The sequence below is a fragment of the Herpailurus yagouaroundi genome, unplaced genomic scaffold (assembly GCF_014898765.1).
Source record: "Herpailurus yagouaroundi ecotype Mexico unplaced genomic scaffold, PumYag 77, whole genome shotgun sequence".
NCBI classification, from domain to species: domain Eukaryota; kingdom Metazoa; phylum Chordata; class Mammalia; order Carnivora; family Felidae; genus Herpailurus; species Herpailurus yagouaroundi.
This window is the reverse complement of record NW_024412388.1, coordinates 19,136,139-19,193,530: the sequence shown is the minus strand read 5'-3', so window position 1 is coordinate 19,193,530 and position 57,392 is coordinate 19,136,139. Positions and strand designations below refer to the sequence as shown.

At 53.4% G+C, this 57,392-nt stretch overlaps 1 protein-coding gene and 2 long non-coding RNA genes across 3 annotated transcripts in view; 1 reads left to right on the top strand and 2 right to left on the bottom strand.

Moving 5' to 3' along the window:
• Positions 1–25,056: 25,056 nt before the first annotated feature.
• LOC121023452 (uncharacterized) lies at positions 25,057–27,927 on the bottom strand. Its single transcript, XR_005787399.1, has 2 exons — positions 26,716–27,927; positions 25,057–25,707 (listed from the first exon to the last, which is right to left on the bottom strand). It is a non-coding gene; the product is annotated as an uncharacterized LOC121023452 (long non-coding RNA).
• A 7,367-nt stretch (positions 27,928–35,294) lies between these two features.
• LDLRAP1 (low density lipoprotein receptor adaptor protein 1) overlaps positions 35,295–57,392 on the bottom strand; it is a 24,218-nt gene continuing 2,120 nt past the window's right edge. The window contains 8 exon segments of the mRNA XM_040465312.1: positions 35,295–37,344; positions 38,920–38,954; positions 40,421–40,551; positions 41,096–41,182; positions 41,568–41,640; positions 47,127–47,241; positions 49,193–49,305; positions 50,148–50,290. Of these exon segments, the coding sequence (XP_040321246.1) occupies positions 37,200–37,344; positions 38,920–38,954; positions 40,421–40,551; positions 41,096–41,182; positions 41,568–41,640; positions 47,127–47,241; positions 49,193–49,305; positions 50,148–50,290 (842 nt within the window). The 3' untranslated portion in view covers positions 35,295–37,199.
• Positions 48,096–54,536, top strand: LOC121023448 (uncharacterized). Its single transcript, XR_005787398.1, has 3 exons — positions 48,096–48,107; positions 52,401–52,405; positions 54,418–54,536. It is a non-coding gene; the product is annotated as an uncharacterized LOC121023448 (long non-coding RNA).

The following is a 57,392-nucleotide window of genomic DNA, read 5'->3' as shown; positions in this document are numbered from 1 at the left end:
GCGCCCCACACGCGCGCACACCCGACCGGACGCGAGGGGGCGTGGCCTGGCGCGCCCTTTCACTGAGACAGCTCCCGCGGCCCCGCCTCCCTCCGGGCCACGCCCTCGGGCCACGCCCACTGCGCGCGCCCCGCGGTCCACCTCTGCCGCGGCGCCGCAGCCAGGCCAATGGCCTCGCGTCTGGGGGTACGGAGCGCGGGGCCTAAGCGCGGGTGGGGAGAGGCGAAGGGACTCCAGGCCACGCCCCCTCCCTCAAGTGGCCAGCGCCGCGCACACTCCCCCCATCCCACCAGCACCAATGGTCCAGCTGCGCGGAGTTGGCGCGGGCGGGGGTGGAGAGCGGAGCGAGGTCATTGGCTGTCTCGGAGGGATCCCCGCTGGGCTGCAGTCGCCCATTGGTTAGTGGCCAGCGTTCGCTGGACTGGGGGCGACCGAGACCCCCCCGCTTGCCGCCCCCGCCCGCGCCCGCTCCTGTTGTTGGTCTGCGGGTGGGGGCCGGAGACCCGGCCAGGCTGAAGGGCTCTGGCCGTCATTCGGTAGCAGCTTTCGCTCCTCGGTGCCAGTCCAGGATTGACAGGGAGCTGAGGGCCTGCCCAGGGGTCCCCAGAGCTCCCGCAGGAGCCCTGGTGGTGCTGCTGTGGCAGGCTCTGAGGAAGGGGTGGCCGGGGCCAAGCCGGGGAGCTGTGGCCGCGGTGGGGCCAGCCTAAGGCAGCGTTTCTACTGCTCCCCCCCCCCAGACCACTGCTCTGCCTGCCTTTTCCCAGAGCCCCAAGGGCTGGGGCCCCTAGCTGGGGGAGGGAGACATGCGATGGGAGCGCAGAGGAGAACCCTGGTCGTGTGTAGAGAGCACACATATCATGTGACATGCGAACCTAGATGCCTGCGTGTATGTGCACATGTGTGCTCCTACGCATAAATACATATGCACTCAGGGATTGCCTATGAGTATTCGCACACAAGCACACATTTAATTTAGGTATGAATACCAAGTGATTATACCAGAGCAAAGATAGACATCCATACATATTAGTACTAATATTGACGTGTGCACACACATATCCACTGACTCACAGCAGACAGGCCCCAAACCATGCACCTGTACACGCTGCCAGGCATATATTCCCAGACACGTGTGTCTCGACCCCAGGGCCCTCACACCTTCCTCCTTGGACTTGAGTCTCTCTGTGCTTTCCTTCCTGTTAAACTCAACCCAGGGCAAAGCAACATTGTGCTGTGTGGGTCTTTCATGCAAAACACTTTATAGAGACAAATAACAGCAGAGGGAGAGACAAATTAAGAGGTGTAATAGGCAAGAGGGAAAATATCTGCTTTCAGCTGCAATTTAAAATGAAATGCAGCATTGACGAGACAGAAAATACTGCAGGGAGGCCTTTACTGATGGAAGAAGCGGCCCAGGCGGGCTCTCGCCTCATAAATCTTGCTTCTTCCCTGAGGCCTGCTAGGATGGGCCACTGAGGCTCAGACATCCTTCTACCTCGGGCAGGCCACTGACAGCAGACCCTCCCCTGATATTTAAATACCCTCGGCATTTAAATTTCTTTCCATTGAAAGTAAAAGACTGCTCTGGGTAACAGGTGCATATATGTTGGTCACTGGAGATGAATAGCCCCCCCAACCCAGATCCCACAAATGATACCTAGATTAAATGTAAAATTCTAATTCGGATGTTTCAATCCCTCATGAGTTTGACTGGCAGGAGTCAGCTCCCTGGAACCAGCTGTGAGCATCAGAGACAAACATGTGATCCACTTAGCTTCAGGAGCCCAGACACCTGGCCTGGCCTGTTCCCATTTCCAGTGCCCAAGCATCCCCTCACTGGGTCCCATCTCGGGAAGAAGCGGGCTTGTCTTTGGAGAACCAGGAGCCCAGCGTTGAGAGTGTAAGGGGAATCACTGTTCAGTCCCCTGAGGAGGTAGAATCCAGGGGCAGGTGTTGGGGGGGGGTGGGGGGAGGGGGGACGGGTCAGGGGAAGCAAGGCTGAGTCTTAGGAGGGTATGTCTGTTTGAACTGGATACTCAGTGGGATTGCAATACCTGGTTCCACCTCTCACACGTTGGTGGGCCAGGGTAGAAAGTGGGGCTGCAACCAAACCAGCACATTCCACAGATCCAGGGTACAAAACCCAGAGCACAGAGAGGACCACTCCATCTCAGATTGATGTCGTGTTGGGGGTTACACTGAGTTGGTGACCTTTTACACTCTCCCTAGAGAGCTCACTGAAACCCTGCAGGTCCCCATCCCAGCCTCCGTGGACCTCACACACATCATGACTCTTTCGTCATTTCGTCACTCGGTTCTGCTATTGATATGCTGTCGCACGGCAGATACTTCCTCACGACAGGGGCCATGGCTTGTTCACCTCTCTAACTGCCCTAGGTCTTAATTACAATGCCTTGCACGTGTGTGCTGTGTTTGTTGAGTAACCAATGGATAAATGAGTGAGTGGATGCCCATTCCGCAGAGGACGAAACTGAGCCTCGGGGAAGGGAATAATAATGAACTAACATTCTCTGTATTCTCAATGCATATTACTTCACTTACTTTTCAGAACACGCTTGGGTGGTGCATTTTATTGCTAGCCTCATTTTATAGATAAGAAGACTAAGGCTAGAGAGAGTTAAGATAGGTTAACAAGTATCTTTCTCAGTTTAATGTAGAAACTCAAATGGGGCTGGTAACAGAGCTAAATAGCCCTTTAAAGAATCCATTCTGACAACAAACATTTATTGAAATTAGATGCTAGGTATTTCACTAGTCTCGGGTTGGACACGAAGATGAACAAAGCATGGTTCCTGTCATTCCGTAAAGAACTATTTCTTGAACACCTACAATTACCAGGGACGGAGGGGCTGGAGAAAATAGCCGTGAATAAGGTAGGTGTGAAGCCTATCTTCAGGAAGCTTCTTGTCTAAAAGGCAACAGGGACCAATCCAGCCCGTCAGGAAGGGAGCCACGGGGAACTGGTCTATGTGCTTCATATCTCATTCTATCAGGCCCTCGTGACGACTCTCTCTGAAGTAGGCCTTGAGATCCCAGTTTAGCAGATAGACAAACCAAGGCTCAGGCGCGCGACATGACTTGTCCAGAGTCACACAGGGAGTGATTTGCAAATATAAGAGAAAACCAGATTCATGTGCTCCCAGAATCTATGCTCCTTGTGTTAATAATATTAATAATAACTAAGATCAATGGGGCATTCGCCATGTGCCAAGCTCTTATAAAAGCATGTTATAGAAGCTCACTTATTTGATCCTTACACCCATCCCATGAGACATTTTACAGAAGAGAAAACGAAAGCACCGAGATGTGAAGAAATGTGCCCAATGTTCCACATCTGGCAAGTGGCAGAGGGGGGGATTTGGTCCAATCAGTCAGGCTCCACAGCCCTTTATGTCTTTCAAAGTCTACTGCTTCCTATCTTATAACGCCATGAGATCAGGTGCTGTAAGGGGTCAGGGCAGAGGACAGGCTTGTTGGGAGGATTGTATGAGCTCATTCAGTCATTCAACATGTGCATATAAAGTGCCTACTATGTTCCAGGCAATATACAAAGCCTTAGGGATGTAATGGTGAGCCAAAATAGACACGTTGTTTCCACCTGTGGTGCTTATAGTCTCACGGGGAAGAAGGGTTTCAACAAACAAGCAATCCCCAAATCCGGATGTGGGCTGAGAGGGGAGCGAGAAAAGAGAGAAATGCTGCTGTAGGAATGTGGAATAATGTAGACCTAGACTGAGGTTGGATGAGAAGTGGTCAGGGAAGACTTCCCCCAAGGCCGAATGGCGCTACCGAAGCCAAAAGGGATAGTGAGAACACAAGGCTGAGGGGACGACATGTGCAAAGGCCCTGGGGTGGAGGGAACAGAAAAAGTCTGTTCTTTTGAGAACAGAAAAAGTCTGAAGTAGAGAGAGTGATGGGGAAAGACAGGAAGTGTCGCTGAATGATTCAGGGCAGGAGTGGGAATGTGTGTAGGCGTAGGTGGGTGGGTGGATTCAGATTAACATTTTAAAAAGGCTACTCTAGCTGCAGTGTGGGCAACAGAATGGAAGGCAGGAGCGAACAAAATGGGAGCGTTTCAGAGGATATTGCAATAGTCTATGTGCCTTAGCCTGGGGAAGTGGGAGTCACCAGGACAGCAGGGTCCAAATTACATTTCGGATCCAAAATTGATAGGACTCAGTGAATACTTGAAATAGGACGTTGATCCAGAGGGAGACATTGGCACTGATTCCCAGGTCTCTAACTTGCCCTGGAGTTGGGGGGGGGGGGGCGGGCATTTGCTGAGATGGGAGCAGTGAACCAAGCTCTGAGGGATTTCCCTTCTGTTCATCAAGAAGGTGCTGGGCGGGTGGTGCAGAATTTGAATCTCAAGTGGTCATTAGTCCCATTTAGAATCGAAGCCTAGAGATAAAACCACGTTGCAGCCAAGAGATAATCATCAGGCAGGTTCCTTAATGGCCTCCAGATAAATTGAACCCTGGGCAGGAGAGACACTGATGACTGGGGGCCTGCCCAGTGAGAGCACACCCCATCAGTCTCGAGATAAAAGGCCCTACAGCTGGGCTCACTCCAGCCGGCTACGGGACTTAGTCAATACTTCACTGTGCAGTGGTGGCTGATTTCAGAGTCACAGAGCCCTGAACACCTGCCCTCATGGATCTTAAAAGAAAGTCACGGGGGTTTCCTTTCACCTCTTCTTACCTGAGTCCCCCAGCCCTGCATCAGAGGTCAGCCAGGAGCAAGAATTCTCAACTGGGAGCAATTTTGCTCCCAGGGAACATTTGGCAAAGTCTGGAGATAATTTTGGCTGTCACAGTTGGGGGAGGAGGGCTCCTGGCATCTAGTGGTAGAGGTCAAGGATGTTAGTAAACATCTTACAATGCAGAGGGCAGCCCCTTACCACAAAGAATTGTCCAGCCACAAATGTCAACAGTGTCAAGGGTGAGAAACCCTGTAATGCCAAGGCTTTGAAGTCAGAGAGACCTGGCTTTGCCACACATTGACCGCTTGAGCGTGGGCAGCCCATCTGATCTCTCTGAGGCTCGCTTTCTCCATCTGTCAAAGGGGTGGCGGGGGAAGCAATCAATAGTAATACATACCTCAGGAAGATGATGTGAGAATTAAATGAGATAGGTGACTATAAAGAAGCAAATGTTGGGTTCATCTTCCAAAGGAGCAGGAGCTGAGCTGAACTTATTCTTGATTTACCTCCCAAACCTAAGTCCTCAGTGTGCTGGAGAAGGGAAAGCAGAGTGGTGAGAACAAGAACCCTGGAATCAGAGTACCAGTTTTGAGTCTGGACTCAGTCTCCTACCAGCATTGAGACCTTGGGCAGATTGCCCACCTCTTGAAGCCCCAGTTTCCTCATCTGTGAAATGGACGTGATCACAGTACCCACCACATATGGTGGATATGAGGACTATAGGAGCTAATCTTTGTAAATGTCTGAGCACAGAGTCTGGCACACAGTGAGTGCTTGATCAGTGTGAACCAATGCTGTAAAAGACAAAAAGAATCGTGATGCCTCATTTCCTGATGCGAAGCCAGCTAGCAACCCAAACTGAAACTCTGTAACAAAGTTTCCAGGGACTGTAGCAACTTCCAGCACTTTGTCCCTGGACTCTATGAGAATTCTCCTTTGTCAAGTGAAGATTGAATTAGACATGGATTTTCATTTCAGAAGATGAAAGTTCTATTGTGCTCTGCCTGACTCAGGAAGCCCCTCCTCTCTAGGAGTCTCTAGATCCAGCAGATCAGTGGTAGAATGTTGCAGATGTGGAATCTAAGGATCAAAGCATGTAAGTAACTTGTAGTTGGAGGCAGATACCAGCTGAGGCAGGCATAGTAAGTGATCAGGGTTCTCCTCACTCCTGTAATCCAGGGTTATACTTACCTTATTATCATTGTGGGGATTCAATGAAATAATCCACATTAATGCCTTAGCAGTGTGCCGGGCATATAGCAGGAACCAAATGTTAGTTATTATTTATGGTACTGGCACTTTTTAAAGAGCATGTAAAATAAATAACTTTGAATCACATAAAAGTACATTTCCAAAAGCTTACATCAAGCCCCATAGAGCTAGAAATGAAATATTATCCTTAAAATGTAACCCTGGCATAATTGAGTCATCTGGTTCCACTTGCCAATATTAGGGAGTTTTTGTTGGTTGGTTGGTTTGTTTGTTTGTCTTCTAGTGTCCATGGGTTATTGAGGCTCCAGATTCTAGGCAGGATCTCAAAGTATCTGCTCCTATGGTGTTAGGATGGTAGGAAGGGAAGTATCCTTAAACATTATCCATTATGCCATTCAGGTGTTTTCTAGAACCAGGTCAATAAGCCAGAGTGGCAAAAGAATTGTGGTTACAGCCTTGAATCTCCTCGAATCCCAGTCCTGCCTCTTGATGACTATGTAACTTGGGCAGGCCACCTCATCTAGCTCAGCCTCAATATCCTTGGCTGCAACATAGCTATGATGTTACTGCCAAACCCAGTCCCAGTTAAACGTCTGTATTATTAAAAGAAACAGGAAATAGCAAGTTTAGGATTCACGGTTGATAGAAAGGGAAGGCTGGGGTTTCAAGACAGAATCCCACCAGTTATCTTACTTGTCCCGAGTCCTTGCTCTGCCATTTGAGTAGGTGACCCGAGCAGATTACTCACCTCTCTGAACCAATTTCTTCACCCAGAAACGGGACCCATAATACCCTATATGAGATAACCAGTTGCCAAGCACTCTGTTAGTAAGAAAGCAAGAGACACGTTTGTTGTGGCTACGGTCCCTTTTCAGAAGGAGTTTGCATCATTCCACAAATATTTATTGAACCTCAACCATAATTTAAAGGCTTTGCGATTCCCTCTATTTCTTATTCTGTTCTGTTCTACTTTTTCTGTTATTCTATTATCTGTATTAAAACAAAATTAAAAAGCTGACAGAAATCAAGTTAGTTATGTGTTCCATTTGCCAAATGTTTCTGGATCTGTGCCTTTGGGGCACATGGTAGGATTGTCCCACCCCTTTTGGGTGGAATGGAGCCACGTGACTAATTCTGGCCAATGAGCTGTCAGCAGAAACGGGCGGTGTCTCTTCCAGGCCAGAGCATTTAATGGCCAGAGCCGTATCCTCCAGAGCTAAACCTTTCCCCGTAGCAAGGTGACTTACAGGGCTCGAGATGGCAGCTGCTCCATCAACCAGAGTTCCTGCATGATTCTGGTGAGCAGAACCTTCTGTATATCTGCACTGGCGGCTCTGGCATGGAACTTAGATGACAAGTTAATATGTGTTCTGTCGAGCCACTGAGACCACAGGGCTTTAAAAAAGGTTTTCAACTTTAAAAGAGTTTTAAGGCAAAATTAACTGTAACAATATATTTGACTTAATCCAATATATCTAAAATATTATCATTTATGTTATTAATAAGTTAGGTGGTAAGTTACATTCTTTTTTATATAGCAAGTCTTCATGGGCTGGTGTGTGTTACATTACAGCACATTTCCAGTGTGCCCTAAGCCCCTTGTGCCTAGTGGCTCCTAGAGCGGACAGCACAGCTCTAATGGCTGGTGACCCTCACTTTGAAGCATACTATTCTAAGGCATCCTGAATAAACAAACCTTGATTCTAGTCCAGAGGATCTTTTGAAAAGGAAGTTCGGTGTTTCATAAGATAGGCTGTGGCTAGATCTCTGGTACATTTTTCCTCATTTAGTGTGCACTGGGGCTATTCTCCCTGCAACATTATGACTCCCTTCCATTTCCCTCCCTCTAGCTAATTCACTCGCCTGTACTCTCCCTTGAAGAAAAAAAGAAAGAGAGAAGGGGGGGGGTTTGTTTTCAAGTGCCCAGCTTGACGGTAAAGTGAAAACTTGACTATTTACAATGTTCTCAGTACCCACAGTATTCCAGGAGTAGAGATTCACTAAGCCCCAGGTGGGGGTGGGGGAACAGTCAAGGCACTTTCTTCTCCAGGGTATGTGAACCGTAGGCTTCAGGATCGTGAGGGAGGGGAGACAGAGGCGGGAGATGGGTGGACTAAGGCAATAGAACTTGATCTCATATCCTGGGGTAGGGAGACTTCCTTTTGACTTTGGATGTTGGCTTGGAACTTATACGCCAGGATCAAGGGTTGCAGGTCGGTGTTAATTGCCTTTTTATTAATTTGTTATTATATGCATGTGCTATGGTTGCTGGAAAATATGCTTTTTCAATTTACCAATATGTCAAAAGCATTTTTCCATGAAATGAAATATTCTTCTCCCTCATCGTTCTGACAGCCGGATAGTATTTTTTAAATGGGTATGCTGTAATTTATTTACCCAATCTGCCATCGCTGGACATTAAGGTCACTTCCGATTGTTAATTGCATTTGACAATAGCTTAGTGCTCTCATAGTGGCTCGGCTCCTGCAGAAGGCACAGAGGACACGTGCAGACAGAGGAAGGCATGGTCACCCCAAGGTGTCCTTCCGGCAAACTGGGGTTTTACCACAGAACAGGCCGACTTCTGTGGGTGGTGGGGAGGGCACGGCCTTCTCGGGGCACTGCTGGGAGAGCTGTGTAAGATGAAAAGAGCGTTGGAGACAGAGGGTTGTGGGAGGTACCACGTCCTGCCACTTACTAGCTCTGTGGACGTCATCGCTGAGCCTCAGTTCCCTCATTGGGAAAGCCAGGGTAATAACTGGCCTCTTGGTACTGTTGTCAAGATTACATTAGGCTATGAATTCTGGTTAAATAAGACAGATTGAGCACACGCACGCGTGCACACACACACACACACACACACACACCTCTGCTCCCTCCTGACGCTCCACTAACATGAAGGCAAAGGGATTTTTTTTTAAAAGGCGTAAAACCAGGAGGATAATTAGCACAGAAGAGATAACATTAACAAAATTTGGAAGGCGGAAAAGCAGATCGGTGGGTTGTAACCTAGAGGCACCAAGAACCCTCCGCCCTAAACTGCCAATGGGGAAAGCTGGAAGAAGCCCTACTCATGCTGTAGAACCCCCCAGAAGGCTCAGTGGTTCCCTACAGAGGCCAAGGTAAGGAGGAGCTAAGGACAGCAGGACGCCTTCCCCTGCACCAGTTACTGCTTCTGGATAGAAAACCGGGCTCAGGGCCTAAGGACAGATGGGGGGAAAGGCTGTCGCTCCCATGGGCACGTGCAGCCCACTCTGTGCCAGGCCCTGGGTGCCCGTGGCGGAGGAGGATGAAGAAAATTCTCTCCTGGGAGAGAGACTCTGCGGGACCAAGCAGACAGGCCAGCCTTCCCTGGCGAGTCAGAGATAAAGAGCAAAGAGGACTGGGACAGGGGGCCTAGCGGGCTGCCCCAACTACCCACGTTAAGGCGGGGGCTCCGGGGCCCAGGAGGAAGGACTTTGGCCCAAACCTATACTCTTAAGCCTGTCCCTGTCCCCAGCCCCAGCTCTCTCTGTGCTTCCCCTTCACTGGGGCAGACAGCAGCCTCCTCCAGGCCCTTTCCAGATGCTTTCTCTTCAGCCTGCCGCTCAGATCAGTGCAGGAAGTATCCCGGCCGGCCAGTAGCTGGGCCCTGGATCCGCACTTTGGGTCCCTCTCACCCGTCCATCAGGTCACTCCCCACCCTCCTGGCAGCACTGCCCCCACCCCTTCCAGGAAATCACCACTGAATGCTTTTCTCAGAAACTCCTACTCCCAATCGGAGGTCACAGAAAGCACTAGCTGATAAGGCTCCAACCCTCCTAGAGGCAGATGCACTTTCTAACGGCCTGAAAAGAAACACGCTTCCCAGAGATCAAAGGATTGTAGCTCTAATGGTGGAAACCTAGGCAATGGGGGCGATAGGGTAGACAAAGGAGCAGTGGTCAGACTGTACCGTAGATGCTCATGCTCACGTCAAATGATCAAATGGGCTATGGGGAATACAGAGGGAAAGGTGTTCCCCCACCTGTCTGCCTGCTCGCCTAGAGCCAAATGCCTCTGGCCGAGGCAGAGAAGGCTCCCACTCCCACGAGATGCGGCAAGGCATATGGGGGCTACGATACAGCAAATAAAAACACAGGAAGGCCAGTTACATTTGGGGTTTTCTTTTTAATTTTTGTTTAACGTTTATTTATTTTTGAGACACAGAGAGAGACAGAGCACGAGCAGGAGAAAGGCAGAGAGAGAGGGAGACACAGAATCTGCAGCAGGCTCCAGGCTCTGAGCTGGCGGCCCAGAGCCCGATGCGGGGCTCGAACCCACAAACCGGGAGATCATGACCTGAGCCGAAGCTGGTGTTTAACCAACTGAGCCACCCAGGCGCCCTGACATTTGAATTTCAGATAAGCAACAAATAACTTGCCTTTTTTCAAAGTTTATTTATTTGAGTAATCTCTACACCCAACGTGGGGGTCGAACTCATGACCCCTGAGATCAAGAGCCACACACTCCTCCAGCTGAGCCAGCCAGACACCCGTAACAAATAATTTCTACCCTAAGTATGCCCATGCAATATATACTAACAGATTCTTCACTAATTTGTGTGGAATTCAAATGTAATGGGGCTTCCTATATTTTTTCTGGCAACTCTACCTGCCCCCAGCACAGGGTCCAGCACATAGTAGGTCCTCAGTAAAGAAGGGGTTTGTTTGAGCTTTGAGACGGATGGGAAATCACAATGTCATATCTCACTGACTCAGAGTGGACTTTCTAATTACTGGAAGTGAGCTTTAGTTACCAAATGCAACTGTTATTTAAAAAAAAATTTTTTTAATGTTTATTTTTGAGAGAGGCAGAAAGAGGATGTGAGTGGGTTAGTGGCAGAGAGAGAGGGAGACACAGAATCCGAAGCAGGCTCCAGGCTCCAAGCCATCAGCACGGAGCCCGACGTGGGGCTCGAACTCACAAGCTGTGAGGTCATGACGTGAGCCAAAGTCGGATGCTCAACCGACTGAGCCACCCATGCGCCCCAAATGCAACTGTTATTTTAACCAAAAGGAACCAGAAAGTCATGGATCTACCTGACTGTCATCAGGAGTCAAGGAAGGACAAACTGCCTTTGACAGAGGAAGTTTACAGGTGGAGAAGAAAACTAAGGCCATTTCTTCCTTGTACCCCATTGGTTCCAGCCCATTGCATTCATTATTCGTTCAACAAATATTTCTTGCATACCCCTCCTGTGCACCAGGCACTGCTCAATAAACCAATGTAATTCTACGATTATCTTTTTCTTGCTCCCATTTGATTGAAGAGGGAAAGTGAAGGCTAGAGCAGTTAGTTGATTTGCCCAAGGTAACACAGAAGATAGGCGGTGAATCTGGGATGAACACCCAATGTATCTGACACCCAAGCCCTTGTTCCCTCCCCTTTACGCCTCTGGAGGGGTACGAGGCATAAGGAAGAGGGGCCCCAAGAGTAGCAGGAACTGGTCAGGTAAAGCCCACGCAGATGGCCAGCTGTCCCCTAGCCATCACCCAGCATTACAATGTTATCTCCTAAGCATCTCTGAGCCACCCCCTTTGCTCCCCTTTAATTACTACCCCTCTCCCCCAGCCCAACAACAGGTGGGTCAGGCTGGCTCTCCTCTCCGGTCTGTTCTCTCCACGGCAGGCAGGGGGATCCACATGAAAGGTACATGCGAATATGTCACCTTTCTGCCTAACTTCCTATTACTCCCTTTGCCTGCATCAGTCAGCATTTGGCTATCTGGTGCCGCATCACCAATCACTCCAAGTTGTGGGGCCTTAAAACCACCACGGTTTATTATCTCTCATGATTCTTGGGCTTGGCTGGGCTCAGCCGTGTGGTTCTTCTGGGACTGACATCATCTAGAGGTGTGACTGGGCTGGGCCTCTGAGATGCTTGCTCACATCTGGTGACTGATGCTGGCTGTTGCCTGGGAGTTCAACTGGCGCTGTGGACCAGAGGCCACATGTGGTCTCTCCATATGGCCTGGGATTCACCCAGCATGCCAGCTGGAGTGTCTCAAAAGTGAGTCTTCCAGGGGCACCCGGGTGGCTCGGTTGTTCAAGCGTCCAACTTCGCCTCAGGTCACGATCTCACCGTTCGTGAGTTCGAGCCCCGCATCTAGCTCTGTGCTGACAGCTCAGAGCCTGGAGCCTGCTTCCGATTCTGTGTCTCCCTCTCTTTCTGCCCCTCCCTTGCTCACACTCTGTCTCTCTGTCTCTCTCTCTCAAAAATAAAAATAAAAACATTTAGTAAATTAATATATAAATAAATAAGAAATAAAATAAAAGTGAGCATTCCAGAAGGTAAAAAGCAGAAACATTCACATCCACCACAGCCAGTCTCAGCTTCTGACCACAGAAATCGCTCCGGTTCATTTAAGCCAAGAGGAGCTTAACACAGGGGGCAGGGGCTGACAACGCTGTCGGGAGGGCTGGAGAGGCCGGCTCTAGGCTGAGCTTCCAGAAACGATCCCCAGATCGACACCGCAGCCTCTGCTCTGATCAACGAGCTGGGGAATCAGGAGGCTGGCACCAGCACTGCTGACCCCAGGGGCTGAACTCTGCCCTGATCCCCTCCCCAAGAAAGTGGGTGCCCCAAGCTCTTCTACGATCGCAAATGAGCGTCTAGGGCGCTGAGTTCTCTGCAACGGCTGCTGCAGAAAAACAAATCCCTCCTAAGTCTCCTTGCCTGTGATTCAGAGACAGGCCCCTGCCTTACTGCGTTAATGTCCACGGTATGTCTGAGTGATAGAACCTAAGTCACATCGGGGGGCTTGGCTTCAGAAGCCCAGCTCCTCGGTCTCTCTAGGACAGGAAGGCTGTACCACAAACGATGCTGAGCAAGCCAAGCTACAGTATCTCTACCATCCCGACTCTCTCGGTCCCTAGTAATCGCTCTGCCTCCTCTTGCCACAGCGTCTTCGTACATGCTCTTCTCTCCTGCCCACAATTCTCTTTCCTCTCCTCTCCTTCTCCTCTTCCTTCAGATCCCAGTCAGATCTTCTCTGACCTTCCTATTATTTCAGATCTCCGTTTTATGGATGAGGAAACTGAGGTCCAACGAGGCTAAGTAATTTGCCCAAAGGCACACAGCCCATGAACAGGGCAGCTGGAGCCTGAACCCAGGCAGCCTGACTCCAGAGTCTGATCTTAACAGCTGCAGGATGTTAGGCAAAGACCAGTGAACCTGTGTTAAAAGGCCAGGGGCAAGGCATAAAGCCCGCCCCCCACCTCCACCCCCACCTACAGACAAACAAGGGTGACGCTTCAGCAAATGTTGACAAGCCCAGAAAAGTGCGAGTGACAGGCAGCGCAGGTGGGAGGTCTCAGGACAAGGTCGAATGCCGTGGAGCTTGGCCCCAGCTCCCAGAGAACATCAGTAGGCTGAGTTTCAAATACAGCTGAGCTAGAGGAGTCCACAGGCCCCTGACATTGCTACCCAGAGAGCACAGAGCAATTCATAGTGTGTATCGAGGGAGGAAAGCATCTCATGTCTGTCCCAAGAGGGATTATCAATTTCGCTGGCAAAACCCACAATCATAGTGAACAAAGTATGCTCAGTTCTCATAACTTTAACAGGGAGAATTTTGTAGAGCAAAGAGACAGCTGTTAAGGAGAGAGAACCATCATAAATGAAGGGCTTAGGGTATCGTTGGTGCCTCTGCCTGCCTCCCCTTGGCTACCAGGGACCAGTGAAGGGAGCCCAGGAGTCCAGAGGACCACGCTTGATTTTTTTTTTTTTTTTTTTAATGTAATACGTCCTCAGCCCATAAGCAGAAAATGGGCTGGCTTGCCTTCCCTAGGTGTGGGAATTCTTGGGGTAAAAGAATGGCCATTCCCTCTTCCCCAGGCCACCACAACTCAAGTCTCTCTAAAGTCAGCAGATACTCAGCGAAGGAAAAAGACAAGACCAGGAAACCTTGGTTAGCAAACCTGTTCTGCCTCTTACCTGCTCTATGACTTTGGACAAGAACCTTCTCCTCTCTGAACCTATTTCTTTGTCCATAAAATGAGGGCATTGGATAAGAACAAAGGATTTAAACTTTGTTTCTTAGCAGGAAAACCCTTTGTTCGAAAACAAAATCTTACATCGTCTTGTCCTCTAGCTGAATAGGGATGTAGGGACTCAGAGACGAGACCACTTACAACCCCCACTTCTGTGAAGCCCATGTCCTCGAGTGGCTTTCCACTCTTAGGATGTCTTAGGACGCTTCAAGCCCTGCCATTTTGGAAATCCATGTGAAGTTTGTGGGGACAAAGGATTTATCTTGTGAAAGAAAAGTTTCCTAATACTGTGACTGGCTTACCCTGTGACTTTGCCCACTCTGGACCTTGGCCTTCCCATCTAGAAGCTGAAGGTTTTGGGTTCAGTGGTCGCTGCAGTCCCTTTCAGTTTTGACAACCCAGAACACCACCTGGTAAGCTTATGGGAAAATAAGACACACAGTGGGGAGGAGTGTATAAGGGGAAGAGGTCAGGGACAGCAAAAATAAGTGGGACAACCCAAGGGGCAGCTCAGGGAGAACTGAAGTTTGTAAGAGGTAATGAGTCCTGAGTCAGAACTCAGTAGAAGTGGTGTGGCCACAGTTTCTATTTCAGGAAGAACAGAACCAGGAGTTAAGACAGTGTGTGTGAAATGTAATTTGTGGGATGATAGATGGAAGGGTGGGTGGGTGGGTGGGTGGGCAGAGGGTGGATGGCTGGCTGGCTGGCTGGATAGTAGACAGATAGGTAGACAAAGAAATGGGTGGGGAATGTTCAGTAGAATATTTGGGTGGAGGGTGTGCGTGCATACATTTGGCAGATGAGACAGGTGCATATATTCAGGTAGGTAGAAGGCAGGTGAGGAGATGGGATCTGTGAGTGGGCTAGCAGACATGCAAAAAGGTGGGTGGGCATAGGCGTGGGCATGTGGACTCCCGGGTAGTTGGATGGGTGGGTGGGTTTTCTTTTCTTTTCTTTTTTTTAATGTTTATTTATTTTTGAGAGAGACAGAGACAGAATGCGAGTGGGTTGGGGCCGAGAGAGAGGGAGACACAGAATCCCGAGCAGGCTCCAGGCTCCGAGCTGTCAGCACAGAGCCCGACGCGGGGCTCGAACTCACGAGCGGCGAGATCACGACCTGAGCCGAAGTCGGACGCCCAACCGACTGAGCCACCCAGGCGCCCCGGTGGGTTTTCTAATGTAAAAAGAGTTGGGGGATAAAATTTGATTGGTTTGTTCCATTTTCTTGGCCATTTACCCCATTTCATCTTCCATAGTCCCAATGAGTCAAAGACACCTGAAGGTTTACAGTGAGTTTCTCAATGTGTGGAAATTGTACACGTGGTCGTGCATAAAATTATTTTATGTAGCTATACAATCATCTCAGAAGAAATCCAGACACAGCTTGAAGTAACACTGAATCACGAAGCAAGAGAGATATTCCCTTTGCAGCCTCTTTCTGATGATCACGTCAAGGAGAAAGGCCCACCTGTTGCTACTGTGTCTTCGGGACCTTGCTGATACTTTGATCTCCCTTTTTAACAAGAGAAGGTAGACTTTGGAATCAGAGCCTCAAGCAGGCGACGCAACGGAACGGTATTTCATTTTCCTTAGGTTTCACTTTCCTGTCACTTTGTATATTTGGTACAAATTAGGTTGGTGTTACAAAGGGCTTCCCTTTTAAGTGAATGTATACGAGCAAAGTGAAACTATCACGCGAACAGTACTGATCCCCGGGACGAGAGATGCCGGATGTGGCACAATTCCTGAAAATTGTGAGTGGTGTGCAGAAGTATGAGCTGGTCATGTCGTTCCAGGCTTAGTGTTTGCTCCAGATCCTTCGTGGGGGGACCCCTGCCTGGCCCACCCCCCAGTCTCTACGGTATCCCTTCCCCTTCCCCACTCTGGTCCAGTCCCACAAAATTTCTTTACTTTCTCCCAACTTGCCGGGTGTTCTCTCGCCTTCAGGCTTTTGAACCTGTCCTTGCTTCCCTCTGCCCGGAACTCACTCCTCCTCACCCTCGCTTGGAGAATTCTCAGGTCTTGGTCAGATGTGGCCTCGTGCGGGAAACCTCCCAGCAGGGTTGTATGCTGTCCCCACTGTAACCGTCACGTCACCCAGCCTGCAGCGGAGAAACTGCCTGGCTCGCTGCCTACTGGAAGGGGAGCTGGCTGAGGACAGGGACTCTCCAGGTCACCACTCACTTATTTGTTCCTTTGTTTTACTGAGCACTTACCCAAGGGCCAGGCACTGCTCAAGCAAATACAGCAGTGAACGGGACAGAAAAAGGCCCTGTCCTCATTCTAGAGAGGGGAGTTGGACAAATATAAATAATTATTTTTATTTTATTTTTTTTTTAATTTTTTTTTTATCGTTTATTATTTTTGGGACAGAGAGAGACAGAGCATGAACGGGGGAGGGGCAGAGAGAGAGGGAGACACAGAATCGGAAACAGGCTCCAGGCTCCGAGCCATCAGCCCAGAGCCTGACGCGGGGCTCGAACTCACGGAGCGCGAGATCGTGACCTGGCTGAAGTCGGACACTTAACCGACTGCGCCACCCAGGCGCCCCTAAATAATTATTTTTAAAAACCGTATCAATTATGTCTACAACTTCAGGTTGTCATAAGTCCCTGCAATAAATTAAAACAGAATTAGGGAATTTTAATAAAAGAGCAGGGGAGGCACCTGGGTGGCTCAGTTGGTTAAGTGTCTGACTCTTGGTTTGATCTCACGGTTGGTGGGATCGAGCCCCGTGTTGGGTTCTGCACGGACAGCCCAGAGCCTGCTTGGGATTCTCAATGTCTGTCTGTCTCTGTCTCTGTCTCTGCCTCTCTCAAAATAAGCAAACATTTAAAAAAGAAAGAGGGGGGCACCTTAGCGGCTCAGTTGGTTAAGCAGCAGACTCTTGATTTTCAGCTCAGGTCGTGATCTTGCAGTTTGTGAGATCGAACCCCACAGAGGGTCCACGCTGACTGTGCGGAGCCTGCTTCTGATTCTCTCTCTCTCTCTGCCCCTCCCTGACTCGGGCTGGCTCTCTCTCAAAATAAATAAAAACTTTTTAAAAATGTTTCAAAGAGAGAGAGAGAGAGGAACAGCGATGGGGACAGTGGCTGCTATTTTCGATTGGGGTCAAGAAATTCCTCTCTGAGGAGGTGACATTTCTACAGAAACCTGAAGGGAGTGAGGGGAAGAGGGACAGTGGCAAGGGGGAAGACCATGAGGTACAAACAAGCTTGGCGTGTTCAAGGGAACATCTAAGGGGCCGGGGTAGCGGGAGCAGTGTAAGTTTCCAGGAAGCTGCAAGCCTGGGCTGCGGCCCACACTCTGGGACTCGGGGAGGAGGCTCCCCTAGGAAGGATACCGCCCTGGGCAAACAGAAGGGGAGGATGCCTTCTTCGCCTGCCTGCCAGCCTACCCTGAGCCCTGCCGGGGAGACCGCCAACATTTGCAGAGGTACTTCCTGTTAACATTTACCTTGGCTGAATGTTTATTAATCGGGTCTATTAATAGACTTTTTTTTTTTTTCCCTTCCTAAGGAATAACTCCTGGAAGAAGCACTCTTCCCCCCGTGATCCTCTGCCTTGCATAATTTTTCAGGTCTGTAAATTGCTTTTCCATCCCTTACTTATTGATCTGTTCATTTATTTATCCATATGGCATGCATACAATTTATCGAACAGGGAACAAGACAGACTCAGCTCCTACCCTCATGAGGCGTGTATCTTGGCGGAGAGCCGGCTTGGCTGGACCCAGTAGATGCCAGGCAAGCCCACCAGGAGCAGCGAACGTCAGCTTTAGCAGATAGCGGTGTTCCTGGGTGCCGAGACCTTCGAGGCTCTCCCAGAGTCCTTGGGGTGCGGCTCACGTCCAGACATCCTTTGATGTCATTTCTTATTACTTAGAGAAATTGCGTGTCCCCTCCTTCCTCTTAGCCCAACAGCGTGGGGTTGGTCCTTTCTCCTGGAGTTGGTTGCACGTCCAGCCCCCCTGGCTGCGGCTGGCCTCTCTCTGCTGGACACTGACCATGTTGAGGACCCATGCCAAGGAAGTTCAGAGTTCAGGGGGCTGTGGACACTCCACCATTTCTCTTCCTCTCTGTTCCTCCCAGGAGATCTCTACCTGCACCCAGCGGTGCTAAGGCTTTGTGTCCACGCCCCCCTGCATGGCAACTTTAGTGGAAGCAGAGAGGAAACAAGTACCCTAAATTATTATGAGTGTGACCAAATTATTGTTATGTGGTCAATTATTGGTGTCAAATTATTATGACCACGCACCATGGGAGTAACTTAGGACTTGGACTAGGGGTGTCCCAGGCTGGGTTCTCTGGAGGCAGAGGCTCAGCCGGAGGTGAGCATGTAGGTGCTTATCAGGGAGGGTTCTGAGATCAACACCTGTGGAAGGGAGGGGCAGGAAACCGGGTGGGGGGAACGGGGAGACCCCCAGTACTGGCCCAAGAACCTCAGTTGACCCTAGGGGAGCACTGGAGTGAGAAGAGCCCTTCAGAGTTGTCCTGAGTTGGCTGGGATGGCTGGAAGGAGTTCTCAGATTCTGAGCCTTCAGTCATCACTCAGTCACCGGATGCAGGAAGCCCGGAATGAGTGCAGGCTGAAGGGTGCAGGCTGTCTGCGGGCAGCACTCCAGACCCAGGGCACCGAGTCTTGGGCTGAAGGGGGATCTGCAGGGTGCATCTTATGTCCATCACAAGGAGCTTCAGGAAGACTTCCTGGAGGAACAGGCATTTTGCCTTGGGGATGTAGGGACGAGCAAGGAAAGAACAGTGGTTCAGGCAGAGGGGGCGGTATGTAAAAACCTAAGGGCAAGATGGGAAACAGTGCTCTCAGGAGCTGCATAATCCAGGAGGAAGGTAGCTGGGTCCCTTTGAAGATGAAGAAACAACCTCACTGAGGCCAGTGGACTCACCCCAAATAAGGTTACAACAAACGATAGAGCCTGGATTAGAACCAGAGCTGTGCATTCCGAATCCAGAGCCCTCCTGTACCCCACTCTCAATCTGGATGCCAGTCCTTGTCACTCTTCTCTTTGAGATGGCCGCTGTCATTCTCTGTTCTCTCCTCTGTGCCCTTGTGCCTGGTCCCTGCAGCTCTGCCCAGCGAGACACTGACGTCCCCTCTAGCTCCAGCAGACTCTGCCATTTGAAGAGATCCTGGCTCCCGCTTGGGTTAGGTTTTAGGTCAAGGGTTGGTTTGTTGTTTGGACATTTGAGATCAGTCTGTGGCCACGGTCACGGTTTGGCCAAGGACAGAGGGCAGGACTGAAATTAGGGCTGAATAATGATTGAATTTCTGGCCAGACCCAAGATTTAGTTGGGGGCCAGGTTTAGAGTTTAATTTATAGTAAGGACTCAGCCTGGAACCAGAGTCAGGGAATGGTCTGGAATTGGGTCAGAGCTCAGCCCGGAACTAGGGTCAAAGAACAGGCTGGAAAAAAGGTCAGGGCTCAGTTTTAGAATGAGGCCAGGGGCCCAGTCTGGAACCAGGAGCAGGGCTCAGTCTGGGACTATGATCAGGGCTTAGCACGGAAGTGGGGGCAAGGCTCAGTCTAGGGGCAGGTTTGGGTCTTAGCCTGGAAACAGAGCCAGGGTTAAGCCTTGGGCCTGGGGCTCGGGGATGTGAATCTGCGTCTGAGACTGGATTGAAGACTGTCAGGCCTCTGGCTTCCCAGCCCCTCAGGTCTGGAGCCTGAGCCCTGCCCAGGGTGGGAGTAGGCAGGAAACACTCTGTGAGGACAGACACACCCTGCCGTCAGCCCAGCTGAGGCTACCTGCACTGCAGCAGTGTTGCGCTCCAGACACACACACACACACATGTGGGAAGGACGGATCCAGGTATGAGACCCTTGGGAATGCTGTGGCACGGCTAAGGTCTGGTGTCTGCAGGGAATGGTCTGCACAGATCAGATGGGGCCCCAGGGAAATCAAACTTAGCTCCCAGGAAGGCACAAAGGTGGCTGCAGCGAGCAGGAGGGGGCTCTGGCTGCACTCCCCACAGCTTGACTCTCATGAGAGCCCAGTGCCACCAGCCTACAGAAATCTGGGCCCCTGCGCCAACTGCCCACCGGGAGTCCCCTAGGACAGGCCCTGCCTAGACCCCTGGGAGGAGGATCACCAGGTGTAGAATAAAGAGCCCTGGACTGGATACTGGGCTCTCAGCAGAGACAGAGCATGAGTAAGGGAGGGGCAGAGAGAGGGGGGGAGACATAGAATCTGAGGCAGGCTCCAGGCTCTGAGCTGTCAGCATAGAGCCTGCTGCGGAGCTCGGGCTCACCAAATTTGTGATCATGACCTGAGTTGAAGTCGGATGCTTGACCGACTGAGCCACCCAAGCGCCCCGGGAATAAATTAAATCAAGAAGGGTGAGGATTTGATAAATAAGGAGACTGACAATCAAAGAGGGAAGGGACTGATCCTGGGTCACATAGCCCAGTGAGGCAGTGTGGGGACCAGGACCCAGGCCTGCTACAGCACCAAAACCCTTCTCTTGCCAACCTGGCCTCTTTTGTCTCTGAGACTGACCAATACCCTGCTCGTGTCCCAACCCCTGCAGGTTCCTAGGGAAAGGCAGTACCAGAGAGGGAATGGGCAGGGGACAGGACAGACACCCTGCCCGGGTGCCCCTTTTCACCCAGGGACTCCTCCCAAAGAAGCCTGTGGGAGAGGCACCGAGAACATCACGCGTTATTATGGAAATAAGAAAAGAAACTCCCTGCTAGGAGGCCAGGGTGGCAGCTCCCTCCTGGGGATATTTGCTGGTGGGGCAGACTTGACCTGGGCCCACCTGAGTGGGGCAGGAGAGAAGCAGAGAGGAATGGTAGGCTGGAAAAGACCGGAAATGGGGCAGCCTGCACACCTGCCATGTCCTGAGGCATCGCAGAGGAGAGCTGGGCTTGTGCCGTCTTCGGTACCCGCCCAAGAAGGCACCCCACCGCACAAGGGCCCCGTGACAGGATCCACGGGGGCAGATCCCTGCAGGGGGGAGCTGGGGAGAGGAGGCTATGGGGGAGCCAGACACCCACATCAAGGGGCTGTGGAGGCCAGGACTCCCTAGGACCTAAGAGCACACGTGCACGCCCAGCGGAGAGCCAGCATTCAGACACCTGCCACACTGAGGGCACTGGGAGCCAGCAGGAGGGGTTCACAGAGCGGAGTCCAGTCATGGCAGATTACATGGAGATCCTGCCTCTTGAGCCCTGATCCCCTCAGTCCCTGCATCTAGGCCTTAAACACAGGGAGGGAGGAATGAAATGCCAACACGTGCTACAACACGGACAGACATTGGAAGCACCACGCTGGGCAGAAATGGCCACATAGCGTATGATTCCGTAGCTATGAAATGCCCAGAACAGGCAAACCGTAGGCAGAATGTAGACTGGTAGTTGGGTAAGGTGAGGAGCCCATAGTGGCGGATGGGTGGGGGGCTTCCGATGGAGAGGGGATTTCTTGTGGGGGCGGTGAAAATGCTCGAAAACGGTTTGTAATGCGGACTGCACAACGCTGTGACCATACCACAGACCCACTAACGTGTACGCTTTAAACGGGTGGATTGCATGCTGTGTGGATGGTATCTCGATACGGCTGTTATTTCAAAATGGAGGTGGGTTTATTGGGGGGTGATAAAAAAAGTTCTGGAGATCGACGGGGGCGATGGCTGCTCAACACTGTGAGTGTACGTGATGTCACTGAGCTGTCCCCTTAACGATGGCTAAAATGATAGGTTTTATGTTACATATATTTTACCTCAATTTTTAAAAATAAAAATTTAATTTTAAATTTGAAAAAAAAAATGGAAGGGGCGGGAAGTATCCCAGAACAAGACTGTGTACTCCCAAATCCTCTAAGGTACTGGAGAACCCATTGCTCCCCCACCCATGCTGCACACACACACACGTGCACACTCACACGCGCACACACACACACACACACACACACTCCATATCCCATAAGTCTGTTATCTGAAAACAAAGGAAGGGAAAGCTTTGAATTGCCCCTGGGATTAGGATCTCAAACAGATGGCCGTGTAATAACTGAATGTGACCACAACACCCTGGGATCTGCCACTGAACAGTTGGGGCCAGTGACTGCAGAAAAATGGAACTGTTTGCTGTTAATACCCCTGTAATCAGGTTGCTCATTAAACTGACTACAGATGCTCAATGTCAGCTCCCCCTGGAGCATAGACTCCTTGAAGGCAGGGACCACTGGGTCTGGCTCGAGCCCAGGGCCCAGCACAGAGCCGACACATCGTGGGTCCTCAGTCAACATCTGACGTACGGACAAAGAGCCTCCTTCATTAGACAGAAAAGAAACTGAAGCCCAGGGAGGCCATGGCCCTGCCCAGGGCCGCATAACCAGGGAAAGATGGCGGCCAGGACCAGAACCCAGATTTCCATCTCCTGCGGCCCAGGCCCATGACGGGCAGGGCTGGATTCCACGGGCAGCCCCTCCTCCAGCTGTGCACATCTGTTGGCCTCAGTGGGATGAGGCAATCACCCAGGAGCCTGGCCAAGGACTCAGATGTACAGGACAGAACAACAGGAGGCACTTCCAATGGGCGGGGTTGGCAGCTTAGGGCCAAGCCCGGGGCCCCACAGGGCTGCCTCCTCCTGCCTGGCTCCGGGAGCTTCATTCCGGAGGCCACACCTCACCCTGTCACCCGAATTCCTCCTGGCTGGGAGGCAGGAGTCCTGGGATCCTCCTGGAGATGATGAGTAGTCTGCTGCTCCCAGGGGGGGATGAACTCAGCAGGTCCCTGCCCCTCCCTGGGTCTCAACTTCCCCTTCAAGGTACTCAAGCTCCATCCAGTTCCGTGAGTCCCAATCTGCATGGCTCAGCGGACACTGACCTCTGAGAACACTCAGCCCTGCCTGGTTTGAGGGAAGAGACATCCCACCCTGAGATGCTCCAATCCAAGGGGGGAGACACAGCCCTGCGCACACAACCTCCTGACCTGTTGGAAGAGGTGTCACGTCACTGGAAGGTTCCCCCCAGTCTAAGAGGGAGAGCATCTCAGATTCAGGAACTCCTAGTCTGCTGGGGGAGACCTGGGCCACCCGCAGGAGGCCACCGGTCAGCCCCTCAGCACAGAGCCCGCCTTGGATCCTCTGTCCCCTCCTCTCTCTGCCCCTCCCCCACTTGCTCTCTCTCAAAAATAAATAAATATCAAAAAAAAAAAAAAAAAAAAGGAAGTGCCCAGACTGGATAGGCTCCTTCCACCTGTGCAAGGCCCAGAGCCCAAGGCTGGCCTAAATTTCAGACAACTGCTCTAGAAACCTGGCTCTGAGCCGTCTAGCATCCATGGTCCTGCCTGGTCCTCACAGCACCCCCTGAAAATCCAGGTTTATTAATGCTGAAGAAACCCAGAGCTTGTCTCCCCAGCTGTCAGATGAGGTTGGTAAAAGGAACACCCTTCAAAAGAGAACTGAGAAAGAGTAAAGGTAAGGCAGGCAAAATATTAGCACGGTGCCTCGCCAAGGGGAGCATTTGCTGTTGTTTTTTTTTTTTAATTTTTTTTTCAACGTTTATTTATTTTTGGGACAGAGAGAGACAGAGCATGAACAGGGGAGGGGCAGAGAGAGAGGGAGACACAGAATCGGAAACAGGCTCCAGGTTCTGAGCCATCAGCCCAGAGCCTGACGCGGGGCTCGAACTCACGGAGCGCGAGATCGTGACCTGGCTGAAGTCGGACGCTTAACCGACTGCGCCACCCAGGCGCCCCGTGCATTTTCTGTTTTATGGGTTCTTTCTTCCCTGTTCGGCATTCAAACCCTTTGCTTGTTTGGGGGACTACCTCATGGGGTGAACCCTATAGGGCGGCAGCTGTCGTCCCAATGCCGAGGCTGACCCTCTCGCCCCATCTGCCAGGAGCAGGCATGTGACCTGACTCGTCAGTCAGGAGCCCGCCCTGGATTTGGGGATGACTACGGTGCTGCAGAGGACAGCGGAGATCATTCGTGGGGGACAGCCGCTGCGCCCAGGCCGTGACACCAGCGATGGGGGCCCCGGCAGCAGCATCAAAACCAGACATCTCCAGGGGCCCCTTGACGCGTCCTAAGCTGCCAGCCTCCTCCGCCACCTGCCCTTTCCTGAGCCCGGCTGGTGCCCTTCCAGCAAATTCCTGCTCTGCTTAAATCAGTGAGCGTCAGTTTCTGTTGTTTCCACCTAAAAAAACTTGACTGGTTTAGAAATTGGTCCGAGGGGGTGGGTTTCAGACAACACACCCTCAGGGAAATGGGGAAGATAATTATCTGGTCTAGCTGGGACTGAAGGTAGCAAAAATCCAGTTAGTATCCAGGGACGAGAATCTAGCAGGCTGTGGTATGTCGTGGTGAAACAGCTAATTAAATTAAATTAATGAATTACATTATGGCCTGTGGCCATCTGGAAAAAAGTGCCATTGAAGGCATAGCTTGGAGGGCCTGAATTGCTCCTGCCATTGAACACATGAACGGCACAGAGACCTTAAAGATCGGGCGGCCGCTTCCATGAGACTGGACAATGAAAAGAATAACAGCTTCCATCCCTAAATTCTTGGCTCCGGGCGGGCATGGACTGGAGCCTAGGAACTTCTTTTTTTTTTTTTTTTTTTTTTTTTTTTACAGCCGGGCTAGGAAATTCTCTTATCTTTTACTGCAGCAGGTTTAAGTGTGAGGAAACCTGAATGCAAACATGACCTTTGGCATTGCCAAACTACAGTGGCAGCTGGGTTCACAGCCTCCTCTTCCTCTGCCGCATTAACGCCCACGGGTCAAGGCTGGTCCCCGGGTCCCTTCTCGCTCCGCACCCTGCAGCACACGGGATGTATTTGGCTGCAGGTGACTGAACACTCTGGGAAAGAGGAAGCTGGGGGGGGCGGGCGGCGGTCCTGGGCAGGGCACAGTCACCAGCAGCTCCCAGAGCCCTCGGGGCACCCCTGCTTTTCTCTCTCAGTTCTGCCTGCCTCGGGGTCGGCTTCATCCAGCGGTGCTGGAGCTGGCTTAGGCGGGCTTGCAGGTGCTCTACGGCCCTGCGTTCAGGGACGTCCTGTTGGCAGCTTGCAATTGGCCCTGAAGGGGATATTTACACCGTGGAAATCCACAAACGCTACAAATCGGCGCCTTTCTCCCTTTTTTTTTTTTTTTTTCAGTTGGAAAGGTGGGATACCAGCACAGACAGGCTTCCTGCTAGGTCTGGTTCCCTAAGGGGTGGCAGTGGGGCCACGTGCTTCTTGGTGTATGTCCTGAAGACGGAGAGGGGGAGAATCTCGCTCCCCCGACCACGGAACCAGGTCAGCTTTTCAGCCTCGCTGAGCACCGGAACCTGGGGGAGTGCCATGACCCGACTGGCGGAGTCTCACCAGATCCCGCTCTGGAGCTGGAGTCAGGTCAGCTGCCCTGAAGGGCACAGGCTGTGTGGAGGGCAGGTCTCTGAACAACATGGGGCCTTCAGGGAACGAGGAAAGAGGGAGTGGAGATGATGGGTGGCACCTGTACCCGCCACCCCGTCTTAGGGTGCCCACCCACAACCTGTGGCTTCACTACCAGAGCCAAGTTCCCGCCCAGATGCGCATACCTGACCAGCCCTGGAAATCTCCACTTGGATAATAAGAAAGATAATCCTGGGGCACTTGGGTGGCTCTGTCCATTAACCATCCGACTCTTGATTTTGGCTCAGGTCATGATCTCCGAGTTCATGGGCTCCCAGCCCCGCTCTGCTGACAGTGCAGAGCCTGCTTGGGATTCTCGCCCTCCCTCCCTCTGTTCATCGCTCCCTCTCTCTCTCTTTCTCTGTCTCAAAGATAAATAAATAAACATTTAAAGAAGAAGAAGGAGGAGGAGGAGGGAGAAGAATGATAATGCTAACAGCTAATGCACACAGCGTTGGCCACCTATCAACTCATCTAATCACAGAACAGCCCTTTCAAGGTAGGTGCCACTGTTGCCCCCTCCACAGATGAGGAAAATGAGGCTCAGAGGGGTGGCATAACTTGCCAGAGTCCCCAGTGGTGGCACTGGGATGGGGAACCAGCCCAGCTACCCAGCTCCAGGTCCTGGCTCCAGAACTCCACTCCGCCCTGCCCCCCCCCCACCCCGCCCAGGAGCCTCAAAGTCACTGCCTTCTCTCCAAACCTGCTTCAAGCCCTTCCCCTCCTCGTAAAACTCCAACCTCCAACTCAACATTCAGGTGTCACCGAAGGCATCTCTGTTGTAGGAAGCCTTTCTAACCCCACGCCAGGCCAGACGCCCCCTCTATGGCCGGCACAGTCATCTCTGCTTCCCCCACTGGAGTCCCCAGAGCTGGGCCTTGTAACTGTCTGGCGTCTTGTCCGTTTCCCGTGAGGGCGGGAAATGGGTCCGACCCCTCTCCACATGCCCGGTGTCCTCAGCGGGACCAGTCCCCTCTCCTGCCGCCCCACTTCCCCAGCTGGGTCTACTTCACACGCTCAGCACGGATTTCCCCACCTCCGCTCCTCTGCCTCCTTCCTGCTTTACTCTTTTATTAAGATTCTAATTAAATAATTCTAATGAAATGTAATGAGCTGAATCGACAAACTTACTGCAATAAAGCAGCATTCAAGACATTCTCTCTCCTGCTCTCTCTCTGCGGCAGTGCAAGTGAGGAGGCATGGGGCCTTTACTGCCCCGGGGGACCGAGCGGGGCTGGGACAGACACAACGCCCCATCGTCATCATGGGCCAGAAACACTGGCCTGGCACCCCCAGCCCGGCTGAGGCCTCCCCTGACAGAGCCACCTTGGGGCACCACGCTGTAGGCAGAGATCTGCCTGGACCTCACCTTCTGGCCCTCTTCTGGTCTATGTCTCAGGCCAGCCTCGATGCCTCTGCCCGATGGCCCCACATTGCCTCCTCCACACCAGGACGGGCGGCCGAAGGCTCTAGACCGATCGAGGTTTGCTAAGTGCATGGGCAGCTGCCCTTCGGCCCTGCTCTCTGAAGAAGAAGAAAAGCCTGGACCTGAGTCTGGCCCCGGCCCTTCAGTGTGGCCTCTGACAAGTTCCTTCCCTTCTCCGGGCCCCGGCCCAGTGTTCGCCAACCATCAGGCTGGTATTGGCATGAAGGAGCTTCTGTGAAGCAGAAAGAGCACGGGTGTGTTGAGTTAGGCCCGGCCTCATACCCTGGTCCTGGCCCTTCCCGCCTGTGTGACCTGAGGCAAACTTCATCTCTCTGAGCCTCAGTTTCCGCATCTATAAAATGGGACCAACATCACCTCCTCTGCAGAGCTCTTGTGAAAACTGCATGAAAACAAAAATGAGGCACAAAGCACTTGATATGACCACGAAGTATCCCAGTCCATCTCAGAGCTTTCAGAATCTTCTAAATCTGACCCACCTGCCTTCCCACCCCGGGTGAGACCAGACCAATCAGCTAGTGTGGCACACAGCACCCTCGTGGCCTCAGGCACGACTTTATATCCCGCCCGGGCAGCGGCCCCAGTTACAGCATCCTGTGAACTTGTTCCCGTGCCTGACCTCACAACCTCCCTGCACACGAGGCAGAGATCCATTCCTGGTCCCTTTTCACAAAGACAAGGCTCACAAAGGGGGCAGTGACTTGCTCAAGTCACACAACTGGACAGCAGGAGTCAGGACTGGAACCCGGGAGCTCTGGCTCTGACACCAGTGAGCCACTAACCGCCATCTCCCCCTCCAAGTGCCCTGTGGCCCAGGCCGTGAGACCCAACGGCCACGGAGGCAGGCAGGGGTGCGGAGGAGGACGGGGAGAGGCCGCGGAGCAAAGCTGAAGAGCGGCGCCCCGGTTCCTGGGCTGCTCCGGGCTTCCCCGGCCGCCTGGCCTCCAGCCTCGGCCTCTGCCGCCAGGCAGAGCAACACAGACTTTGGAGTCAGGCAGACCTGGGTTCGAGTCCTGGCACTGCACCCGCTTGATGTGTGACGCGGCCACCGATGGCGCCTCTGTGAGCCTGGGTCTCTTCACAGGGTTCGTGGGCGGGGTGGGGTGTTTGTATCCCCAGAAAAAACGGAGGGCATTGGGGCTGCTGTGGCAAAGCACCACAAACGGGGTTGCTTAGAACAGAAACGTATCGTCTCGCAGTTGTGGAGGCCAGAAGACGGTGCTCCGTCTGTCACCTGCAGGGGAAGGACCACGCCTTGCCTCTGCCAGCCTGACTGCCCTAGAGTTCCCCGGCTCACGGCAGCGAGGCTCCAGCCTTCACAGCGCTCTCCCTGTGTCTCCTCCGTCTTTCCTCTGCGTGTGTCCGTCCTGTCCAAATTCCCCCTTTGATAAGGGTATCAGTCACATTGGATGAGGGCCCACCCAAATGACCTTGTTTAAACTCAGTTACTGCTGTAAAGACCCTATTTCCAAATAAGGCCACATTCTGGGGCGTCTGGGTGGCTCAGTCGGTTGAGCATCTGACTTCGGCTCAGGTCACGATCTCACAGTTCGTGAGATCGAGCCCCATGTCAGGTGCTCTGCGTGGAGCCTGCTTTGGATTCTCGGTTCCCCCTCACTCTCTGCCTCTCCCCTGGTTTTTCTCTCTCTCTTGCTCTCTCTCCCAACAAATAAACATCAACTAAGGCCACATTCTGAAGTACCGGGGGTTGGAATTTCCATGTATCTTTTTGGGAGGGCACAAGTTGACTCACGACAGGATGCGAAGCCCTTTCGTACACATTTGATCCTTACAGGCAGGCCGGTGTGAGTGTCCTCATGTAAGATGAGAACACGTGGAGGCTCACAAGGTCACACAGCGAAGGACTCTCAGAGCCAGGGTTTGAACTTCTGTCCCCTGCACCTGGTGCTTTTCCACTACCTTCTTTAAATTTAAAATGAGAAAACAGAGTCCCGAGCTACCCTTTGGGGTCAGGAGCTTGATCCTGAATAGGATTTGGCCTCAATAATAACAACTACCACTGACCAAACACTGACCAGGAGTCAGGCACCCTGCCTTCTCCTCTCCCGTCTCACGCTGCTGCTTTTACAGCCGGACTACCTGGCCCAAACCCAGACTCTGCCCATTCCCAGCAGAGCGATGGGGTCAGTAACTGCACCTCCCCAGGCCTCGGTTTCCTCTTCTGTGAAATGGGGACAGCAGCCATTTTAGAGGGTTATTGTGAGGAGTAAATGCGGTGGCTTCACGAAGAGCCCTTAGCACACAGGGAGTGCTCACTTAGACCCCACAATAACACCCTGAGGTGGGTCCCCACTCCACAGATGGGGACGCAGCAGTCATCCGACCAACGTTATGAGGTAGGAGGTGGCAGAAATGGGATTTGATCTCAGGTCCTTCGGAGTCCTAGCTCTGTGTCCTTTCCACAGTTAGTGCTGAAGACGTACGTGGCTTTTCCTGAAGGCCCTCGGGTTTAGGAATCTGGCTATTACTTAAGGTTGGCAGGGATCAAACATCAGTCTTCCCGACTGGGTGGAGGGAGCCCTCATCCATCTTGGTCACGGGGGGAGGAGGAGGTCTCTGGGTTTACAGCACGTGGCTGGGAGTCCTCCCTACTTCAGCTGAGACCCCCAGGGGGCAGACCCTCGACCCAAGTCCCCAAGAAGCACACGCCAGCTCTGCCGGGTCCCACGGGCCATCTGTTTTGATTCACTATAAAAACTAGAGCTGAGCTCTGTGGAAATGTCAGGCAAGCAGGGGGCCCGGACAGCGAGTGAGCCAAAATCAAAGACATTCCCTACTGCTGCCCCCTACAGACAAGCAGGGACCCACATACATGCACAAAGGGATACACACGCCCGCTCCCCGCTGGACTCATGTGTTCCCAGGCTCACGTTCGGGTATGCACGGGCCTGACCTCGGATGACCGTGGTACCCCTGGGGCCCTTGCACCACCTTTGCGTGTGGCCTGTCTGCACTCTCGTCTCTCCCCGCACAGAACTTCCTCATGACTGTCTTGCTCAGAAGCCGGTCGAAGTCCCCTGCCATGGAGGCCCCACACACCTGACCTGCTCTCGGACCTCGCTTCCCAGCTTTCCTCTCCAGCCACACGGATCTTGTTCCTTCTTCTGTCCCTGACACATTCCACATTTCTGCCCGCCTCAGGGGTTTTGCACTTGCTACAATGCCCCGTCCTCAAATACGGCCGCAAGTTTGGCTCCTTGCTTCCTGTAGGTCTCTGCTCAAGGTCCCCTGCCCACCCTGTCGCCCATCCCCTCGCCCTGAGGCGAGCATCTTCGTAGGACTGAGCACCAGAGACTGATTCATATTTGCAGGGGAGGGGGCTCGGTGTCCCCTCCCCATAGTGAAACGTCAACTCCCGTTTCCTGCCATGTTCCAACCACCTAGAACCCTGCCCGGCATGCGGGGGTACTCGATCAGTGGTGAGCCCAGCCAGCATCCAGGGGCAGAGGCCGGGCTCACGTGCAGACAGCCCTGGGGTGCGGTCCTCGTTCTGCCATTTATCAGGTCACTTTGCCTCTCAGAGGCTTGGCTCTCACAGGGCTGTCACGAGGATTAACGATCCCGTGTGACTCTTGGTGCGGCACCTGAGGGGGGTCAGTGTGGCAGGTAGGTTTTTTCTGGACTATCCACCCCCCGGAGTGCAGGGTGGGAGGGGTGCCAGGTGGTCTGGTGGCTGTTCAGCACCACTTCCCTTCTAAATTTTTTTCGTTAAGTTTATTTACGTTGAGAGAGAGAGCACGGGGAGGGGCAGAACAAGAGGGAGAGAATCTCAAGCAGGCTCTGCCCTGTCGGCCCAGAGCCCAATGTGGGGCTCAAACCCACAAACCATGAGATCCTGACCTGAGCCGAAACTGGACGCTTGGCCGACTGAGCCCCCCCAGGCGCCCAGCTATGTGCCCTGTTGGATCTCAGGGCTAGAGGCCTACAAACCACTTTCCCACCTCCCTTTGTGAGCTGACCCCAAGCAGCTTCCGCCTGTGAGACCGGATCACATGAGAGCCGCAGGAGAGGGGGCGCCAAGATCCCTGACAGCACTTCCCTCGACCCCAACCTTCCCCGACTCCCAGAGCCCTAGCTGGGGCCTCCTTCATGCCCCTAGCCCTGCCAGCGGAGTCTCTTTATCAAGAGATGTATTTCCTACTTGAAACTGCTAGCATAGAATGTTTCTTGACTGAATCCCGAAAGGACAAGGAAGTTTCTCAAGTTTTCCCAGAGGGCATACTTTGATGGTGGGGACAAGCCGGACTGTGCACTCAAGTGGCATCAGGGTAGAAGGTGGGGGGACACGACTCATCTCCTCTTCCACTCTGCCGCCGGGAAAGGTGGGGTGAGCCTCTCCCCTGGGCTGAGTGAGGCTGGTCTTCCCCACCCCAGCCTCGCCCCGCCCCCAGAGCCGCCCTCACAACAAGGACAGAGGGACAGCGCCAGTGGATGGTGTTTTCGGCACCTTATGATACAAACTAGTCCTTAACTCATTCATTCCTCAAAACGCCCTGGCTTGGACAATACTGTTATCATCCTACTTTCCCCGACAGGGAACCGAGGCCCGACTCTGACGTCGTTTACGCGGCTAAGAAGTGGTAAAGCTGAGATTCGGGCCCAGGCTGGCTCTAGAGGCTGTGCTCATAACCACAGCTCTTGGTTCTCTCTTTCAGGGCTTGTGAGCCGGCAGCTTGAGCTGCAGATGAGACCTCGGGGCTCGAGGAGGGGCCGAAGAGGTGATGAGTTGACACCCACGCCACGCCTGGGAATTCACCAGGCCCTTTCTCCAGCCCTTCTTCTAATCTTTTCCACTTTCCCAGAAGCCCCCGGGCCTCGAGCACATGGTCCTTCCCAGCGAATGTGGGGAAGGGACTTCTCTTTCCTCCCTCTGGGGTGGAGGATTGAGCAGGAAAAAAAAAACACAAAAAAAAAACAAAAAAAACTATGGCTGGAATATCAGCTCTGCTTAACTTCCCACACAGCTTGGGAAAGTCCAGTCCCTCTGTGGGCCTCAGTTTCCCAGCTATAAGCAAAGTGGGTGGGCTGGAGGACCATTAGGGGCTCTTCTGGCACTAACATTCTAGAATCCCGCTTTGAAGACATTTGGAAAACTAAGATGTCTGGTCAGGGCAGCGAAGCAGACCACACGTTTTACCAAACCAGGCTGGGCTGTGCGTGGCGGAGACTAAGAGCACCAAGTCCGGGGCACCTGGAGAGGTCTGTCCTAGGATGGGTTTGTCTCCAGAACAGATACCCTGCCAAATGGACCATGGTGCCCCAGAGGCAGGTCTTACCTGCTGATCCAGGGTGCCTCCCCCTTCAGGGTCCTCATTAGGAAGCCAGGTTGGCTGACCCCCTTTGGATGAGCTGACTCCAGTGAATGACAGCCACTGTGCCAGGTGCTATGCTGAACACTGGGCCCACAGGTGTCTCAAACACGGGCTCTGGCCGCCCAGAGCTCAGGGTAGCGAAGGCAGTCTCCAACCTTTGTACCCCCCCTTCAAGACCCAGCAGGAACGCTCCCCTCTTCCAGAAGTTCTTGCTGGCTTCCTCAGCTCTGACTTCCAATGTCCACCTGGTGTGGTGCAGACCTGGCCCATGCCCAGCTCCCTGGGGCATCGTGACCCACAACCCCTAGACTGTGAAGCGATCAGGACGGGCTCTCGTGGCCCCACCCCACGCGGGGGCTCAGCAGGTGCAGTCAGAATTGTTGCTTGGCAACCAGGACTTGTGACACAGCTCACATCTGTCCAGGCTGGAAGCACTAACCTGATCCAGCATCTGTGTGCCGAGTGCCTGGCTCAGAATGTTCCTAAGGAAGCAAGGTATCATCCAAACGTTCCAAGTGACCCACAGGGAGGTAGGGCCTTTCCAGGTCGGTGGAGAACACACAGGCTTTGAATCCCAGGCCTGCCTCTTACCACGTGTGGGAGGCTGGCAGGCCACATAAGCTCAGCGAGCCTCAGTTTCATGGTCTCTAAAATGGGTGTATAATGCCTACTAGCCCAGTCACTGTGCAGCCGCTTCAACTAGCTGATGTGTGTAGGTGCTACCAGTGTTCCAGAGCTGTTTTCCCCTTCCTGGTTCCTCTGCGGCTGCCCTGCACCACCAGAAATGCGTGCAGTCTGCTGTCAGAGGAAGCCTTCCTCCTCTCAGAGACCCCCAAGCTCACTCTGGCCACCCCTTCCCTGCCCGCCACAGGCTGGGCAATGCCCACTGGGGGGTGGGGTGGGCACTACCTGGCGCTGACGTGAGGAGACACGGCTGCCAAGCGTTCAACTGGGCATGTCCAGAGAAGCAGCCCCACAGGGCAGCTACCTGGTTACAGGCAGGCAGGATGTGTTCGGACCAGTCTGGAAGATGGCCCCTGTCCCAGACCCTGCCACTCTGCCCGTGGACGCCCCCACTGGCCAGCAGCTCTCATCTGTCCCCTGGGAGAGGCTGCCCATTGCTGGGTGCGGGCGGCTCGGCTTGGACTTGCCCTTCACTCCACAGGATGGGTAGTGTCGTGTAAGTACACAAGCACTGCAGTCGGGCCACCCCCCCGGGGTGCGAATCCAGGTCTGCTCCTTACTGGCCGTGACTTTGCTCAACTCATTTATCCTCCCTGACCCTCAACTTGTCCCATCTTGAAAATGGGACCGCGACCACCCATCTCCTAGCACGGTTGTTACAACCAGTATCACCAACGTTAGGTGTAAAGGACCTAACAGGGCCTGGCAGGTATCCAACACTGGAGAAAGGTTCACGTCCTCTAACACATAAAGGGGCCACCTGCTGTGATCTGTATACAGGCGGTGGCAGTGGGGCAAGGCCAGACCCCAAGCCATAACTGAGGGCATGGAATCCACCCCAATTCCTTATCTGGGCTTGTTGAGAAGTCCTTGGAGAGGTTTAACTGGGATGGTATCTCCTCCTGGGAGAGGAGACCTCAACACCCACCCGGTGAAGCTGAAGGTCACATCAAATCTGAAAGGCGACTCTGTTCTTCCCGGCTTCATCCGTTATGCATGAAAGAGCAGACGGCGGGTGCTCAGGATTCATAATCTGAGACATCCGGAGACTAAAGGCACTGGCCAAATTTAAACCGAAAGATGAACTTGTTGGGTGTCTTTTCAGATTATGGGAGAAGAAGAGAGGAGAGAATTTCTTAGTCATCTACGATCCACTCAGAATTCACAGTGAGTCTGCCTGACCGGCTGACATCACAGGGACCTGTGAACCACCTCTGGGTTCCAGGCATTTTAAATATCACTGTTTGGAAGGGACAAAGGGATAAATGTTGGACACCCCCACCGGAGCCTGAAGAGAGGGGCCTTTCTGTGGCAGACACCGGGGGCCTAACAAGAGGCTAGGAGCAACAGGACTACTGGTGTGGCTCCAGGGAGGTCAGGATGTGGTGGGGTCAAGGGTCAGACAAAACTGAGTCTGCCCTATGGTTCTGCAAAGTACTGGGCACATGACTGACTTTCTCCCCAGCCTTAGCGCCTGCAGCAAAAGAGCTAAAAAGCACCTGGGCTCAGATGAGGTTACGTTTAGCACAGCACCAGGCACATAGTAAGAGCTCAGTTAACAGCAGGTGCCTTTGCTATCCATTTTACTTGGACTTCCTTAAATGTACTTAGCCCAGGGGCACCTGGGTGGCTCAGTCAGATTCCAACTCTTGGTGTCAGCTCAGGCTTTGACCTCAGGGTTGCAAGTTCAAGCCCTGCATTGAGTCTTGATCTCTGGGTCATGGGCTGAAGCCACAGATCAAGCTCCACATTGGGTGTGGAGCCTGCTTAAATGTATTTGGTCCAAATGCCTTTTGCTCTGAATGAGCTTTGAGCCGTCTCAGTAGCCACAATGACATAATGGTTCCCCCCGAGTCTCACAAAACCCAGGGAGGGTGGGGGGCATGGAGCTTGTTGAACCCTCTTCCCAAACAGGGAAACTGAGGCTCAGGAAAGAAGTGACTGATCCAGTGTCACCGCCTGAGCTAGACACTTCCCACCGTCCTCCACCCTGGTCCCTAGTCACACCAAAGCCACACCTCTGGAGTCCGTCTGGACCCTGTCTGGACTGCCAGCCCCAGCACGGAGCCCCAAGCCCAGTCTGTGTTTAGCAATAGAGTCCATCGAATGAATGAATGTCACGGACCCAAGTGAGAATGAGATGGAAACGATGGTCATCCTCCCCAAGAAAAGCGCACATGTGGACATACACGTGATCATACGCACATTCGATGGGTTCACAGACCCCTGACCAGGACGCCCTGACCTAGGTCTCTGTGGCCCTGGATCACTGGTGTGGCCTCTCTGAGCTATCCAGGGACGACCTCACCACACCCCACATCTGCTGGGTGAAAAGGGGTTCCCAGCTGGGCTTCCACCAGGGGACCACAGAGCACTCCCCACCACCACATCTCAGCCCGTGGTCACTGCTGTTATAACCACTAAAACCAGGAACTGCCAAACCAACCACGCTCCCACATGGCCCCAGGCCGCTCCCTGCAAGTGCTCTTTGTATTTCAAAAAGAGAACCTTTATTACTTATTCTTTTCCTCATTAGAACAACTTTAACAGCAACACAAAGTAAAGCATAAGACTTATCTGCAGACACACTGGAGCATACCCAAAGGCTTATCAGCCAAAGACCACTGTGAAGCTCAAGTCTCTCTCTCTCTCTCTCTCTCTCACACACACACACACACACACACACACACACACACACTCTCTCTCTCTCTCTCTCTCTCAAGCATGGCCTCTCTTGGGGCTCCCAGATCCTCCTGCCAGGGACAGCTTGTCAGGCCCAACACGTGCTGCCGCGTAACAAATCCAGGGGCCAATACCAAGGAGGTCTGGGGTGGGCAGCAAGGTGCAAGAGCTGGGCAGGGAAAGAAATGACCCCATATTCTTATAGACTCTACAAGTGCCACCCCACTCCTTGCCCAGGCCCTTCTGTCTTTGTGCTGATTCAAGTGCTTGGACAAGCAGATTCTGAGAAATGGTGTGTGTGTCTCCTGGGCTGGTGAAACCTGCTCGAACTGTGATCAGTGACTTGAGCTTAGCAAAGCCAGGCCTGGGAGGCACCTCTGGGTGGAGAAGACTCTGGCAGCTCTGATGGGCGCCCTGAGGGGTGACGTGGGGGGGGGGGGGGGGGGAGGAAGGGAGACTGAGGACAGACTGCTGCTGACATGTCCCGACCCAGGGGTGAGAGTCAGGAAGAGGGTGACGCTTCCAGAGTTTGGTTTTGTTTCACCCTCCAAATTAGCATCAGTACTTCCATTTGCACGGAAGTCGGCAGCCAGACAGCTAGCAGGGCACAGAGGCTCAAGCCAGTTCTGTGTGGAAAGGCACCAGATGGTTTGTTATGAAACACATTTTGGTCAGAAAATAGCTGGGCTTTTTGGTTCCTGGGAGGGCAACAAAACCAGAAAGGAGGTGCAAGCTGGGAGAAGGGAGGGTGAGAAGGCAACTTTGGCATGGGATCTGGTTCTAGTGTGCGCTCCACCCCTTCCACGTTTGGGGCCCATTTCCTTGCCTGTAAAACGGCGACCAGATAGTCCTGACCAAGTTTAGGTGTTGGGCTCCACGCATTGTCCCAGGGAGCATGGGGACTTGAGGCTCAGAGACACCCGCACAGACGAAACAGGAGAGTGGGCACACGCTCATCGACGGGGGGAGGGGCGGGGCGGGGGACGCCAACAGGGCAGTCACACAGAGATGATTTCCACTGTTGCAGTCAGACCCTGGGAACCTACGGGCAGCCAGACAGAAAGCTCTATGCCAACAGCACCATCGAGGAGCCCCCGGGGGCCACACCTGCCGTGTGTGCTTTAAAGTGCCAGCTACGCGTTGTCTTTGGTCAGGGGCTGCCCCTCTGTCTCTCAGGGCCCGGGGAGGGCCAGGGGCTCAGGCCCACACCTGCTGGGGCCCCGGCACAAGACTCGGGGCTCCCCTGAAGCCACAGGGCCCTCCTGTGCTCAAAAATGACAGCTTTCTGTAAGGTGTGGGGACGCCTCCAGGGAAATTTGGGTCCTTAGAAAAAGAGAAGGGACAAGAAATGCTTTGGTCACCGTCCTGATACCCACAGCAGAGCAGAGCTTTCTCAGGACAGGGCAGAAAGCTGGTTAAAACACTGCACTTGTGCCTGATGCAAAACTGGCTTCCGACGTGAACCAGGAGTCGCTGAATAAATATTCAAGGCATCCTTCAGTTCTTAGGATAAGAGTGTGGCAAAAAAAAAAAAAACCAAAAACCAACTTCTCCTTTCCCTCTGCTTGACCGGACGCGGCTTTGATTTGCAGGCCAACGGTGCTGCCAACCGGAATAGGGTGGTTGGGGGGCCCTGGAGCTGCCCCCCCCCCCCCCCCGCCGGCCACAAGAGGCTTTGGTCTGTCACGTGTCCCGCCAGCCCCGGGGACCTCAGAAGCTGAAGAGGTCATCCTGCTCGGCGCCGCTGCTGTCAGGCTTGTCCCAGTCGACAGGTGAGAGGCACTGGGCGTAATGGATGTCCTGTGCTGTCAATCCAGTGTCCAGGACCTGAGGGTTCGTCCGAGACTGGGCAAGCCTGGAAGGCAGAGCTGTGTGAGCCGAGGGTCCCCGAAGGGGCTGGCGGGGGCCTGAGCAGCCAGTCCAGGGTCAGAGTGAGAGGGCAGGGATGGGAGAAGGCCAGGACACCGGGGCCAGAAGGGAAACCCCAGGATGTCAGGAGAGGTGGAGCCTCTGACCAGAGTCTACCCTTGAGGGCTAACGGCTCAGAACACTGGGGGGCAGTGGCATTCCCGCCACGGAGAGAGGGGCTCCACACCCCCGGCTCCACCAGGAAAGGGCAGGGAAGGGCCGTGCTGGCGAGGTCAGTGAGGGGCATGTGCGGGACAGAGGCAGTTCGACTAGGAGACTACTGGCTAGAACTGTGTTCAATACAGTGCTGTTCAAAACACAGACTTAAAAAGGAAGAGAACCCAAACATCCAAAGAACAGGGGGGAGTTAAGTAAATTACGACTCAGGTCCTTAGAAGCAAGTGAGGGAGCAGTGAACAAATGAGGTGTTTACAAGGAGTTGTTAACAGCCTGGGGAAACACTCCTGGTATGTCAATGTTAGGTGAAAATCGGGATCCCCAAATGCAAATACCATGAGCTGATCAATGCCCCCACCCCCAAAAAAAAGAAAAAAGAAAAAGAAAAAAAAAGTGTATATGTATAGGATTAGCGTGAATTAAGCCCAAATGTCTGGGCTGTGGGATTATAGGATGGTGTTCCTTCCTGTTTAATGCTCTGCTGATTTTCGAAGTTGTTAATAAAGGGCACATGATACTTAAGTAATCTGGAAAAGGCGAACAGAAGATTTTCTTAAAATGAGGGGGTTGCAGTCAGTTAGTGAAGTTAGTGAAGCAGGGAGGACAGTGAAAAGAATGTCTGCCTCCACGAAAGGGCCAACCGTGCTGACCCCCCCTCTTCCCTGGGCTGCGCCGAGGGGTATCTCCCAGGCTCCAGCAGGAAGGGGCTGGGGAGGAAGCAGAGGGCTGCAGGGGGCTGCCCAGGGTCCCCAGGGAGACAGGGGGTCCTGACTGCCCAGGCCCAGTGCTCAGAACCCTGAGCTGCCCAGGCCTCTCTTCAGCTCAGCCTTCTCAGTGCCATGTCCCCAAGCTGAAGGTAGTCATGGCTACAGGGAGGGCCCCTGGGAAGATGGGGAAATGCCACCACCCTCAGGCAAGACCAAAATACCTCCTTGCTGTGCCTGACATCCCTCCTCTGTGTATCGCTCTACGGGCTTAATTAAGCATTGCCCCCTCCCTGCCCCTTTCCACAACTGCAGAACCTCTGGAGGGAACAAAGCCTGCAAAAAGCCAGGTTCTGAAGGCTACACCAGGTGCAGGGCAAGGAAATCAGCCTGAGCTGCGGAGTGTTCAGTTCAGCTCAGGCTGTGGTAGAGAAGCCACGAGGAATAGCTTTTGATTCAATAGCAGGGGCTTTTTTAGCAGACACAGGCAACCCCGGATAGTGAGTTCCCCATCCCTGGAAGTATCCGAGTTGAGATTTTTGCTCTGGAGAAGATCAGAGTTCATGTACTCAGACAGGCAAAGGACCCCGGAGAGCAGCCCACACCTCCTTCCCCAGCATGAGGAGCCCAGCTAACGTTACCTCGAAAATGCTTCATCCAGGCCGTCATCCAGCTCCTTGGGGAAAACAAAGCAGGAGATATGAACCCTCAGTGGGGGAGCACATGCTCACAGCCAGGGTGTCCCAGCCCTGGATAAGCCACAGGGACTCTGGACACAAGCATAGGGGTCTGGCGGGTGCCTGGGGAAAGAGGCACAGGCAGACCGCCACCTGGCGACTGCCACGTGCATCTCAACCCGGGGACTCAAACCTGGGATGCGGAACAGGAAAAAGAGCACAATTGGGTGGGTACAATTCCCAGCTCTGCCACTAGTCGAGTGACACCTTGGGCAAGTCGCAGCTCCTCTTTGGGCCTCAGCTTTTCCTTCCGTAGAATGAGTGGGTTGGATTGGATGAGGTCTATGGCTTTCAAGTTCCAAGAGCAAGCGGGTAGGGAAGACAGTGTTCTTGCTTTCATCCACTCCCAAAAGCCATGTCAGAATTCCAAGCTCATGATTAAATGATGGCGGGAATCCCAGAACCCAGGTGGGAAAACACTGGCAAGGGCCCCCTGCAGCCTTCCTGAGTGGATGGGTGGGTGCCAAGGGTGGATCCCAGGCAGCAGAGAACAGGTTCGCGGCGCCTACAGGTGGCCCCCAACAGGGACCAGGATATGAGTTTTCAAGTCTGCCAACGTTCCAGATTCTTTAAAATTAAACAGACATGACAAAATAACGATTCCGCAATGGATTCTAGACGAGGAAAAGGACACGGGGAGGCGGTGGGGGGGGGGGGGGGGCACACGTGGAGAAATGTGACTATGGCCTGTAGATTACATAACAGTATCAGATTGATGTTAATGATTTCGATCACTGTAACTCAGTGATGTTAGATGCTGACATTTGGAGAATTTGGATGAAGGGTGAACAGGAATGTTTTGTACTGTTTTTACAACTTTTTGTAGTTCTAAAATTATTTTCAGATGAAAAAAAATTTTAACTTTTGATAAAAAAAAAAAAACAAAAAAACAACCCAGGTTCCTCTGGGAGACTCTGCAGGCAGAGGTCATCATCTTTATTGAAGGGATGAAAAAGCTGAGACACAGAGAGTTCAGGGGGCTTGCCTGGAGTCACAGAGCGAGCCAGAGGCCAACTGCTGACCGCCAGGCCTCAGACTCCTCCTTTAGATGGTGGGGCGGGGACGGGTGGCAGGAGCAAACTGTGCCCACACCAAGAACAAGGGAGCCTTTAGCTGGTCCTGTGGTGGGCCGACTATGGACGCTCAGACCAAGAGGCTGGCCATTGTGAGGAGACAGCTGTGCTGGGAGCCAAGCCTGCTGGGGAGGCAGCCCCGAGTTCAAAGGGGACATTGTTTGCCCCCCACCCTGGGCCTGGGCGCTGCTGGGCTGGGTCTGGCCCTCCCAGAGGACTGAAGTCATGCGTGCCAGGGCCCAGGTCCTGGAGCAGCCTTAGGCCTCAACCAGGATCAGGCTGAGGCTCGCTGTGAGATCCCTATGGGGTCCCCAGGCCACATGACCACTCACCCAGACAACGCTGCTATTGTTCAAGGCTTGAGGCCTCGGTGCCTCATCCATGTTAGTGGTATTAGCGCTGACTGTGGACAGCGGGGCCTTGGCCGTCTCTTCCAAGTCCAGCAGGTTCCCAGTGGCGACCACTAGGAGGGGTCCAGTCAGGTGTGTCAGTGGGAGGAACCGCCTGTTTCCAAGCCCCATCTCCCAGCCCGATCCTGGAGCCTCCTGGGCTGTTGTGGTCTTGACTCCCTCCTCAGGCATGGCCTTCCCAGGCCCATCAAGCAGACCACCCAGAGCCCCACCTGGGCACCTCCCGAAGCAGCTGGACGGTGAGAACCTCTACCCAACTAACATTTTAGGTTGAAACTTTTACATTTGGAACAGGTGTTAAGTTTTGTTAAGCGATCACATAATAAGATGTTAAATGTATACAGAGAGATGTATACATACATTTATATAGCTGCACAGGAACATATTTGCAAGAACATGCACCAAAATGAGCAATCTTCCCTTCTAACCACATGTTCTAATTTATCTGTAATGAACATGTATTATTTATTTAACAATAAAACACAAATAAAAAACCAAGGGTTTGCCCCAGCCCAGGAGGGAGGGGGGCCCTCAGGATGAAGGGCAGACCCAGAGACATGCACCTGATTCTGGTCCCACCCCCTGCCCAGGACTCACAGCTCTTCAACGATGGGGTGTTGTCACGGAGGCCCCCACCCAGGATGTCCCCTCCTTCTTGGCTGGCTTTCTCCCTCTTCTCCTTCTCTGTGGGACCAAGGCACAGGGCGTTGGAGCCCCACTCCCAGCACTCGCTGGGCAGGGGAGGTCTGCTGCCACTCTCAGGCGGCAGGCATTAGATCTCCAGCAGAGAGGAGAGAAACTCTGTAGACTTAATCCTCACAATCACCCTGGGGGCGGGGGGGGGGGGGGAGCTGTTCCCACTTCTTCACGGGGGAACGGGGACTCACAGAGGTGAAGGGACCTGTCCAAAGTCACCAACCAGGCAGCTGATGAAGTGGAGAGTCAGGCCTGGACTCCGGGGACTTTACCACCCACCCCACCCCCTCCCCCCTCCCGCCAACTCCTCTCTACTCTGTCAGCTTCCCCAGCTCCACCCCCACCCACCACAGTGTCCCTGAACAAGGCTCACCTTCCTTGGACACCTGCCAAAACTCAAAGGCAACTTTGAAGGCCTGGGCTACTGTGAGGGTGACAGCCTGGGCCTGAAAAACAGGAAGCAGGGTGGGGGATGGGTACAGGTCAGGCAGGTAACAGCAAGTGAGAAATGCAGGCCCGGAGGCTGAGGCTCCGCTCCTTCAAGGCTCTGAACTTCCAGACAGGCAAAAGCAGAGTCCTGGCCCCGCCCAGGTCACCAAAGCAGCCTGGGGTGTAATGAGGCCAGAACCACTCCAGGCAGCTGGGGGCCCCAGGTTCAGCACCTGTAGCCCAGCCACGGCTCCCACCTCTATTCCATTCCCAGCCTTTGCAATGACTGCTCACCTCCACCTTTTCCCCTTCCCTTTGGGCTTCCCTATATTCAATTAACTAGGAGGCTTACTTCCTCCAAGAGCTCTCCCTAATTACCTGAGGACTTCACACAGAAACTGAGTCCTTGAAATTAGAGAACAGAAAAGCCAGAACTGGAAAGGGCCCAGTCACTGCCTGAATGAGCCACAGTCAGAAGCAAAGGTTACACTCTGGTTAGCCCTATGCTGGGTTGGAGGGACTTACAACTGGATCCCAAAAAAGGGAGGAGGAGGCTTGTACATTGCCTGACAGGAGCAAAATGTCAATGTGTACCTGTGTCAGGGTACCAAAACCATTCAGCGCCATATACCTGTAAGAGGGGGCCACATCTTGGCCTTTCACCCCTGAGGAACTCCCATCCACCCCTTCAAACCCGACTCAGACGTCACCAGCTCTCTCAGGTCACCAGCACTGGTGCCCCACAGCTCCACCTACCTTTCTCTGGCATCATGCATACGGAAGTGTCACCAGTTCACATGCCTGTGTCACCCTATCCGGGCCGCTGCCCAAAGGCAAGAATCTAAACACCCCTGATCCCCAGAGCAGGCCAAAGCCCTCCAGAGGTGCAATAGGCTGGCTGCACTCCATCTGCCCAAGGGGCAGGCCTCCTGAGGCCTCGCTTGGCCAGGACCTGCCCCAGCCCACATTCATCTCAGCCCCTTCCTCTCTCTGCTTCCAGTTCAGGGTTAATCACAGTCCGGCTTCTGGGAGCGGGAGTCCCAGAGCTCAGCTGTAGCCGGAAGCGGCATCTAGTTTCTGTCTGACAGCCTGGGCCTAGGGAAGAAAGCACCAGATTCTTTCAAGTGCACAAGTTCAGGCCTAACCAGTCTCAGACCCACTCTCATACCATCCACCAGACAACTTGGTTTAATTGAGAAATGAAGCTGTGGCTACTGCCTTCAAAACGCTTTTTTTTTTTTTTTAATTTAAAATCCTTAAACAAGCTGACTGATCCATGCCAATTAAACTTCACGAAGTATAAAATCTCATTTGAATGTCTCCGTCATTTACATTTTTGATGGAAGTACTGGCGCTTTATGGCAAAAACCTAAATATGGTAATTAAGTATGAAACTCTTCACAGCTGTTTACAATTTAAGCTGTCACGTCTGAATCAAGTTTAATAGACCCAGTTACCATTGAGAATTGCCCATGAACTAAAAATATGGGCTGATTAGCAGCCGGAGTCAAATCACTATACACCCAAGAAAGGGCTGGTCACCTAAGGTGGCAGGGAGATGGAAACACCGCGATTTTTTTGCCTCTAGGATACCTGCGGGCACAAACCTGATACTGTTTTTGCATAAATCAACTTGTTCATTTGCATACATCCCCGCCCTTTTGCCCCGAAATCCCGAGCTGTAAGTAAACCAAATATAACCCGAGATGCACATGTGTGCAGGTGGCTGCAAGCCCGGGCTGGGCAGGGACTGGGAGCGGGGTGGGCCCGGCTCTCTGGGATAGCATTACAAGAAAGGACTGCTAGGGCCTGCCCACCCTCCCAACCCCCGGGAGGCCTGTCTTCCCTCACTCCACAGGCTGCGAGCCCAGCCCTCCTCAGAATGCCTCTGGCCTGTGGCGTTCTTCTCACCAGGACTGGGTTCTAACACCCAGTGTTTCATGTCCCTGTCTCGTTCCCAGTAACCAGGCTGTTAGCTCCTTCAAGGGGCCAGGTCTATCTAGCTCAGGACCCCCCAGGATCCCAGATCCTAGCTTGGTACTCCCACCAAGTCGGGCCACGTGTCCCTTATGGCCCTGCTGCCCCAGAAGCATAAATCCTGCACAAAAGGATTACCCGAGGCATGCCAGTGCCCACGTGAGGGAGAGCAGCTCTGCCCCCCGCCTGCTGGGGATAGAATCAGGGGGTGTCACCTTGCTTGCTGTCAGTCCACCTGCACTGTATTCCTGGGCCCCCCACTGAAGCCCTAACCCCACCTTCACTTCAGAACCCAGAGGCAGGCTGCAGTGCTGGCCGAGGCCTCCCAGCTGGGCAGATGGAAACATTTCCTTGTAGAGAAACTCATCCTGGCCGTGCCTAACAGCAGTCACCGGGAGAGGGAGGCCTGGTGGCATGCTGCCCGAGCTAAGCTGAACCGGTGGGTGACCCAGAAAGGAACCCCTTCCCCCGACCCCGGGTGGCCACAGCTTCTCACTCATGCCGGCAGCCAGGCGAGAAAGAGTGGGGAGGTGGAGACTGTGGGCCGCCGGCCAAAAGCAATGAGCTATGTCAGCATCCAAATTCAAGTTCCCCCGGGCGGGCTGCCTCTGCTTTGCCACACCCCAGCTCCAGTGACATGGGAATCCTCACCCACCAATCCCACCATTTAATTCTGCACCTGTCTTTGCACATGCTGCTTCCTGTGCTGGGGTGCACGCAGCCTTTCACCACCCGGACCCCCTTTGTCTTGGCCGGCAAACTCCCACTCATTACTCAGCTCTCAAAGCTCGATTCAAAATGTCTCCTGCTCTGGGAAGTCTTACGGACCTCCGGTGAGACTTAAGAACCTCCACCCTAGAGCCACGCCCCCCAGTTACTGAATCCTGGCTCTTCCCCCCCCACCATCTTGTTGGTGTCTCCATGGCCGATCCCCTGGGGCCCCAGTGCCCACCACAGGGCTCAGCCCCGGGCCAGGCAGCAGTGACGTCTGTGGAGTGACAAGTGACACTTGTCAGCAGGTGGGCTGCAGAACCTGAGGCCCTCGTTTCACCTCTGCCTCCTTCTCAGATGTGTCCACTAAGCCCTGAGAATCTCAGCATTTCCAACGTGGCCAGGCTCCTGCCAGCTTGCGCTCGGCTGGGGCCTCAGGAGGGGCACAAGAACACCGCGTCTGCATCAGGTGGCCCGTACACTGCCCTGGGCTGGGCGGGCTGAGGGGCTTCCCCGAGGCTCCCTGAAGGGGGAAGGCCAGCTGGGGAAGGATGGGTACGCTGTGATCGAGCCAGTCAGCCCCTGGCACAGAGGACAACGTGCCGGGGAAAGTGAAGAGCCTGGGCCCAGGCGGCCCGCAGGAGCCGTTCCCTCTGCCGGATCAGGGCGCTGTTGTCAGCACCAAGCAGCGGGTAAGGCTGTTTTCCTCAATAACTGACCTCTTGGCCTGGGGCAGGGTGATTTTGTTCAGGCCTGTCTAAAGTCCTCTGGCCTGAGGGCAGGCCTCCCTTGAGCCGCTGGGCCAGCATCCGCTTTCTTTTGCCTCCGACCTTCCCTTCCCAGAGGAAGCCTCTGCAGCTCAGAGCCCCTCCACACCAGGGTCCACATTCTGCAGCAGTGGCCGTGGGCCAGCTGCCCCAGCCCAGCGCCTGCTCTGGTCAGTGGAGAGGAAGAGACAAACAATGGAGACGTAATGAGCCTGTATTTTTAAGTCAGTGTGGCCTCATAAGAGACAAAGCCAAGAGTCACTGTGACAACAAGGCTGTCATGGGAGAAGCCACTGTAGCTCAGGGACCTGGGGCATCACGAGGCCTCGGGTGAGTGTCTGGCGACACTGAGTCTGCAGGAAAGAAACAAGGTGCACAAAAGAAAGGGGCCTTTCAGAACAATCCTGGAGGTCACTGAGGTGACCTCTTCATTCTGCTGATGCGCGGGCAGTCCACAGAAGGGCAGGGTCTTATCCACAGTCACACAGCACATCAGCCAGGATCAGACCCCTAATTGGTCTTGTCCCATAGTGCTCCCTACACGAGACCTGTGAATCACAGCCCCAAAAGATGTCCATGTCTAATCCCTGGAACCTCTGAGTGCTACCTGGCACCACAAAAGGGACTTTACAGGTGTGACTGAGTGGAGGATTTTGAGATGGAGGGGGATTATCCTGGATTCCCTAGAGGGCCCAATCGCAAGGGGCCTTGTAAGAGGGAGGCAGGAGGGTCAGAGCTAGAAACGGCAATGTGACAATGGAAGCAGGAGGGAGACTGGAAGGGGCTTCACCGCTGGCTCTCAGGTTGGAGAAGGGGCCCGGAAGCAAGGAATGGTGGCCTCTAGAGACTAAAAAAGGCAAGGAAGTGTGTTCTTCCCTAGAGCCTCCAAAAGGAACACAACCCTGCCGACCCACTTAAGACTTCTGACCTCCAGAACTGTAGCAGAATAAATCCAGGTTGTTTTAAACCACTAAGTTTGTGATTTCTCACAACAGCAATAGGAAACTAATACTATACCTCAAGCAGGCCCTGATGCATAGCAGGAAGCCTGAGGGGCACTTAAAGACTGTGATGTCCTTGACAAGTCCTGGATGAGAGGGGTAGGGGAGAGGATCCCGTCTCCTTGGCTCCAAGGACCACTGGGCATGGGGACTGGGGCTCTGGACTCTGTACACAGAGGTCAACGGAGGCCAACACTCAACGAGCAAACGTCAGGAACCTCCTCACAGAGCAGATGCTCAGACCTCAGGGGCCTCCAAAACGAAAGCCCCAACACCAAAGGTGGACACAGCCTGGCTGCTTGTCCCAAAGTTCAAGACAAATGCCCAGAGACCACTGAGGCCCCACCCATCTCAGCCGGACACGGCCAGGGAGTAGCCTGGAAACTGGGGCAGGGAGCTCGTGGCTCCTCACGGTCGCGCCGGGAGGGGAAGAACATGGGTTTGAACCCTCACTCTGCCCAGCTGGCTGTGTCATCTTCAGCAACAGCTGACCTCTGTGAGTCTGCTTCCTCATTAAAGATAAAAACAATAAAGACAGTAACAGCCGCCACCTCACAGAGGGTTAAACAAAAAGATCCCTTAAAGCCTACCACTGAAAGACACACATCGTAGATGCGAAAAATAGCCATTTCCCTCCCCACTCTGGCTACAGCAAGCCAGGTCCCTTTGCCATTCCCGGGACCCTCTGATCACCATTCCCCAAGGACTAATTCCTACAAGACCCTGCACCCTCAGACCATACTACAGACCGCCCCCACCCAAATCTCAAATCCAATCACTCATGTTACAGAGAGGAAGGTGCCAGGGCACTCACTGGGGACACGGGCCTGTCGCCACCCACAGGCCAGGCTGACCGCCTAGGGCAGCCCACTCTGACAGGGCTGTGGCCTTACTCAGTGCTCTCAGCATCGTCTTGGGGTCCCCGGGGATTTCATACTTCCTGTTAAGTGATGCTATCTTTGGGTCCTGCCTCCCCTACCACACAGAGCCCCCAAGGGCAGGGTTGCCAAGGCAAAGCCTGCCTAGGCCCAGCCTCTCCGCACTGACCATTTTCCGCTTGGTGCAGAGGAAGGCATGGCACTCGAGATTCTCGTTGTGCTGGCTCTGTGCGATGTACGCAAACACTTTGTCGTGCATCTTGTCTGCTGTGCAGTAGGAGATCCTGAAAGGCAAGTGGGAAGTGTCACCAAACCCCGGCATGGGGCCTGACCACATCTGGGATGCCCCATAGGGCATCTCCTCTGAGTCCCCCAGAGCCTCCTATCCCACTCCCTGAAGGTAAAACTCAGGAGATGTGGCCTTGATCTCTGGGCCTGGCATTCTGGGTCATTGATGGCATGGGGGGGGGGGGGGGCGGCCACCCAGGCTAGGCACAAAGGAGCGGAAGGAAAGACTGAGGGCACCTCCCCCCGCTGCCTCCCACTGAGCCACACCTCAAAATGGTAATAGCTAAGCCCTTCTTTCTAGATATCACTTCATTTAATTCTCAGAGCTGCCCGAGATGGGCTCCATTATTATTCCCACTTTTCAGATGAGAAAACTGAAGCTTACGGTCTCAGACCACCAAGCTAGTGGCAGAGCTGAGATGTGCGTTCACCTGAGGATTCCAGAGGCTGGAATCCTTCAGGGCTTGAGCTGACTAGACAGGGAAGGGGAAGCTGGACACTTCCCCGCCCACTGATGCCCTGCACCAGGCCTCCTCTCCTGCCCAGAGGTCGGAGGAGTTCTAGGTCCTCTCTCCCAGGGTGACTGAGACTGCTGGCAAATTCTCCCAGAGCTGTGAGCAGAGGCGGAGGAGCTGGGAGTAGCATGAGGGTGTGTGAAGACGGCCAGACCAGGAGCCCCATTGGGTCCAGGAGGAACACAGAGCAGCTCCCTCCTCTTGGAAAACCTGCCCCCCTAATGCCCCTCCCCCCCCCCCCGCCCCCAGTCTGCTGCCTCCCTGCTGGCTGCTCATCCTGAGAATCTCAATCTGAGAGGAACTGGCAGCCCAGAGGTGGGACAGGAGCTCAGCAGACTCTTTCCCCAGTGTGGCCCCAGCTTTAATCAGACATGGACACGGGGATCAGCACCATTAAGACCCCCAGGCCAGCAGCTCCCTCTTCTTTATCTCAGGGGATCAAGCTTCCTGCCACCTCCCCTGGGAGGCCTTCCCAGGTTTCCTCAGACAGGCCCCTTCTTCTCTGCCCTCTTGGGAAACACTCTAATCTCCTATTTCTTCCCCTCCATTCCCTCCTTGAGGGCAGGGGCTGAGGCCTCCCCTGGTTAAAGGAGGCAGGCAGAGTCAGAAAGGTGAGAGGAAGACACCAGCCAGAAACTCTAAAGCCACACCCTCCAACACACCCCCACCCTCAACGCCCCCAACACTGCTTATGTTCCAGCGGATGGAACCACCTGCTTGGAAACAAAGCAAGAGGGTGGAGGAATGCCTGGCAGCTGGGTGCCTGCCGGACAGAGCTCCAGCCTCGGTGCTCCCGGCTCAGCTACTACCTCACCGTGGGGGCCTGGGCAATTCCCTGGGCCTCAGCTTCTCCATCTATAAAATGGACTGTCCCTTCCAGCGCTGAAATCCTACAACTGATCAGCCAAGAGAGGGAGTGGGAAGAGCTTGAGGTTCCAAGGGCTAGGCTCTGTCTCCTTGAGAATGGCCACCCCCCCGCCCCCATACCATTTATACTCTGGCCTTAGACTCTGCCTTGAGGCCTCCCTGAATGCCTGGCCAGATGTCCAGAGCTGAGCTGCTATATTCACAGCGGAAGGAAAAGGCAGCGACTCCGCAGCCCTCTGCTCCAAGCCTGACTCAGCAGCATGCTTGCGGAAGGGGAGTGGGGAGGAGGGTCCTAGCCCTGACTAGGCCTCAGCTGCCCGCTGCAACTAGCAATAATGACAACAGCAGCTGCCTTTTAACCAAGCACCCACTGTGAGCCAGGGGCTGTGTACTCAGCACTTCCTAACAGCACTGGGAGGTGGGATCTGGCTCCTCCCCCACATACACACAAGGAAACTGAGGCTCCAAGTTCACCCAGACAGGAAGTGCTGGTGCATGGATTCAGGAAGGGCACCCCACCCACCGCCCCAAGGCACAGAGCGAGGGTGGCCAATGCTGAGCATACCTGTAAATGGACACGTTCTCAATGAGCTGGTTGGTGATGTTGTCGGTCAGGATAATCCCCCGTGGTGACACCTTGAGAGTCACTTTCTGCAGCTTCTTCCCGCTGGCCTTTGCCTTGGGGCAGACATGGGTCAGAGAAGCCTGCCTGCCTCACTTGGGAGCTGCTCTCATGGGCTACACCTAGCTGGTCTAAGTCCCAGACCTGAGGCCCATGTGAGGTCTCAGAGACGGCAGACAAACCGGGGAAGACATTAGTCAACAATGCTCTCTTCTAATAAACACAGGGACAACTGCTGTTCATTAAGTACCCACTGTCTGCCAGACACTGGAACTTGAGTCATCTTATAGGCAACAGAGCTCCTCCCGAGGAGGAAATAAATGAACTCAGAGAGGTCAAGGGACCTGCCCAAGGACACACAGCTAGGAGGGACTTCAGGCTCTGAGTGCTGAGTGGGCTATCTCAACCCAGCAGGATCACTCCTGGGGACTCTCCACTCTACCCACTGCACCTGTGAGGGTCTGAGCTGAGGGGTCTGAGACCACCAAGGGAAGAGCATTTCTAGGCCACATTTACTCAGGAGGGGGAGTAAGGGAGTGGGGAGATCTGGTCTCTGGTGGGCTACCCTGTCCCTCAGGCCACAGGGCAAGTGGTTGGGTGACAGCAACCTCCCCACTACTCCCTGCACTAAGTCACTAACCCTTAGGCAGGGGACCCGAGTTGGGGGGAGGGGAGACTAGGAGGGGCCATGGCCACAACAACGGGAGAGGAGGACACTGACCCTGACCCCACAAGCCCAGTGGCTCCTGTCTACCAGAGTCCCTAGGCCAGATGCAAGGGGACTCAGGGCAAGAACAGCTCAGACGCATCCAATCAGGGGAATGAGCAGGGGATGAGTGGCACCCCAGGAAGAAGCTGGCCCTTGGCTCACGGCTCCCCCACCCTGATCGGGGCTCACCGTGGCCACAATCCTCTTGACGGCAGCAGCCGACAGCTCCTCGCCCTTGGGCTGCTCCACCAGCGTCATGCCCAGGTACTTGAGGCTGAAGAGCATCCCCTCAAGCAGCGTCTCCCGAGTGTCCGTCCAGTTCTCTGGCAGCTCTGGGCAGGACGGGGACAGGCCTCAGACCCTGTCCTTCCGGCCCACATTTCCTAGGAAGACCTAGCAAGGCGCACTGGGGTCGTCCATCTATCATTACTTTTTTTATCTATAATAAAGGAATAACCCACCAAGCACCATGGCAAGAAGTCTTACGTAAAATATTCTCATTAATCCTTAGGACAACCTATGAGGTAGGACGCTTTTATCATACCCACTTACAAAGACACTGAGGCCCAGGGAGGTGAAATCACCCAACCAAGTCCACTGAGCCAGCAAGTACAAGAGCCAAAATCGGAACCCGTATTTTCAAGTTCAAACTCTTTAACACAAACTTGCTGAGAGCAAACTATGCTATTTTCTTCCTGAATCTTTCATACAATCCTGTGAGATGGATTTTATCCTCACCTTACAGATTAGGAAACTGAGGCTCAGAGAGGCAAAGTCATCAGACAAAGTCCACGTGCAGTGAGTAAAGGGCTGGAGTCAGAACAGAATTCAAACCTGGGCGGTTCCATGGCCCCAGCCTGCTCTGCATAGCCGTAGAGAGGAAGAGAGGTGCGGTTGTGGTGGGGAGGGGGTGGTTTCTCAAATGACATCGTATGAAGGCTGCCTGAATCAGCAAACCTGGGTTCAAGTCTAGAGCAGGGCTCTAGAGGGGTCCTCTGAAAACTCTACCCACAACTGAGGTCAGGAAGGTTGGAAAAGGCCAGCTCACTGGGTAGGGGAACAGACTGGGAGAGAGAACTGGAAAAGCCCCTACATAGCCCTACTCATGTGAGAGAGGACCCTGGTCAGACAGAGGAACAGGAGGGCAAGTGTGGTCTTCATGAGTGGTTTGAACCATCCCCAGGGTTCTTCCTTAGCAGCTCAGGCCCAGAGGCACCAGATCACTCAGCAGGGAAGTAATGAGGACCGAAGAGGAAGGAGGTTTCTAGGAATCCTTCCAAGCCCAATCAGCAGGACAAATGAACACTCCACGATCCTGTCAGTCAGCATCTCTGATGCTGCAATGGAGGAGGTATTATGATTTTACCCATTTTACAAATGAGAAAACTGTGGGCTCTTCAGCTCACACACAATCTAGGACAGGGCAGGATCCAGATAGGAATCAGTTTCCAGGGTCCACCACAGAGATGGCCAGGGCCAGCTTCTCTGGACTACTTTTTGGGAGAGGAGCTAGGACAATCCTGTGCCCTCCCCGCTCTTCCGGGGGCCCTCAGGGGCTCTGAAGGAAGAGCCATACATAGGAAGAAAGCTCAGGACTGGGCATCGCTGGTGCCAGGGCAGTGGGCCCCACCTACAAAGCACAGCAGTTCCAGGGTTCCTGTGCTACTGGGCCCAGCTGGAAGCACTGGGTCCTCTACCCTGTCTGGGCCCATGCTGCTCCTTACAACAACCGTCCTGGAGTTCTAGTCCTCCAGGGGCTCTGCCTCCTTCTCCACCAGCCAGAAGGAGCCTTGTATACCCATATCTCTCTGGGTTTGATTTAAGCAGGCCACTGTCCCTTTCCGAGACTGCTTCCTCATGAAAAAGAATCCATGTGTGTTGAGGGAGGGTACAGGTATACCCAGTCCCCCTATTTGAGACCCAGGTGAGCAGGGACTTGCTGACTGGTCATCCAGAGCCTGGCATGCAGCTGGCACTCCGTATTTGCTGAGCGAAGAAATGACCTGGGCAACTCCAAGTCTTCTTTCAGGCCTGCAGGGCCACCCTCAGCTCTGGGCCCTGGCCCACTGCCCTCCAACCTGTGCACTTGGGCCACCACCCCAACACGAGGCCCAGTCCCTGCTGAGAAGCCCCCAAAGTGACCTTATCCTCTGCGGTATCAACCATGAAGCCTATTTCATTTGATCTTCCAAAAAAGAATCAGAAAGTCCCTGAGGTGTCCCAGTCCTGCGTTGGGTGACGGGGGCCCCGGAGCAACTCAGACCCGAGCCTTGTTCTTAAAGAAACCAAGAAAACCACCACATCATCAGCGCAAAACAGAACTATCAAGTAACACAGACAACAATAACAAAGCAGCTCTTACCATTACTTCTAACATTCACAGCTGCCTTGCAAGCAGGCATTCTTTCATTCCGGTTTCACAGAGGAAAGGGAGGCTCAAAGGACGAGTAATTTGTCACAATGGTTGACTCTCAAGTTCAAGCTCCTGACCATTAGCCGATACTAACTTCCCATGAGGCAAACTACCTTCATTTTAGCAAAAGGTTAGGAGGAAGTTCCTAGAGAGCCAGAGATATTTCCTCCCACAATTCCTAATTCCTTAGGCTTCCTCTCTGTAGGTACTCAGAACAGCACTTTCAACCCAACATGCATCTAAGCAAGAACGGCAAACTACATGTCGCCATGCCTATCACTAGTGTCCTTGGCAGACATTGCCAATCAATCGCAGCTCTATTCCCTCTGATTTACAGGCTTTGGACTGTTTCTCAATACAAGGCTCCAGGCAGGCAACACTAATCAATCAGGGGTGGCCTTGTTCATCTGCCTATCCACCCCTGCTCTACAGCAAACATCCTTGCTCCCCCCATTCTTATGTCCCTACTCTCCCATTTCCTCAGGCTCAGCCTTTCCTGGCCCCTCTCCAAAGCCACTTCCGCTCCTTCCATTCCAAAGGGCCAAAGCTTGCCAAGGTCACCGATGACCTTTTTGCTGTCAAAATATTCCCCAGTCCTCCCTGACCTCTGAAATGTTTGTCATAGTCTGCATTCTTCCTTCCCTGGCCTGACCCTTCCCCTATTCTACGGCCTCCTGCATGAGGAGGGCCCCGGTAGACTGGTTGCCACTCATCAGCCATGGAGACCCTTTGCCAGAACTCCTCACATGACAGATGATGAAGCTGAGGCCCAGAGAGGGATGGGACTTGTGCAAGATCACACAGCAAGTCAGAGCTTTCTCCCCCTGCACCCCCACCCCCACCCCAAGCTCCTAATCTACTACAGGCAATTCTCACAATGACTACTGGGGAATGGCAGTCTCCTCTCCCACAATATCCCTGCGTGCACAGACAGGCACATGCACACCCAACACAGAACACACACACGGAAGCTCCAACCATGTAGAACTTCTTCCTCCTGATGTAACATTTACTTTCCCACTCCTACGCCTTTGCTCAAGTTCCTTCTACCAGAAATGCCTTTCCCTTCGTTTGATTGAAACCCCTTGCATCCACCCTCATCCAGAAGCCTTCCTTAAGGGCAAAGGCCTTAATCCTAGAATCCCAGTTCTGACATTGAGTGATCTTGAACGAATCAACTCCCTTCCCTGAGCCTCAGTTCTCTCATCCATACAATGGGGGTAACAACAGGGCTGCTGTTTCCACCCTCTGGTGAAATAATAATGAAATTATTAAATCTAATGTGCTTAGCAGAGGGCCTGCCCATGGTCATACCTCCTGATGGGGCCTCATCCCTCCTGTCAGTGGGTTGCCTGTGCCTCTCTCGAGCGTGGACTTCCTTCTCCTCCTCCTACAGCCACATCACCCATAGCCAGCAGCTGTCTTCCATCTGCCTTCTTGAAAGACTTCCAGTCATGTCTGTCTCCCTCAGCAACTGGAAACGGTGAACTCCTGGCTAATGTTACTTGCTCTGCTTCGTCTTTGTCCCCGTTCCCATTACGCTGCCCTCCCAGGCCCAGCAAGATCCTCCTTCCCCTCTAAGGAGGGAACCCTGCTTCGGCTCATGTACTTCTTCTTTTTTTTGAATGTTTATTTTTGAGAGAGAGACACACAGAGCAAAAGCGGGGAAGGGGCAGTGAGACAGGGAGACACAGAATCAGAAGCAGGTTCCAGGCTCTGAGCTGTCAGCGCAGAGCCCGACGCGGGGCTTGAACTCATGAACCACGAGATCATGACCTGAGCTGAAGTCTGACGTTCAACCCACTGAGCCACCCAGGCGCCCCCTAGGCTCCTGTCCTTCTAGGTATGACTCATCTTTTCAATATAAGGTCTCCCACACCCTCCCTGAAGAAACCAACACGTAAGAGCACTGGATAAAACAAACACAGAGTTCATGCCTGCTCACCATCCAGAGACTAGAGGCCACATGCTCCTCCCTAGGAAGAGCCTGGGACTTCAGGAAGAACTCCCAGAGGCCCCTGGGCAAATACAGGCCTGAGTCCACAGCCCTGTTCCGGTCCTGGTTATTTTTGGCCCTGTGGTGGGTAATGACTGTGCTATTTTAACTTAGCAATTTTACAGATGACCCTGCTGTCAGAGTTGGCTGGGGATGGACCATATGCCCAGTTTTACTTGTGGCTGCAAACGTGTGCTCTTTCCTCATTAAGGTCCCCTGCCCAGGATTCAGAGCTGGGTGAGGGGACCCTGTGCCCCTTTTGCTGCCCAGGAGACCCAGCCTGGCTGGTGTCTGGAACATCAGAGTTACAGCCAAACCCAGGGGCCATGGGGAAATCTCGAAGGGCCTTGGCCTCCAGCCTCCTCCAGCCTGGTGGGGAGATGGCCTCAGAAGCCACAGAGTGACATCTCAGAAGGGGACTCAAGCTCTGCCATGACCTGGAATGCGGTTGCTTCTCTAGGCCATAGCCTTCTTGTCTGACAAATGGGTTCAGTCCCTCAAGAGCATCATTCAGAAACGGGTTCAGCATGTAAAAAGTGCCAGGCAAATTTCAGAAGTTGTTAAGATTATCCAAAGAAAAGTATTAAATGATAATGGCACAAGCTCTCACTTCCTAGGCACCTCCTTAGTCTGTAAGAGAAAAGCATGCTGTCAAGGTTAAAACCATGGGGTCTGGAGATGGGCTGTGGGCTTCAGTCACGCCACCTCCCTGGTCCTCAGTTTCCTCACTTAAAAACTGGGACAAGAAGCATGTCCACCCCGTGGGGTTGCTGTGAGGATGAAATGAGTTCACATGCCAGGTGGGCTTAGAATCATGCTTGGTACACACTGAGGGCCACTAAAGTGTGAGCACTGTCATCACCACGGGTCAAGTGCAAAGAGCTTGGATGTGCACATAGCCACCTGCAGTATTTTGTGAGGAGAGGCAAGGATATGCAGGACTCCCACTTCACAGATAAAGCAGCTCTGAGGAGTCTGGCCATGACTCATAATTGACAGAGCTGGTCTTGGCCTCCCACAGTGCTGTCCACCCACTCCTGCAGCCCACCAAGCCCTTCCCCGGGCCATGCAGAGGTCAGAGGGTGGGCATCGTGTCCTGCACAGCTGCCTGGACAGAGTGCCCTTCAGTGGGCAGGGGTGACCTGACTCCTGCAAGGCACACGTCCCTCCCTCGGCCACCAGACCTGTGAGAAGCAGGGCCCCAGCCTCCAGTTAAATGTCCCCTGCCCCTGCTGTTCCCTCTGGCTGGAATGCTATCCCCAGATTCCTCCCTCCTGTATTCTCATGTGTGCTCCAAGTCACCGTCTTGGAGAGGCCACCCCTGTCTGCACTAACACTGTCAGGACCCCCCCTCTACCTCCTCCCTGGGTGCCCTTTCCACACATGTCACCCGACGTGCCACCTCTCTGCCTACGGCTCTCTCTGGCTCCTGGAGGTGCCAATGCCCACGCAGACTGGGGCATGAAGGGCTTCCAGCCCCAGCACCCTGTGCCCACCCCTGCCGGGAACTGCCCCTCAGATGGAGTTCCCGAAGAGCACATTCTCCACTGCCTCCCAAAGCTCTCCACAGGATGGCACTCCAGTCACTCACGCTGGTGACTTGTCCACTTTTTGGACTCTCTTCTCACTTCTCCTAAAGGTATTTCTTGAGATCTCTTCCCAGATAGATGGCTCGCACTCAGATCCTTCTCTCAGCATCTGCTTTCTAGAAGAAGCGGAGTGGTCATACCAGTCTATGGAAGCTGTCCCCATCTCCGCAGTTCCTCGATCTTTCTTCATAGCACCACCACAACTTATGACCATACCTTTCGTTTGCACCCTGGTCATTCTGTCTGCCTCCTCCAACAGACGGCAGCACAATGGGCCGACAGACTGGCTTATTCACCGGACTCCCCAGTACCTATCAGTGCATGACACATAGTCTGTGACCAATAAGTAATATGACTAGGGGGGTTATTTATAATATCTTTTATTGTAAATATTACAAGTAAGTACAAACAGATCTTCTGTCCCCCACATACTACCATAAACTAGCTTTACTGCAAACTGTGCCGCGTTTGGAGTTCTCTGACAGCTTGGCACAACCCATGAAGAAGCAAGTCTGAGGGTCAGAGGATCTCTCTTGGAAAAAAGGGTATTGTGTGGCCAGGATAAGCCACCTTTCCAGGCAGCTGGAAGAAAGGAAAATCCCTGGCCAGGGACTGAGATCAAATATTCAACGCTGCCGAAGAGATGGGAAAAAGGCCATGTGTGGGAGAAGGAGAGTTCTCCTTCAAACTCAGGACTAGTTGGGAGACAGAGGGCCATGAGGTTCACAGCAAAAAAAAAAAAAAAAAAAGCCTGGGGTTTTAGCTTGCTGTGACCTCAAGCAAACTGCCTCCCTTCTTTGGGCTTCAGTTTCTCCACAAATAAAACAATGATCATGCTAATCCCAGCTGAGGATCTTGAGGGGCAGGAGCAAGTCACAGCTGATAGCAGGTGTCAAGTCTATCCTTAATTCCACTGGCTTCAGTTTGGCCCCAAAAGTCAACCACAGGGCTCTGGCCTTGAGGGATGGGCCCAGGGCCTGTCTGGACCACCCCCCCCAGGCCAGGCTACCCCAGCACCTCCACCCCAGACACACCCCACGGCCTCCCTCTCTACCCTGTGGCCACCACTGTTCTCAGAGACTGTCAGCACAACCTGGGGTGGCACCTGCCCCAGGAGGCACAGTGATAAGACCCCTGGGCTGGGAAATTTGGAGGGCTGCCTCTAGGAAGCTGTGTTGGAGCCTGAGGCTCAGGTTTGTTTTTTTTTTTTTTTTTATCTCTGACAGGGGTGACGGGGGATGTCTGATAAGAATCCCTGCTCTATCACCTGACATGAGCGAATGAAATAACAGAAGCAAAAACACTGTGTAAAACATAAAGTGACGAAAGCAGTTGTTGTTATTTTATTGAATTCTTTTGCCATTCTGGGCAAGCACTATTTCATTTAAGACACACACACACACACACACACACACACACACACACACACACACACA